Source organism: Chanodichthys erythropterus, chromosome 23 (assembly GCF_024489055.1).
Source record: "Chanodichthys erythropterus isolate Z2021 chromosome 23, ASM2448905v1, whole genome shotgun sequence".
In the NCBI taxonomy this organism is placed as follows: Eukaryota; Metazoa; Chordata; class Actinopteri; order Cypriniformes; family Xenocyprididae; genus Chanodichthys; species Chanodichthys erythropterus.
The window spans coordinates 20,631,580-20,686,015 of NC_090243.1; the positions used below are offsets into that span (position 1 = coordinate 20,631,580).

The 54,436-nt window shown below is 36.8% G+C and overlaps 4 protein-coding genes across 9 annotated transcripts; 3 read left to right on the forward strand and 1 right to left on the reverse strand.

Moving 5' to 3' along the window:
* Positions 1-119: 119 nt before the first annotated feature.
* LOC137013746 (uncharacterized protein F54H12.2-like) lies at positions 120-1,424 on the forward strand. The gene has a single exon (XM_067377678.1). The coding sequence runs from the start codon at positions 120-122 to the stop codon at positions 1,422-1,424; it is 1,305 nt and encodes a 434-aa protein (XP_067233779.1).
* A 6,193-nt stretch (positions 1,425-7,617) lies between these two features.
* Positions 7,618-10,576, reverse strand: LOC137014342 (uncharacterized). Of its 2 annotated transcripts, none has more exons than XM_067378621.1 (5): positions 10,449-10,576; positions 9,305-9,346; positions 9,078-9,116; positions 8,678-8,955; positions 7,618-8,567 (listed from the first exon to the last, which is right to left on the reverse strand). In XM_067378621.1, exons 1-5 carry the CDS (start codon positions 10,456-10,458, stop codon positions 8,541-8,543), a joined length of 396 nt encoding a protein of 131 aa, XP_067234722.1. In that variant the 5' UTR covers positions 10,459-10,576; the 3' UTR covers positions 7,618-8,540. The 2 variants fall into 2 exon arrangements, with proteins under 2 accessions (XP_067234722.1, XP_067234721.1); XM_067378620.1 differs by having other exon boundaries at positions 8,668-8,955.
* A 13,365-nt stretch (positions 10,577-23,941) lies between these two features.
* Positions 23,942-53,971, forward strand: LOC137014298 (uncharacterized). Of its 5 annotated transcripts, none has more exons than XR_010893836.1 (4): positions 23,954-23,986; positions 24,327-24,400; positions 39,498-39,573; positions 40,045-40,174. XR_010893836.1 is itself a non-coding variant. In XM_067378559.1 (4 exons), exon 4 carries the CDS (start codon positions 51,768-51,770, stop codon positions 53,364-53,366), a length of 1,599 nt encoding a protein of 532 aa, XP_067234660.1. In that variant the 5' UTR covers positions 23,954-23,986; positions 24,327-24,400; positions 39,498-39,615; positions 51,761-51,767; the 3' UTR covers positions 53,367-53,971. The 5 variants fall into 5 exon arrangements, 3 of the variants coding, with proteins under 3 accessions (XP_067234659.1, XP_067234660.1, XP_067234661.1); XM_067378559.1 differs by lacking the exon at positions 40,045-40,174 and adding an exon at positions 51,761-53,971 and having other exon boundaries at positions 39,498-39,615; XM_067378560.1 differs by lacking the exon at positions 40,045-40,174 and adding an exon at positions 51,761-53,971.
* On the forward strand, positions 33,769-39,491 carry LOC137014299 (myosin-9-like). Its single transcript, XM_067378562.1, has one exon. It carries the CDS (start codon positions 36,461-36,463, stop codon positions 37,814-37,816), a length of 1,356 nt encoding a protein of 451 aa, XP_067234663.1. The 5' UTR covers positions 33,769-36,460; the 3' UTR covers positions 37,817-39,491.
* Positions 53,972-54,436: the final 465 nt, after the last annotated feature.

Below are 54,436 nucleotides of genomic sequence, written 5' to 3' on the forward strand. Positions count from 1 at the left end.
TCGTACCGTGACAAAAAAGAAGAAAACAGCCCGGTCCTTCAAGAAGTTAGCAGTCGGTAGTAGAAAGCGTAAGAAGTCTGTGAAGCGTAACGTATCAGTTAAGCGAACCATTTTCTAACATGGCCTTACTACACCGCATGTCAGGCGAGTGCATCAAGTCTGAATTGGACCTATTCACGGTCCCGCTAACGCAAACTGTTATTGAGAAAAACAGCTATTTAGAAGTTCCTCCATTATCGGCTATATCGGACTCTGCTCCGTTGGAGTTTTTTATCGCCGGAACCGGCGAGGATTATTTGGACCTAAATAACACCTTGGTGTATCTACGGCTTAAAATCACAGCCCCTGATGGCAGCGACCTAGCGGACGACGCAAAGGTCGGTCTAATAAATTACCCCGGAGCAACTATATTTTCACAAGTCGACGTCAGTCTTGGTGATCGGCTGATATCTCAGAGTTCAAGTACCTATCCATACCGGGCCATAATCGAGAGCCTCATTAATTACGGTAAAGATGCGCTGGAATCACTCTTCTCCGCGGGGCTGTTTTACAAAGATACAGCCGGTCAGATGGACGTGGCGGATCCCGCGGGCGCTAACGCCGGCTTGACAAAAAGAGCTCGATACACAAGCGAAAGCAAGACTGTCGAGCTACTTGCGCCGATTCACAGCGACATTTTCTTTCAAGAAAAATTAATGCTGAATGGCGTTGACATTAAAATTCGCATGATCAGAGGCAAGGATGAATTCTGTCTGATGAAAACTGGTGACCCCGCTTACAAATTAAAAATCATGACTGCGTCACTGTTTGTCAAGAAAGTGTCCGTATCACCATCCGTTAGACTAGGACACGCGCAGGCCTTACTCGGGGCTACGGCCAAGTACCCTATAGACAGGGTATGCCTAAAAAATTTCTCCATACCGGCCGGCAGCCGTGTTTCAAATCAAGAAAATTTGTTTTTAGGAACACCAAAATCTTTAGTTCTGGCTATGGTTGATAAGGATTCATTCACTGGAAACTATGGGAAAAACCCCTTTGCATTTAAACATTATGACTTGGAGTACCTGGCAGTCTATGTCGACGGACAGCAATTCCCTGCAAAGCCGCTGCAACCCGATTTTGCAGCGGGGCTGGCGGTACGTGAATTTTACCAGCTGGCTATGGCAACGGGTAGACATCTTAAAAACCAACCGTTATCTATCGACCGCAATGATTTTCTGAACGGATACGCGCTTTACGCCTTTAACCTCACACCTGATGAAGACTGCGGTCAGCACATCTCCCTCGTCAAGTCGGGTAACATCAGACTCGAAGCCCGTTTCAAAAACCCACTGCCGCGCACTATTAATTTAATAGTTTACGCAGTTTTTGACAGCATCGTGGAGCTCTCTAACCGCAGACAGGTTCTGGTCGATTACTATTGAAATGAACACGGTACAACTCACCGCCGTCATGGAAAAAATCATGTGCAAACCACATTTTATCGGTGTTCTACCGTGTGATCAACTCCCTACGGTACCGATAACGAACTTACCTGCAATGACGATAATTAATACGGATCCGGCCCACATGCCGGGCGAACACTGGACCGCTCTTTATTTGGATGAGGACGGACCTAGTTGTTTTTTCGATAGTTATGGCAACCCTCCGGACAGTGATCTCTTTCCACCCACCATCAAAACATTTCTAACAACCAACTCTGCTACCACCCTATATTCAGCCAGACGAGTCCAAGATTTTACATCGGATGCGTGCGGACAGCACTGCGTGTTTTTTCTGTACCACATGGCCAGAGGTGTCGACTATGACAATGTGCTGAGGCTCTACAACGACGATTATATTAAAAATGATAAAATGGTCAGGCTCTTTGTGAAAAGATTAAGGCCGAATGTTTGTAATGAAAAATTAAGTCTGTGTATTCAATGTGTACAATCTTGTAATACTTCTACGGACTGTGGTTGATTGATCAAATTAACAATGTGATTGTTTAGTATATAAACGAATAAAAACGCTTAAACGGGAATCTTTCTCTTGTCTTTTATTTTACATGTAAACATCCGGTACATGAACAGTGCATTTAGTTATTCCAATATTAACAAAATAAAGAAACCTTAAAATTCTAACCACTGTCCACGATCGAAAGAATGCGACTTAAACGATGAATCCTCTGATCGCGGAGACGATGAGTGGGGGAATTTTTTCTTTTTTGGCTTTTTAGCTTGGGGACCATACTCAGTGCCGTCGGCGCGTGGTTTACTCTTTAAAGAATTAATCGTTTGTCTAACATGATGATTCGGCACTGTAGAAAATGGAATGTTTAATTCCCCAAATGCTTGTAGAAACTTGGTCCATCCTACGGGTCTTTGGTCATCCCGTACCTTGTGCGGAGCAGTGATATTTTTTATCAAATCAAACATGTGTGACCCCGGTATAACTCTACCCTTGAACACAAACTCCCCCGACTCGTTCCAATCGCTGATCTCTTTAGCTTTAGACATTTTGTCTAATATGTAGCGCGTATTTTTCACGCTCCTTGATGGTACATTCTTCAGAACTTCGGTCTTGACATCTTCCACATTACCGTTGTGGCCATCGTCGGTAGGACCGCGGTCGTCTTTATGGGTGGGCTCGGAATGAGGTAGTGAAAGGGTTAAAACGCTACTCTCACGATTGCCTTGTTTAACGAGTGCCAAAAACCTGCTCAGGGTGTTTGTATAGAGTTTGGCTTTTTCGTATTGATTCAAATCAGACCTCTGTAGAATACTTCTTATGGTTGTATCCAGATTGTTCTCAACGGTCTGTTGAATATTCTCACGAACATTTTCATTTCTCAGCTTTTCCAGTTGGTGTTGAGGCACTAAATACATCTTCTCGGCGTATTCCATCGTCAGCCCTGTCTAGACGCTATTAAGCTTGAAATAAAGGGCACAGCGACACTCAGGAGAGGTAAAAGAAAACCGCCAGTCTGGTTGAAAACGCGCTTCTTGGCAGATATACCAATTTATTTATTGGTAACAAATTTAATTTCCGATTTCCTCCTCTTCAGTTTTTCGTACTGCTGACGGTTGATAGGAATCGTGCCATAGAGTATGTTAAGAGCGACTTTGCACAATGTTAAAATGAGTTTGTCGGATGCCGATTGTAAAATAAGACGGCGTTGTTTAGGCGTCGATTTATGTAGCAGTTTTAATAGCGGGAGATGTTTACAAAGTCTGGCCGACATAGCGACTGTCACGTCCTTCGTTTTTTCTGGAGATAAACCACTTGGTGGTTGGAAAGCAACCCCGTTCTGAGGCAAAATTGTTCAGGAGTTTTTGCTTTATAGTCTATCATTAGATAGCCGAAAGGTTGACTCGTAGCATCTTGATAACACTCCATGAAGTATTTGGCGTTTCCGGGGTACATCTGCCGTCCTAGCACAACCACTTGATTGGCATCCCACGGGTTTTTAAACAGAATTAAGTAATTTGTGTTTAAGCTAATGGTCCTGCTGGATTTACCTTGGACAAATAAGTTTTGAGTGATGTATATAACGCTGAGATTGCGGTGGTGCACAAATTGCGTAAAGGCCTTTTCGACAGACTTGTTCCCGCAGGCCACTCCCATCAAATCATCCAAAATGAGTAGGTTGGTTTTACTGACAGGTAGTAAATCATCATCATCCAGACACGGGGGAATTCCTTCCACAAATTTAATGTCATACAATTTAAGTAATTCATCGTACAATGGTTGCCAGCAATCATACAAAAAAACAATGTTTTCAATTTTTTTAGAAATCAAATTCATGCCATTTTCCAACAGTTTTTTTACAAAATAACTCTTCCCTGAATTTGAAGGGCCACTTATCACACAACTGAATGGGAACTGAAGTCTGAAATCAAAATCAGAAACATCCCAGGACCCTCTGTGCATCGTAGGTTCAGTAGCCATAAGGAAGGGTGGTGAAGTCGGACAGAAGTCTGCGCTTATTATACACCACCTTAAACCTTTTAACGACTGACTTGTTATGCAAAGTGAGCGTCTTTTTATTCCTCACAATGTTTTCAGTGTGAGCCAGGATGTATTGCGTATCATCAGACAAAGTCACATAACCGTCAACCAGACCGATAAGGCTATCCAGACAGATGGCTTGGGAATTTTTAGCGTTCAACATTATACCCTTAGCTTTCATGCACACTTTACCTTTGGCCGTGCGATAACCGTAAGATTTTGGGCCGCTGGAGCAAAACTCTGTGATATAATCACCGTCATCTATCTCATTTGTCAGCTCCCCCAAATAATCACCCAGAGGTGGCTCCCAGTCACCGTCCCTAGACACAAAAAAGACGCTGTCTGTGTCGGAGTACAAGAGACGGTCGCCTAGTTTGTCCATGAGTTGGTACAATTCCAACCGAGCGTGCGCGGTTGTAAACGCACCTACAAATACATTAATGTCACGAGTCTCAACAACGTCTCCCTTTTTAGGACGATGTTGGAAAAGCGCTACGTCGTCCGAGACAAAAGTGAAAAATGTCATGGTCTCGGTTTCGCCAAAAACTATTCTGGTGAAAAGTTCGGGATCGTTCACGAGCGTGGTTTAAGGTAGCCCCTCCCTCATCGAGAACCTCCCCCAAAGGCTGTTTAACAGTAATTTGTTGATGGACCTCTGTGCGGGGTTATGATTGATATGTTCAGGATCAAGTTGTATCCCCTCTTTTTCAAAATAACTCTGAATGTAAGTCTCTTTGTCACTGTCTTTGACAACGTTTGACGGGTACCCCGATGCTTGTTGTTTCAACCGCAAAAACGTCTTTACGTATTCGCTAAACAATGTGTCTGATTGTTGCGGAAAGTGCCATACCTCGTCTATTTTCGCGACGACGTACCCCTTCTTGATGGCTTTTAAAAGTTCGATACTGACCCAACACCCCTCGAGCGCCCTCTCCTCGTCGTTGTGGTCGCAGTTTGTTGTTTGGTTTTGATCGCAAGCGCATGTGCGACACAACGGGAACATCAGTTTACCGTTGCATCTGTAAGGGAGAACAGGATGCAATAATTTGCGCGGAGGGTAGACGGTAGCTTTTATTAAACCGTAATAATTTTCGATAGGTTCAAAATCTTTGAAAATGATTTGAGGATGACCGATCGGATAGCTTTTTCTAGCCTTCATCCTGTCCCATTCGCATTCCCAGATCACTTCCATCTGTAAACCGTATGCGTTCTGCAGAATTTCAACCTTGTCGTCAAACTGTCTCCTGAGAACCCCATAGGTTACACCCGACAGGGGGTGTCTCTGATGAGGTTCAAAGCGACACGAATGTCCATGGTAAAAACATCCGTTGTATTCCAACCCATGCCTAGTCCCATTTTGCTCAAAGTAGCCGTCTAAAAAATAACGACCGACCGACACTTCGCCGTGGTTTAAAGCGTGATGAATGTCGACGTTTCGAGTCTTTTTTACAAACTCTAACCATTCGATCGATGCGCTCGAGTACGTCTTACTCTGTTGAACGTATGCATTGTTATGCGTCAGAGCCAGCGTATCTTTTTCGAGATAGTGTGTTTTGAAGACTCCCATACTACAGCTTGCTAACGTCGTGAATCCGAATGGATCGAGCTTGGTGCACTCTATGAATGCCTCGCGGTATTTCATACACCCTTCGCGCAGCAAAACGACGTCATTCACGCCGTAATCGTACAACTCGTTCTTAAAGTTAAACACTTTATCAGTAGTTGTGCCGTACCACGCGTCAAACTTTGCCTGATCCTTATCGGACATGTTATCGTAGTTGTAGTACTTCTTGTCAGGGTAGGGGCTGACATAACTCTCATTTTCGACTCTGTTGAAAAGATGTGGGAAGTAGCCTTTTTCTACGGTGCTCAGGTTTAACACAGAAGGCATCTTTGAGAGGGCCATTGGGATAAATGCATAGCTGTCAATATACCGCTGGTCAAAAGCGTCATCATACATGAAGATTAATTTACATCCCTGCATTATGACGTCGAGCTTAAGACCCGCTTTGCAAAAATACTCCAGAATTAGAAAGGAGTCGAATCTAGACGCGTAATGGGCAATGAAACAGTACCCTTTATATCTGGGTTGCCTGAATCGGGTGATTAGCTTCGCGATGCAGTCGACGCCTTCAGCTACAAATCTCTTTCCGTTAAAAGTGATTGCGCAAACAAAATTGGCGACGTGTTTCCCATTTTCATAACGAGTTTCGAAATCGTAGAAAATGTAATTTGTGGAGGGTTGCTTGGGTGTAAGAGGCTGTATGAAACAGTTATGTACACCGAGAGGTTGAAGAACTTCGTGACAATGTACACATCGATGAGGGGCTCATTCGTGCGGTTTTCTAGCAACAGTGTATCGCCTGTTGCATAGTTTGCAATATTTTATAACATCGCACGGAGGATTACCTCCATCTGGGGTAGGTTTTTTATGCATCTCGTAGCAGTAAGCGGAGTTACAGAAACGCAGGCAATCGGGACACTGCACCGGTTTTTTAGGGAATCTGTGACATTCGGGGTCATGACACACGTTACATACGTCGTTACAATGATGATCTCTGCGATTTGTGTAACCTTTATAACAAAATTCACACACGTAATCAGCGCCTATGAATGCCGTCAAATTCAGTATCATGTAGTAATGAGCGTCATGCAGATAGAGGCATACTGTTTTAGGATGAGGTTCATCCTGATTTTTGAATGTTTCTATCGTACCGGCGGTCGGTATGTAAAAAACGACGATTTTGATACCTAACAGGGTTTCGAACGTCGCTATGTTGTCCAGTCCAATTTTATTGTGGATGGAGAACCCCGCATTGTTGTGGATAATGGTCGACATTCTTTCTAGTTCGCTCTCGGGTAACTGGGGGTTGAGAAAATGAGCGAGACAGATGGAGAAACATAGATTATTCGAGATGTTTAACGGGCAGAATAACGACATTTTTTTACGCTTAATCACCTCGTGACAAGCCAAATCGGTGAGTTTGCGACGTACCCGACCACCGCCTTGTCTGTTAATGGCTATGTTCGCATCAATCTCGACCGAGTCATCCGTCAATATCTGGTCGTCACTCTGTAAAACTTTTTCAAATTGATCCAGAAACATACCGACGTCATAATTACTCCCTGATGTTAAAACAGTATTAATGGGAGTTCTCAAAGAAGGAGCGGACATGGATAAATTGATAACACACCCGTCTCCACCAATATCTCGCGCAAACGTCACTATATCGCTGAAGGTATTGTGTAAAAAATTATGATATGAGGCCAAATCATTAGAGTTGATTTCTCTCAGATTCATCGTCCTACGCAATTGTACGCTGTTGAAGCGTGGTCTTGGTAAAACATGATATCCGTTTACGGAACCACCGTGTCTAATCAGTGCGTCAATGTCGGGACGTTGTGTCTGAGGTCTATCGGTAATACTACTGGACGGGAGTTCAACAGCCTGATTACCTGTTGGGCGAGCTGAGTTGTCAGACGTTGGCTGATCAGAATTTTCGGTACCGGTAGGGGTAGCATCACCGATAGATGATGGAGGGATATTGCCGTCGCTATCTGTGGAGAGTGTAGGATCATTACATTTTGAGCCATTATTTAGACCAGCACCATCTTGTACGTTGGGTATGGAGTTGTCATTTAATAAACTCTGTAATCGATCACACAGGTCAATGGTGTGTGATTGTGCTACAAACATTTCTAAATCATCCAAATTATAAGAACGTTGTAACGAAACATCATTTAAAGACATTTCTACAGATTCTGGATACATATTTAACATCTGTCGTAATCTATCACACCTTTGGTCAGAGTTATCAGTATGCAAGTCAAGCTCACGCTGTAACAGCTCTGTGAGAGAATGGTCTGGTTGACAGGAATGCATTTTGTCTCCACAAAAACATTTCTCATCGGCCATTTTAATATTTATTTTGTTCAAAAACAGTAATGGTATCAAAACGGTTTGCTACAAAATATAAAAACATTCAGACGGAAATTTTAAAATTCATAACAGGTGAAAGAATATACAAATCATAGTGTAATAAAACAGACAAACATTCAATTGTGAAAATGTCTGATCTCTTGTACATCTCTGTGAGTTGCACATAGAAGATCCACCATCAGTCTTTTCTCTCTCAGATTTTCATTACCGTTAGATAGTACACACCCGAACCCTCTCTCATTCATTGTCATCTGCTCATTTAAAAGGCGGATAATATCATCCAAACGGGTTTTAATTTCATCCATACGCGTGTGTATTGCCAGCACTTCGGTAAGGGTATGATTGAGCGTTGCTTCAATGCGCTCACTGCGCTGGTAACCTCGAGATGAACTATTGCTCGAAGCCACTGACACGTTGCCGTCTTCTCCTTCTTCTTCTTGATCTTCTTGGTCTTGTTCTTGTTCATGTGTGTGTTCGTGTGCAGGTTCTTGGTCTTGTTCTACTGGTTCTTCTTGTGATGGATACGGGGTTTGGCCGCCTCTCGTTGGTGCGTCATCTTCGCTTGCCCATGATTCCTGGTCCCAAGCATTTAGCTGTGAATCAGACCATCTTAGTACACTCGCCGACGTTTGTCTTTCTGTAAAAAATAGCAGATAACTTCAATATTTTCACCTATACTTCATATTTTCAGGATTATTTCAGTCAATGAACCTAAAATAATGAATAATGTTCTTTACCGTCATTTACCGTGGGTATATGTATCCTCATAGGGGTGACGACACCAATTATTCTTTTCTTTGCAGGTGGTTCGTAGTCATCACCCTGAAGATCTTCATCTGAAGTAAGGTCTATTGTGTCTGCGTTAGATATTACAACGTCATTGTTTCTTGATGACGGCGTTATAGGCGGGGTACCATTTCTTAATACGATCTCACTGGGGGTGGCGCCCTGGTCCTGCCTTTCGGCCCCTCCTTGCTCTTGTGTGAGATCTATAAAGCCTGGTTGTGTGACTAGCTGGATTAATTCTAAATTAAAACAAAACATATTATCACATATTTAAATTACTTTCAAAATAGATATGAAAATTTGACATGCTGATTTGACATAAACATTACTAAAACCATATCACATGAGAGCATATGTTTACCATTGTCTGAGGTTTCTGCAACAAATGCCTGGTCTGATACTGCAAATAAGACAAATGACAATTGTAATTTTTATGATTTACATATTACGTGAGAACATGTATTTACCCGGGTCTGCGCCGCCTATGTTAAATGTTGGTGTTGTTACTGTAAAATAAGACAGATGACATTTGTAATTTTGTAATTTACATGAACAGAAGTAAAAGAAAAAATAATAATGTTTACTCACAAAAGTCAATTGAATCAAAAGCATTCAGTTCGATGTTTGAACCTACGGGGCAAATAGACCTGTTAAAACGGTTGATTCAATGTCAGACTAATTTCACATATTTATGCATATTATTATTATTATTATTAAGAACTAGCACAACATATGCAGAAATGCCTGTATTTAGTGCCTGCATCCAAACCAGAATTGCATCTACTGGTAAACAAGCAAAATAGCAAAATGGCACCATCTTGTGGTCAAAAAAGGGAATAGCATGTAAACAATTGTATCTACTGGTAAACAAGCAAAATAGCAAAAATGGCTCCATCTTGTAGCCAAAAAGTGAATAGCACTCCCGAAAACATTAAACATTTACATTTCATGTTAAAGCATGTACAGTAATCCAAAATACTATATAATATGTTTACTTTTAAAAAATGTAGAAATACCAAGAACACAGCACATGCAGAAATGCCTGTATTTAGCATCCAAACCAGAATTAAATTTACTGGGAATCAAACAGGTGGCAAAATGGCTCCATCTTGTCCCCAAAAAGTGAATAGCACTCCCAAAAACATTAAACATTTACATATCATGTTAAAGCATGTACAGTAATCCAAAATACTATATAATATGTTTACTTTTAAAAAATGTAGAAATACCAAGAACACAGCACATGCAGAAATGCCTGTATTTAGCATCCAAACCAGAATTAAATTTACTGGGAATCAAACAGGTGGCAAAATGGCTCCATCTTGTGCCCAAAAAGTGAATAGCACTCCCGAAAACATTAAACATTTACATTACGTTTAAAACATTTGTGTAAAATCACATCAAACACCACTATTTATGTTTGAATCGTACTAAAACCGTAACAGAAACTGATCAGAACCAAAAATCATTACTTAAAACCAAGTTGATAACGGCATAACCCGGAACAGGAAAACGGCATTGACCATAAATAAAAGTCTGCGCATGCAGTTATGTTTTAATTATTTGATCATGATATATTTGTAATGTAGAAAAATACAATCACGCTATATTGAGGACAAAAGTAAAACATTGCTTTTTTGAAAATCCTATATCGCAACAACCTCGTAAAGTAAAAATGAACGATAGCAATTTCAACACATCAAGACAGCAAAATTAAAAGAAATATTCTTACCTCGTGACATTTTCTTCTGGACAACGAAGTAGCTTCTGGAAGACTTCTGGCAGAGTTTCAATAAAGATGTGAAAAGACTGTGAAAGTCGGACTCGGATGACCCGCTTTTAACCCCAGCTGGGGCTGTATGGGGTGGGCGACCCCGTGTTACGTCATGAAATTACTCAAATAATGAAAACATTTGACAGAGTTTTTCATATAACTATAAACAAGCATATATATATATATATATATATATATATATAAGATAGATAGATAGATAGATAGATAGATAGATAGATAGATAGATAGATAGATAGATAGATAGATAGATAGATAGATAGATAGATAGATATTACCAAATTCAAAATTCAAAATTACAAATAACTTATAATTGTGATTGCTTATAGTATTATAATTTACTGTTTTTATATAATGGCAGATCCGTTGGGAGATTGATCACAGAGCCTATATATATATATATATATATATATATATATATATATATATATATATATATATATATATATATATATATATATATATATATATATTGTTAAAAAATAGAACAGATTATACCTAACATTACGTTTCGATCAGACTGGCCTTTTCATCAGTGTCCAAAAGATGGCGCCAGAGGTCCGTGCAAAACTCTCTTGGTAGACCACCTGGGTTCACGCGTCTCTTGTGAGAACGGCGCTATGTAAATATCTCAGCGGTGTTAAACAGTTGTCTATTGTATTGGGATGTTTGTGGTAACAAACCATAAACATTTTCGGCATCCTTAAACAGACAACCATTGTATTGGGATTATTGTTCTAAAAAGCCATAAACATTTTGGGCATCCTTAAATAGTCACTAATTGTATTGGGATGAATATGAGGTGGTCTATTGGAACGATGTGTTATCCTGTTGTGAGAGAGAGAGAGAGAGAGAGAGAGAGAGAGAGAGAGAGAGAGAGAGAGAGAGGCTGATTATAAGTATTAAAACTTCATGATGTTTAAAGGAATTACATTTCCTGATCCCTGGAAATGTAAGATATTATTATTTTCATCCAGCTAAAACTATATTATTATTTAGTAAGATGTGTAAGATATTTTTTATATTTTCATCTAGCTAAAACTATATTATTTAGTAAGATGTTTGATTATTATTATTCAGTGTAATGTGTGTAAATCTCATCCCTAATGTTCATCCCTAATAGGGTATGTCCAACACATAGAGACTTTATATCTGGAATCATTTTAAATCAAATCACTCAATATTCCTAGCTCATTTTTAAACATACAGAGATTTATTTTAAGCATCACCCTTATAGGAAGATTTATTAAAACTTTAAAGATTTTTAAGAACATATTTAAACATTTTGAACATTTTCTCTGGAAAAGGTAACAGACTAAGTGTCCCATAGAATGCAGCATGGCCCATTGTTGTCACTGCCTGGTTGGGTGTGAGCTGCCCACTTGGAAAGACAGAGAGAGAGTGGGAGAGGGATTGGATTGTTCCAATGTTGTTCATTATTCAGTTTAATATATTATATAAATATATTTTCATTTATTTTAAATAGATCTGTATTACGTGTGTGACGAGAAAGAGAGAGAGAGAGAGAGAGAGAGAGAGAGAGAGAGAGAGAGAGAGAGAGTGCGTATATTGCATTGACCCTATTGGTAAAATATTATTTTTTCTCATTGAGATGAAGAGGATGTCCACATACAATATCTGTTCAAACAACCGGGTCAAACGATCATTCACTCCCGGAGGTCACGGGTCAACAGCCAGATGGACAAACACAAACAACATTACATTCATCCTAATATCCGGAGGTCATAGGTCAATGACATTGGGGTCAAAGGTTGTGTTGACACAGCTGGACACTCAAGGTCATGTGGGGGAGGGGGGACGACATGGGTGGTCCGGAAGGGCGTGGTACCGGAAGCAATAAATCACTTTTTGACACATGCCCCAGGGTAATGACTACTGTTAAAACTGCCCAAACAAAATCTAATACTAAAAAGGCAAGGGTCAAGAGCTCAACTAAAACAAACCCTGACCTCGATGATGGTAACTTAAAAATTGTGATTTTCTCCTTTGGTGATTCTGCTTGTTATCATCAGGTGTCTTCAATAATGCTCGATCATCACTCAATTAATCACTTATTTATCTCATTAATGCTTCAGTGGGTGGAATAAAAATATGGCAGGACTTTTACTTTCTGACCCCTGGAATCTCCACCTCTGCATGTGACAGAGATAAAGTCAGTCTGGTTAGTAATAAGTGAAGCTGGTAATGCTGTGTGGAGTTGTTTAATCAGATATTAAGAGATCTTTAATGTATTTTATCTTCAGTTGATTTCATCGAAGGCTGTGACTGAAGTCAGTTAGTTCTTGTGTTTTTCTTTTCTTCAGTGATTCTGCTTGTTAACAGCACATAGGGTGCAACTAAAGAAATCCATAGGACCTTTCCAGAAAAACATTAATCATCACTTAATTAATCACTTATGAACTGCAACTCTTATGCTGTTAATTACAAATTTCATCTAATTAAATTATTCAGGGTTACTTGAAAATTACATGTGTGAAAGGCTGCAAAGGAAATGTGTGGAAAGTCGTTATATGGAGATGGTTTATGCATTTTTTGCAAATGACTAACTTTGTGCACACTTCTCCTAATGGACCAATGTAGGGAAAAGTGAATGACTGTATAGGGGGCGATTTCAAACACAGCCCTGGTTTTGGCGTTACATCAGTTGTGTATCTAAACTGTTCAGCAGGTGTCATCATTAATGGTCAATCACCATTTGTAAAGTGAACTTAATTGATTTTATTAACTCCCTGAAACTAACATCTAGATAGCGGTATTCTCTGTTTTTACTGTTATTTTTATTTCCAATGTGTTCCATTTATATTATGTATTTGGTTGTTCTTTAAATAAAGCACTTGTGTATGGAATTTGCTATACAAATAAAATTGCCTTGCATAACTGCATGAACAATTCAATATTTAACACTACAAAGACTACAGTCTTTTAGTGTTAGATTTTATCACATGTGGTTGAAACACGTCACACCAGGGATGTTCATTTAATATAGATGATTTTACTTTGGTGGTGCATTGATATGTTTGCAGTTTGCATTGTAAAATTAGAAAAACAACAATCAGTTCCGCTGTGCATGTGTGCAGGAATGGTAGAACAATGAGCAGAACAGAAACCATTTACTTTGCATGTGGGTTGTTCATTTTGACAGCACGTGTCACGCAAACTATAGAACCTTCTTTGTAGAAATTTTGTGTGGTATAGTGTGTCAACGTACAATGGAACATTTCCTCTTCTGTAAAGGGAAATGTGTTCATAAAACTAACAGCCTTGTCATTACTTGCTGACATAATGTAACTCAAAGACTGATAGTCTGCTTGGAAGAAACGGACAAGATGGGTGATATAGCAAAAATACCCACTGGTGTTGAAATAAAATCAAAACACTTCAATGTGTAATTGTTGTAAAATACAAACTTTTCTTTTTCTTTTTGTCATGTTTCAGCTTTTCTGATGTTTGCCCTTGTCATTCTGATGCACGGTGCCTTATCATTTGCTTTTCAGTTAGTGCTGAAATGAAAAGAATATCCCAGCCAGCACAGATATGTGGGGCCCCTCTGACATACATCTACAGAAGCTCTTATTGAAAATTACCAGAGGTTTAGATGTTGATTTGTTGAAAATAAGTTTGGTTTGATGTCACCGTGATCGAGGTCAGCGCTTACTTCAGTTAGGCAGTTTGACTCTTGCCTGTTGTAGTATTGGTGTTTTTCTGGCTGCTCTTGCTATTTGTTATGGCAAGAAAAATAATAAAAAGATGATATGGTCAGCTGTTAGATGATAAGAATGTGATCATCATTTAGTGGCTCATGAAAATGAGCAAAATGTGATTAACTTTGTGTTGATCTCTTCTAGAATAACAAGAAAACCATTTGTGAATCAAATTTAAAAAACATATTGTTCACTAAACACTTCAAACCTCCTGTAAGATTCACTTACACACAGACATAAAGAATCAGCGTATGAATCTCAACAATGGTGACATGCTTTATGCTGCAATGCATTCTGGGAATCATGGATGAGTTTTGTATGAGGCACCCAGAATGCATTGCAGCATGAAGCATGTCACCATTGTTGAGATTCATACACTGATTCTTGATGTCTGTGTGTGAATAAATCTTGCTGGAGTTTTAAAGTGTTTAGTGTACTTTTTTTCAGATTTATTATTTTGATGTGATTTGTTCAACTGTTATGTTATTCTAGAAAAGTTCCAGCACAAAATATTTTTTTTCATAAAGCTCAGTCATTAGATCAGTGAATAAGCCACTACATGATGAAAATTGTATTCTTATCATCAAACAGCTGACAACAGTTTTATATATATATATATATATATATATATATATATATATATATATATATATATATATATATATATATATATATATATATTCTCTCTTGCCTTTCTTGCCATAACAAATAGCTAGAGCAGCCAGAGAAACACTAACACTAAAAAGGTTGAGTCAAACTGCGTAACTGAAGTAAGCACTAATGAATTATCTTGATTGAATGGTCTTGTTTTGGTCTTGGAAGGTCTGGTCTTGTCCACACCTCTGGTCTTGAATGGTCTTGGTTTTGGAGGTCTGATCTTCACCTCTGAAATTAAAGGGGTCATGAACTGTGTTGGTTTATTGTTTTATAATGTTTACTGGGGTGCATTTATAATGTTAGTATGCTTTTTACATCCAACATTGTCATAATTCATGAATAAAAGGCTTTTTTCCTACCCCGATTTTATCCTCTGGTTTGAACGTTCTGTTTTAAGGGGCGTGTCTCTGTGAGACTTCAGTGTAAACGCCCACTGCTGTGATTGGCTAACATCTTTGCATATGAAAATATCCAAGTATTTCTCTCTCTTTTAACGTGTTTTTACTATTACAGCTCTCAAGGTTAACTAATCATGAAAAGTGTTGCATTATATTTAGATCGTGGCATGAAAGGTTGCAGTGATGAACATTGTAGTCGATCACAGACATGTTGAGCGCATGAAAGCAGTGATCTCATAATTGCAACTCAATTTCTGCACACTAATAAATGCTTTCATCTTCACTAACAGTGCAAGCGTGTTATAACTAAAAGATTTGTTGAATAAAATGGGAGTTTTGCGCGTCAATCACTGATAAACTTGTGCTGTTTGATTGACAGCTTCAGCGCGCGCTGCTCCAACGATTGCAAAGGGAGCTTTCTTTGATCGCTTTCTTTATATAATTTAATCACCGTTAAATAACTGATTATTTTCATCCTACTAAGAGAAACAATGCAAGGTGATGTTTAGTCACGGGTTTGATTTACTGACACACAGACAAAGATCATCTGACTGTACATGAATCATTAATATCAGATCAGGCATTAGAATTAACACAGTTACTGACATGTTGTTGCATTACTGTCGAGTCCAGGTCCTGCACAATATTTTGTAATCCTCAACGGCATGTTTATTGCTTGGAAGCTCGATCTGGTTTAGCACCATGTAGGCCTATGTTACTTAGTCTGCTTATTGCATGTCATGCGTGAATCAGTGGGCGGGGCTAAACAGGCAGTAATGAAGTAGGCGTTGATCTTCTTCTGCAGAGGCGGAGCTTGCTGCCCTTTGACGTCATAGATCCTCACTTTGTAAATCCTGTCGTTTTCTGGGTCTGGTGTCAATAAAAGCTTTTATTGGACTAACAATGAAGTTTTCAGCTCTAAAATTTACAGGATATTCTTATAGTATGATGACCTTTTATATGTCAAAAGCTCAAGGAAAATGTCATGACCCCTTTAACACAAACATGTGAAAATGTGTAATATTAACACATTACAGATTGTGTTGATGCTGTGAACAAATACACAGGTTGTGTTAGTTTTAAAACCACATAATATGTGTAAAATAATTGAATTCTTCTAACACATTTTTATGTAATATTTACACAAAAAGTATAAACTAGAGTGTTACACATAATATGTGTCATTTTTCTACACATTTCTTCTTAGAGTATATTAAATTATTTCTTTCTGTCTTTTGTTTTAATTACTTTAGTAATTTACTATTATCTTTAACTATATTTTATCTTTATTGTTTGCTTTGGGGATTTATCATGCTGTCTTTCTTTACCGTGTTGTGTCTCTAGTGGTCTTGTTGAGTCTTGTCTTGTTCATTCCTGTCATACTGTGGGTGTTACATGTTCTTCTCACTTGTTTGCCTTGGCTGGCAGCCAGCCCAGTGTGATGCTTAATGTTTTTATGCCCCTAGTTACAGAAACACATTGAGCCCTCACCCTGATCTCTGTCACGTCTTGCCTGGTGCTGCCATTGCTAGTCTGTCGTCATATTGGAGCTGGTTCCTGTGGTTGTCCTCGGCTCTTATCTGTGTTCTGTCTATTGTGTCAACAATAAAATATGTTCAGTACTCATTCTTCTCTTGGGTCCTCTCTCACACAGTTTCTGCCAAAAATAAAATTAAACAAAATGGAACAATCCCTTAACCTGATCTGATTCTTCATTTACAATGGTTTAAATTTAAATTATTTTAAATGGTCTGCATTTGCAGTGTTACAAATATCATTAAAAATCCTATTTAGGGTTGCTGGGTTTTGTTTACCATAGTCACGTGAAAATACACTGTAGACTATAAATATTTTTTTTTCCATAAATATAAAAATGAATCACATGACCTTCAGAGAATGGATGTTATTTTCAGTATATATATATAAATGCAGTTTCTGATCTAGTTGTTTGCATGTTCTTGTTATTCAAAGTATTTTATACCAACTACCAACTGTGTCAAGCTTGCACGGCAAGTTTGCATTGCAAAAACAACAATCCATTCCACTACATAGTGTCTGTATAATATAAATAGTGTCTATATAATGAAAAAAATGAAAAAATAAAACCAAAAAACTGAAACTATTCACCTTGCATGTGGGCTGTTCACTGTGTCAGCATGTGTATCATGCAAACTTTAGAACCTCCTTTTGTGTTTTTGTGTTGTCCCTTCAATAAAAGGAAATAAAATAATTTGTAGCTTTCTTGCAAATCAAATGATCTTCAAATAATTTAAAGGTGCCCTAGAATTTAAAATTGATTTTACCTTGGCATATAGTTAAATAATTAGAGTTATGTACATGGAAATGACGTACAGTGAGTCTCACACCATTGTTTCCTCCTTCTTATGTAATTTTGAATTAGAATTTATAATCTTGAAATAGAATTTCCATCTTCAGTTAAGATGCTTTTCTTGATGATTTCACCAAATTTATTCTCTTTTTGACATAAACTGGTCATTTTTGATCTGTCAGAAAAACAGAACATTTTTATTTTACACGGCTTGTTGACTTGTTAAAGGTGCATTTGATTGTTTTATTAGCTCAGTAATAAAGCCAAAGTACATTTAATTGTTTTCATGACCAACTTCAATGCTAGCATGCTTCCCAGCAAACAGGGAATGTTAACATAACTTTTAGTACACTGTTAGACCTTTCATTTGCAGCTTTACTCGCAAGCTACAATTTCTGTTCATCAATGGTGAGAATCAGACCTGTTATAAACTCAAATACACTCAAATTAATTACCCAGCCAGCACAGCATGGTGGGGCCCAGATGGGTGTCACTTGGGCAGCCTAACTGGGGCCCAGACATTTTTGTCCACGGTTTCCATGGAGGCCCCACATGGGTTAGCCCAGATGAACTGAACACTGCTCAGTGTGCACACTACAGGCTGTTAAATGTAACACAGAAACATGCTGGAGTTAATGAGATAATTAGGTGATAACGAGCAGAATCGCTGAAGGACAGAGAAACAACAAGAATTACGACTTCAGCCACAGCCTTCGATGAAATCAACTGAAGATAAAAGATATTAAATCACTGAAGATCTGATTAAACATCTCCACAAACAGCATTACCAGCTTCACTTATTACTAACCAGACTGACTTTATTTCTGTCACACGCTCTTATTGAGAATTACCAGAGTTTTAGATGTTGATGATTTGTTGAAAATAAGTTTGGTTTTATGTCACCGTGATCGAGGTCAGCGCTTACTTCAGTTAGGCAGTTTGACTCTTGATTTGTAGTGATAGTGTTTCTTTGGCTGCTCTTGCTGTTTGTTATGGCAAGAGAAGCAAGAGATAATGTGTTTAACTGTTGTCAGCTGTTTGATGATAAGAATATAATTGTCATCATGTAGTGGTTTTATCCAATGATTGAGCTTTATATGAAAATATGTGTTTAACTTTGAGCTAGATCTTTCTAGAATAACAAAAGGAAAAAAAAAAGACCAAAATAATAAAAGGCTCCCAGAATGCATTGCAGCATGAAGCATGTCACCATTGTTGAGATTCATACGCTGATTCTTGATGTCTGTGTGTGAATAAATCTTGCAGGTGTTTTGAAGCATTTTGTGCACATTGTATTTTTCAGTTTTATTATTTTGATTGATTTTTTTTTAACTGTATTGTTATTCTAGAAAAGATCAGCTCAAAGTTAATCAAATTTTTTCATATAAAGCTCAGGCATTAGACCAGCGAATTAAACCACCACATGATAGTTGTATTCTTTTTGTCAAATAGCTGACAACAGCTAAACATATTGTTTCTTGCCATAACAAACAGCAAGATAAGCCAGAAAAACACTATCACTAAAACAGTCAAGAGTCAAACTGCCTAACTGAAGTAAGCGCTGACCTCGATCACGGTGACATCAAACCAAACTTATTTTCAACAAATCATCAACATCTAAACCTCTGGTAATTCTCAATAACAACTTTTGTAGATGAATGTCAGAAATAAAGTCAGTCTGGTTTGTAATAAGTGAAGCTGGTAATGCTGTTTGTGGAGATGTTTAATCAGATCTTCATTGATTTAATGTCTTTTATCTTCAGTTGATTTCATCGAAGGCTGTGGCTGAAGTCGTAGTTCTTGTTGTTTCTCTGTCCTTCAGCGATTCTGCTCGTTATCACCTAATTATCTCATTAACTCCAGCATGTTTCTGTGTTACATTTAACAGCCTGTAGTGTGCACACTAAGCAGTGTTCAGTTCATCTGGGCTAACCCATGTGGGGCCTCCATGGAAACTGTGGACAAAATCGGCTGGGCCCCAGTTAGGCTGCCCAGGTGACACCCATCTGGACCCCACCATGCTGTGTTGGCTGGGTACATGAATTGATAAGTGATAAGTGTGAATTGAAATGATAGACTGATTCATAATGCTCCGAAGCTTCCTGAAGCAGTGTTTGGAAATCCTATGCTATACCGTCTGCAAAAAAAGACTGACAATCTGGATCAATCTGAACCATATAAAAAATTACCTTTGGAGAGAGAGAGAAAAGTAAACCCCATAAAATCATTCTGATGGTGGGAGAAACAGGAACAGGAAAAACATCCCTGATCAATGTGATGATCAACTACATGTTGGGTGTTCAGAGAGAAGACAAGGTTTGGTTTGAGATCACAGATGATCAGAGTAGTAATAAAGATGTTTCCCGTCATAATGTTGACAGTTGCGCACACAAAAGTAGTAGCCGTTCCGTGCTCAGGCATGGTTTGAGCTCACACTGCATGCGAACCGTGCTCGAGCCCAACCGAACCGCGCTCTTGCCCACCTCTTCCAATCGGGCCAGAGCCAGCTAACCGAACCGCACCAGGGTACAGAATGGAGCACTCACACTTGTCAAACAAACTTGGCTTTGAGGTTCAAATGCGCTCTGGCACGGTTCAGAGCGCTTAGTGTGTGTACCACTCTAAAAAATGCTGGGTTAAAAAAATCCAAGCTGGGTAAAATATGGACAAACCCAGCAGTTTGGGTTAAAGGGCACCTATTATGCCCTCTTTCACATGATGTAATATAAGTCCCTGGTCTGGTCAAGTTTCAGCTTAAAATACCCCACAAATTTGTCCCTATTTGGGGGTGAGCAAAAACATGCCTTTTACTATATTACTATATTTCTGGCTAAAAAAATAAATCCAAAATTGGTTGAAAAAATGGCTGGGTGAAAGCAACCCAATCCCTGGTTTTGTCCATATTTAACCCAGCAGTTTTTAGAGTGCCCATACGCTTACATGCCATTTCATTAGTTTAACCCATTCAACTGCTTGTTAACGTGAATATCTAATCAGCCAATCACATGGCAGTAACTCAAAGCATTTAGACATGTAGACATAAGGCTTGTTCGAGATGTATTGGAAATGTGCAGAACAATTGGCGTATGACATCAAAGTACAGCGAGAGTGAATGAATGAATGAGTGAAATTTATGCCAGGGGTCCTCAAATCCGGACCTCGAGATCCACATTCCTGCAGTTTAGTTCCAACTCCAACAGTTAATGATACAATTAAGTGATTAATTAAGGCATGATTAAGCTTTAATGATGAACATGTGCTGTTAACAAGCAGAATCACTGAAGAAAAGAGACACACAAGAACTACAACTGACTTCAGCCACAGCCTTCGATGAACTGAAGATAAAAGAAGACATTAGATCTTCTGCGACCTTTAAAATAGTGTCATGTGACAAAGAGATAAAAATAAACTCATGCTCAATTTTAACATCTATTCTTTATCGTTAGATTAAACTACTTGTTAATTATTTTGATTTGTACTTCCTACTATTTTATGATTTTTTTCATGTTATTTTGATGTACTTTTACCGTTTGATCTTTCGCTTCATTTTCTTTGGCAAAACAATCGCAGTTGTCGTCATCAAACAAATGTCTTACAGCAGCCGCAGAGCGAACACACAGAGTGATGTTATAACTTCATTTTTGACACATTCAAATGTATCTAATAATAAACAGATCTGCGTTACCTCATACTCCTGACAGGAAAATGGAAGCGGCGTGCGCCGGTGTGTGTTGATCAATTGCTCCAGCTCCTCGTTCAGCTCCACAACACTTGGTCCTGCTCTGCTTCATACTACAGTAACGTAAATAATCACATCCATGAAAATGATTTCTTCCCGAGTCATATCCCTATTCTTTTGCACTGTCCGTTGAGGTGGAGACCACATGTCCCAAGATTCCGCGCTCAAATTTGGCGTCATCAAGCTACACCTTTGTTTTGAATAGGCTTCTAGCGACCTCTAGCGGACAGAATTATTACATACTGCACCTTTAACTGTTAGGGTTGGAGCTAAACTCTGCAGAAATGTGGATCTCGAGGTCTGGATTTGAGGACCCCTGGCCTATCAGGTGTTCATCGGTGTCTGAATTCATTCACTTCTTTTAATTGACTCTGTCAAGTTGACTATATTAGTGAACTAATGTAAGGAATAGTGAATGAGGATATAGGGTGCAGCAAGAAAAAATGTGATCAGATGATGTTAGCTTGATGATAAAAATATAATCATCATGTAACATCCTCCTTCACTAATTTTATTCAGAGCGCAGTTTTTGATTAAATAGGTTATGCATTAACAATTACATATCATTTAAATTCATCCCCGGTGACAACTTCAATTTTTTGAGCAATGGCACTCTTTAAATACACACAGATATTATTACCTGTATTTTACTTCACTAATTCTCAATCACTTAATTAATCACTTAATTATTTTGTTAACTTCAACACTGCTTCATTGACTACGTTTACATGTGCACCAATAATACAATTATTTCTCATAATGATAGTACACAGCAAAAACTGCAGTGTTAAATTAACTCTCCTGGGAGTACATGTGAGACCATACTCAAGAGTGTTAAAGTGTTAAAATACGAGTGTTAAATGAACACTGAAGCGGTGTTAAAGTTATTGAGTTAATTAAGTGATTAATTGATTGATGATTGACCATTATTGAAGACACCTGATGATAACAAGCAGAATCACCAAAGGAGAAAATCACTATTTTTAAGTTACCATCATCGAGGAGATGAGAGTTTGTTTTAGTTGAGCTCTTGTCCCTTGACTTTTTAAAATAAAATTTTGTTTGGTCTGTTTTAACGGCGTTATAATATCCAGAAAAACAAATGGAAAAAATGATCAGGTTTTGGTTATGTTTTCACATGATCATTATTTGATTTGAATCCCTGAACTCATTTAGAGCCCAATCTGTGAGTTAGAGTTACATTAATGATTACAGCAGCAATGTGATTCTATAGCAGAAGTTCAACTTTATCAATATAATCTGAAGGATTTCACAAACAGTTGATCTGATCAAAAAAAAAAAAAAAAAAAATCAATCTCTTAGGCACACACAGAAATCAAGAATCAGTCTGTGAATCTCAACAGTGGTGAGAATAATAAACCATGTTACAATGCATTCTGGGTGCCACCAATCAAAATTCTCTAAAACCATCTCCCATCATGCATTGCTGCATGAATAAATTATGAGCTGAATTGTCTTAGTAATTTTCTTTTCTCATATTTTATTTTGTTCCGTTTATGCGACTTTTTAGTAGCTTGTTTTCTAATGTTCAGAGTTGATCTGTTTATCAGAATATGTTGCTTGTCACCGTCATTGAGATTCATATGCTGATTCTTGATGTATGTGTGTGCCTAAAAGAAAGATTTTTTTTTTTTTTGCTCAGAACAACTGTTTGTGAAATCCTTCAGATTATATTGATAAAGCAGATCTTGTGCTGCTGTAATCAAAAATGTAAATCAAACTCAGAGAATGGGCTCTAAATGAGTTACGTTGATAGTGATTCAGTGATTCTGATCAAATAATGATTATGTAAAAACATAACCAACACCACCTGACCATTTTTTCCTTTGCCCAAACATGTCAAGAGTCAAGAGCCCAACTAAAACAAACCCTGACCTCCACGATGGTGGCTTAAAAATAGTGATTTTCTCCTTTGGTGATTCTGCTTGTTATCATCAGGTGTCTTCAATAATGGTCAATCATCACTCAATTAATCACTTAATTATCTTATTAACTTTAACACTTTTCAGTGTTCATTTAACACTCTTATTTTAACACTTTAACACTCTTGAGTATGGTCTCACATGTACTCCCTGGAGAGTTAATTTAACACTGCAGTTTTTGCTGTGTAAGTTCTTATGCTGCCTTCACGTGCTCTAGGAATTATTGAGTTTCCTAGATAAAAATTGCCCATGAAAGCCCTTTGTAAACTTAAATGCTATGAGCTCATAATCACGAGTGGGAATTATAAAATTTTCGATAGCACGTGAAGGCAGCATTGATTGCTGTAAGATGTTTATATGACATGAGCAGAACTCTTCATTCCAGTTTACATGCAATTTTCATTACTCTGATTTTTAGCTAAAAAGTATGGTTATACCACATAGCATAATTTCCTTATAATTACACATCTTAATGAGAATTCAGCTCAAAAACAGAGAGCATGCTTACTTTCGAAAACGCTTCTTAATCTCGTTTATCAGTATGAAACACACCTTATGGTTTTCCTAAAAAGCATGTGACTTTCAGAAAATGGGCGTTGGCTTCAGTATAAAGCAGCTTTCTGATCTAGTTATTTGTCTAGTTCATTTTTGCCAGTTGAAAAAGACGGACTGTTCAGCACAGATAATATTGTAAGTATATCCATTTTACAGAATTATGATCTTTAGTGAAATTATGTCTGATCACTGTCAAGAAGTTTTTCACAGAACTTAAGGACTAACTAATGACAATATTTCATAAACAATGAAGTAAATAACAGTGCATATGCATATTGTTTGCTAGCTTTTTGTATTGCTCTTCACATATGCTATTTTTAAATTAAATTTATTGATGTTGATCTTAAATAATGAGTTCCTCTGCAAGTATAATATTTAAAAAACAACATGAACAAAATATAGCAAAACGCTAAGGAGTTTTAATATTCCCATTAAAAAAATGATGCTATTTATATAATGTCTATGTTTTTCAAAGCGTGAAACTGCTTTGTAAACTGGAAGACCCTCCAACTTTCAAACCAGTTAAGAATCTCACTTGTCATCAGAAGGGTAAGACTACATCATTTATCATTATTTTCTGTCTTAAATTTAATATTGATTCCAAAAGATTCCAAGATGAACACCATCATTTATGTAGCAAAATTATTTATAACAACATTGGTTTGATCACCAAAATAAGAACACAGCAGCTAGACAATGCTGGCAAAAAAGTTAGGATTTGGATCAATTTTCATAAAATTCCACCAAGCGCTGCAAAAATAAATAAATAAATAAAAACATTATAACTCTGCAACCATGATTCATGAAATTGAAAATTGGTATGCATTTTCTTTGTGGGGTGTACATCTTATAACAATTAATACGTGTACCAAGTTTTGTGAACATTGGCCACAAGGTGGCACTATAATAAGCATCTTTACATTTCAGTTAATAATTCCATAACCATGTGTACACCAGAGTTGGGTAATCCAGGGGCCAAAGCACTGAAGCATTAATGAGATAAATAAGTGATTAATTGAGTGATGATTGAGCATTATTGAAGACACCTGATGATAACAAGCAGAATCACCAAAGGAGAAAATCACAATTTTTAAGTTACCATCATCGAGGTCAGGGTTTGTTTTAGTTGAGCTCTTGACCCTTGACTTCTTAATATTAGATTTTGTTTGGGCAGTTTTAACTGCATTAACACCAACCAGATAAGCAAAGTTAAAAAATGATCAGGTGTTGGTTATGTTTTTACATAAACATTATTTGATTTGAACTCATTTAGAGCCCAATCTCTGAGTTAGATTTACATTATTGATTACAGCAGCACTGTGATTATACAGCGCAAGATCTGCTTTTACAATAGATATTTTTTTTTTTAAAAAGTTGTCCTTATCACAAAAAAAATATATATATATATATACATATACGTTTTAGGCACACACACACACAGACATCAAGTATCAGCCTGTGAATCTCAATGACGGTGACAAGCAACATATTCTGATCAACAGATCAACTCTGAACATTAGAAAACAAGCTACTAAAAAGTCACAGAAAAACAGCAAAATTTTAATAGTGAGAATAAAGAAAATTACTAAGACAATTAAGCTCATAATTTATTCATGCAGCAATGCATGATGGGAGCCATGGATGAATTTTGATTGGTGGCACCCAGAATGCATTGCAACATGCTTTATGATGGCCACCACTGTTGAGATTCACAGGCTGATTCTTGATGTTTGTGTGTTTAAATGAGCTCTGCTTTTTTTTTTTTAAATCAGAACTCTTAAAAAAAAAAGTATTGATAAAGCTGATCTTGTGCTGTAGAATCACAGTGCTGCTGTAATCAATAATGTAAATCTAACTCAGAGATTGGGCTCTAAATGAGTTCAGTGATTCAGATCAAATAATGATTTTGAGAAAACATAACCAACACCTGATCATCTTTTAACTTTGCCTTTCTGGTTGGTTTTAATGCAGTTAAAACTGCTCAAATAAAATCTAATAATAAAAAGTCAAGGGTCAAGAGCTCAACTAAAACAAACCCTGACCTCGATGATGGTAACTTAAAAATTGTGATTTTCTCCTTTGGTGATTCTGCTTGTTATCATCAGGTGTCTTCAATAATGCTCAATCATCACTCAATTAATCACTTATTTATCTCATTAATGCTTCAGTGGGTGGAATAAAAATATGGCAGGACTTTTACTCTTTGGACCCTGGATTACCCACCTCTGGTGTACACTCACTGTTAAACCTTGCTGTAAGAAAATGGCCAAATTGTGACAGTATCAAACCATTTTCCATTAAAATTGGAATATACTGTAGAAAACAATGCATTCTGGGTAATATTTGTCATTTTGGAGAAAGTAGCCTACAGGAATATACTGTGAGTTAAAGGGTTAGTTCACCCAAAAATGAAAATTCTGTCATTAATTACTCACCCTCATGTCGTTCCACACCCGTAAGACCTTCATTAATCTTCGGAACACAAATTAAGATATTTTACTTGAAATCCGATGGCTCAATGAGGCCTTCATAGGGAGCAATGACATTTCCTCTCTCAAGATCCATTAATGTACTAAAATATTTAAATCAGTTCATGTGAGTACAGTGGTTTAATATTAATATTATAAAGCAATGAAAATATTTTTGGTGCGTCATTGCTCCCTAAGAAGGCCTCACAGAGCAATCGGATTTCAACTAAAATTAATTTGTGTTCCGAAGATGAACAAAGGTCTAAACTAACCCTTTAACATCGCTCAAAGTTGACACTCAGAGGCTGTGTTCCAAACACTGACACTGATGAACACCTGATAAGCAGAATCACTGAAGGATAGAGAAACACGACCAGAAAAAAGAGTCGATCAGAAACACAAGAACTACAACTGACTTCAGCCACACTGAGTGTCAAACCAGTTTACAAACCTGTTTGACATTATTTCTTTCATACATGTACAGAAGTCCTTGTTGATAATTAATAGATTTGGATGTTGATGTTTTATTGAACATAAAAATGTATTGAAGTTTGCAGTCACCATCGTGGAGACCAGTGTCTGCTTTAGTTGGGCTCTTGACTATAAACTGTATTATTTACGACAGGAAAAAGCCAAATTAAATTTAACGATTATCTTTGACTTGTCTAATTCACTGATCTTTGTATTATCATGATATGTCTGTGATTCCACAGCGCAAGAACTAGCAATGTTTCAGCAATCAGTCATCCATAAAAATACTAAAGTCATATAATACATAAAACATATTAAGCTCCTGCATAACTTGGATAGCAGAGACATCAACAATCAGAATATGAATCTCTACAATGGTGACATCCAAAAATGTAATGTTGCAATGCATGCTGGGTGCCAGCATAATACAAAACTACCAGAATGCACTGCAGCATGAATAAATTCTGCATCTGAATGGTCATTTTATTGCCACCATTGTTGAGATGGTTAGATTTTTTATATATCTTTGTGTCTAAATAAATCTGCATTTACTTTTTTATTGGTTTTTTTGTATGGTGTTTAAAAAAATCTTTTTAAATGATTGCTTTTGGAGCTTTTTCTGTAGTTTTACAGTGGTGATTATGTAATACAAGGGATTAAACACAGCTTGAGTTCAGTGAATCAAGAGACTGTTTAATGGTTATTTTTTCATCAACACATAATCATCAGCACTCAATAATTTTTTTCTCCACATTTGTTTTTGCCATAATAAATGAGGCTTGCAAAAACATAAAATTAATCAATAAAAAGTCAAGGGTCAAGAGTTCAACTACACCAAACACTGGTTTGACACCAAACCAAACATTTTCGATAAAACATCAACATGTACATTTATGTTATCAATAATTATCAATAAGATCTTCTGTAGAAATAAAGTTAAACTGGTCAGTGTAGTAATGTGCAATAGCTGGAAGACAATTGTAGTTCTTGTGTTCATGTTCAAGAAACGTCGATTATGCATGCTGGAGGTCTTGACATTGAACAAAATTATGAACGCAACACTTTTGTTTTTGCCCCCATTTTTCATGAGCTGAACTCAAAGATCTAAAACTTATAGACCACTTTGGAGCAGACGTCACAATGACGTCACTTGCAGCTGGGCGCGCATAGTGGTTGCAGAAAAATAGCGGTAGCAATTGGAGGAAAATGTGCAAAATCAACAGAAAAAGAGAAAAATGTTTTGTTGTGCCTCTGGATGTTGGAATCGGAATGCAAAAAAATATATCATTTTTAAAGAAACCCATCGTTGAAAACGTCCTTTGAAGATAAACAGAGACGTTTCACAGACTGCACTGATGACACCTGCAAGGATTAACGTTAGTCTACTATTAAAGCAGGAATTTGATGTAAACAGTAAGTCTACATAATATTCACATATGCAGTTCAGAGGACATACATACATAGCAGTTACAGCATTGAAATAATATTTAAACCTATAACATTTCACATAGATAACTTTTAAACAGTCTATACAATTTTAATTTCACAATTCTGACTTTTTTCTTGCATTTGCGTGTTTATTACTCCCAGTTCGGACTTTATTACTCGCAATTGTGAGTTTATTTCACAATTCTGAGGGGAAAAAAGTCAGAATTGCGGGATAAATTGCAATTCAGAAAAGACAGAATAACGAGTATATCTCACAATTTTGTTTTTCTTTGTAAGAATTGTGAGATATAAACTCAGATTTGCGAGAAATAAAAGTCAGAATTGTGAGATATAAACTCGAAATTAACTTTTTATTCTTTTAATTCGTGACTTAAACAAAAACAAAACAAAAAACAAAGTTGTACGCGTCAAGAGACTTTTAGCTTTTAGCTTCTCCTGAGTATAGGCTATACACTTGAGGTGTCAATCAGGTAAATATATATCTCTGGCCACTGGATGCTTGGCCATTTCGTTTCATCATTTAACCACTGACAAGGTGCTATGGCAAACGGATCCGTAAGCTGTATCCCACTCGGTAATGTTATTTTTTTTAAATAACAGTGCTTATCGCTGGGTGAAGCTGCTGTGATATGCCGACAACATTTAAAAAAAATAACAAATCAAAATATTCTATAATGTTTCTTAATCTTAACTACTTTGAACCGCTTCGTCGTAACTCTCTAGTCGTACTGGTTATCACTCCCGGGTTTTCTGCAACCATGATGCGCGCGCATCCCGAATGTTTACAAACATTAAATAGGCCTATTCTATGTACACAAAAGGCCCATTTCTCTCAAATATTGTTCACAAATCTGTGTTAGTGAGTACTTCTGTTTTGCCGAGATGATCTATCCACCTCACAGGTGTGGCATATCAAGATACTGATTAGACAGCATGATTATTGCACAGGTGTGCCTTAGGCTGGCCACAATAAAAGTCCAGTGAGTATGCTGGCCATTCAAAAACTGGGATGTTTTCAGCTTCCGGGAATTGTGTACAGATCCTTGCAACATGGGGCCATGCATCATGCTGCAACATGAGGTGATAGTTGTTGCTGAATTGCACAACAATGGGCCTCAGAATCTCGACACGGTATCTCTGTGCATTCAAAATGCCATCAATAAAATGCACATGTGTTCATTGTCCACAGAGGTGTAGTCCAGAGGTCAGAAAGTAAAAGTCCTGCCATATTTTTATTCCACCCACTGAAGCATTAATGAGATAAATAAGTGATTAATTGAGTGATGATTGAGCATTATTGAAGACACCTGATGATAACAAGCAGAATCACCAAAGGAGAAAATCACAATTTTTAAGTTACCATCATCGAGGTCAGGGTTTGTTTTAGTTGAGCTCTTGATCCTTGACTTTTTAAAATAAAATTTAGTTTGGGCTGTTTTAAAGGTCCTGTTCTTCGTGATCCCATGTTTCAAACTTTAGTTAGTGTGTAATGTTATATATAAATAAAGTATATAATATAAGTATAAATAAAATCTGTAAAATTTTAAAGCTCAAAGTTCAATGCCAAGCGAGATATTTTATTTAACAGAAGTCGCCTACATCCCTCTACTTCCTTCTTTAATGACGTCACTAAAACAGTTTTTTGACTAACCTCCGCCCACAGGAATACACAAGAGTTGCGTTTGTAGAGTGTGTTTGTCGCCATGTCGTCGAAACGCTGTTATTTTCATCCCGCAGTCCAATCACCGGGTCTGATTCCGGCTCAAATTGATAGGGTAAAATTAAAGACATGTTTACAATAACACTGAGCGCGTGCATCTCCACGTTATGGTAAGAGGCGTGACCTTTCCGGGCAAGGTTTGATAAGCTGCTGTCGAATCACAACACAGGAACCGCTGGCACAATCAGAACTCGTTACGTGTTTCTGAAGGAGGGACTTCATAGAACAAGGAAGTCATCAGCCCGTTTTTATGACAGTGGAAATAGCGGTATACAGATAAGTAAATTATGTGAAAAATACTGTTATTTTTTACACGCGAAAAATGAACACATGTTATATTGCACACTATAAACACAATCAAAGCTTCAAAAAAACACGAAAAACGGGACCTTTAACTGAGTTATAACATCTAGACAAACAAATGGAAAAGATGATCAGGTGTTGTTGGTTATGTTTTCATATGATCATAGTTTGATCTGAATCACTGAACTCATTTAGAGCCCAATCTCTGAGTTAGATTTACATTATTGATTACAGCAGCACTGTGACTCTACAGTAGATAATCAGCTTTGTCAAAGTTGTTCTGATTTAAAAAACAAAAACAAAAACAAAAAAAAAAAACTTTCTTTTAGGCACACACAGACATCAAGAATCACTCTTGAGTATGGTCTCACATGTACTCCCAGGAGAGTTAATTTAACACTGCAGTTTTTGCTGTGTAGAATTTGAAATGAAAATTTTATTTAAAAAAATTAATAAATGAAAAATAAGTGTTGTAGACCTGTTTTGAAATAAGCTGTTTTTCAAATAAAGGTTTCAGAGTGATATCAGATTGTTTGCGTTTTTTATTACTTACCCTGTAACTACATGAAACAAAAGCATATTTCCCCATGTATTAAAAAAGATTGCAATAGTTCTTTCTACTTGCCTTGAAACAACTTAATCAGTGCACTTTCTCGATAAAATTGCTCCCAAACGTAAGATTGTTGTCTATCATATCAGTGTAAGCACCCCTTAGTTCTTAAATACTTACAGAATAAATAATTTGTTATTTTCCTGGTTGTTACCCCTTTATTCAGACTTACATATTGTTCCCCTATACTTACACATACTTACTTTATAGGTACACTATAATTATCGAAAGTTACACTGGGGATTTTACTGTATAATTACAAAGAATTTGCAGAGTTAAATCAACTCTGGTCAGATAACATTTGGTCCCTCTCTAAATAGTGTTAAAGTAACACTAAAGCAGAGTTAGAGTTAATGAGATAATTAAGCAATTCATTAAGTGATGTTTGAACATTAATGATGAACACCTGCTGTTAACAAGCAGAATCACTGAAGAAAAGAGAAACACAAGAACTACAGCTGACTTCAGCCACAGCCTTAGATTAAATCTCTAAAGATCTAATTGATCTATTGGTCAAAAAATTACACCACCATCATGGTGGTCAGGGTTTGTTTTAGTTCTGATCATCTTTTAACTTTGCTTGTCTGGTTGGTTTTAATGCAGTTAAAACTGCCCAAACAAAATCTAATATTAAAAAGTCAAGGGTCAAGAGCTCAACTAAAGCAAACCCTGACCTCGATGATGGTAACTTAAAAATTTTGATTTTCTCCTTTGGTGATTCTGCTTGTTATCATCAGGTGTCTTCAATAATGGTCAATCATCACTCAATTAATCACTTATTTATCTCATTAATGCTTCAGTGGGTGGAATAAAAATATGGCAGGACTTTTACTTTCTGGACTTCCCACCTCTGCTGTTTAGAGAGGGACTAAATGTTCTCTGAGCAGAGTTGATTTAACTCTGGGGATTTTACTGTGTATGCAGTACTTTATGGGCTGGAATATTTAATTTGAATCGCAGTCGGGCAATTTGAGACTGTTGGTTTCTGCAAATTAAATGAATGAAAATACAAGTTTTATTTTAATGCATGGTATTTTACAATGACCTACTGTAGATTACAGTAATTAACTGTACAATCAACAGCAAATTACTAGAAACTCTGTTGCCAGTATTTTACTGTAAAAAAAAAAAGCCTGGCAAGGTCTAACAGTGTAGTAAAAGTTATGTTAACATTCCCTGTTTGCTAGGAAGCATGCTAGCATTGAAGTTGGTCATGAAAACAATTAAATGTACTTTGGCTTTATTACTGAGCTAATAAAACAATCAAATGCATCTTTAACAAGTCAACAAGCTGTGTAAAATAAAAATGTTCTGTTTTTCTGACAGATCAAAAATGACCAGTTTATGTCAAAAAGAGAATAAATTTGGTGAAATCATCAAGAAAAGCATCTTAACTGAAGATGGAAATCCTGCTCAATACCGTCTGCAAAAAAAGACTGACAATATGAATCAATCTGAACCATATAGAAAAATGACCTTCGGGGAGAGAGACAGAAACAAACCCCATAAAATCATTCTGATGGTGGGAGAAACAGGAACAGGAAAAACAACCCTGATCAATACTATAGTCAACTACATGTCAAGTCAAGTCAAGTCAAATTTATTTATATAGCGCTTTTACAATTGGTAATTGTTTCAAAGCAGCTTTACATATCAGAAGCACATAAAAAAGGGAAGTGGTTAAAAATAAGCTGTACAAACAAGCGTGGTAATATGTAACATATACAAGATGGTGCTACATTAAGCCAATGTCGGCTGACTCCCAGGGGTGGAAAAAACCCCCTAGGAGAAAAACCCAGCGTGCTAACACTGGGAAAAAAGTCCTAGGAGGGAAAAAACCCCTTGGAAGATATATATAATATATGTAAATGGATATGGAGATCAAAATCTAAATTATACATTTTATTATAGAGATTAAAAATAGATTATATATAAATATATGTAAGCGGATACGGGGATTAAAAATCAGAATTATAGATGCAGCCAGAACTGGATCTGTAGGCCCATTGTCTCCTGGGCTACATTGTAGGCAGGTCCAGACACAGGTTCTCCATCTGATCTGGATACGGCCTGGATCCAGCACCCGGCAAACCTCAGGATAAGCAGAGAGACAGATATTAGCGTAGATGCCATTCTTATTCTGATGTACAGGTATATCTAGTGTTATAGGAAATGTTCTCAGTTCCGGCCGACCTAATTATTGCAGCGTAACAATCCTTTAACGGATTTGAAAAATGTTAATGTATTGATAATGTGTTATGTGTATGCAAGAGCAAAGAGATGTGTTTTTAGTCTAGATTTAAACTGACAGAGTGTGTCTGCTTCCCGAACAATGCTAGGAAGATTGTTCCAGAGTTTAGGTGCTAAATAGGAAAAGGATCTGCCGCCTTCAGTTGATTTTGATATTCTGGGTATTATCAACTGGCTTGAATTCTGAGATCGCAATAGACGTGAAGGACTATAATGCATTAAGAGCTCACTTAGGTACTGGGGAGCTAAACCATTTAGAGCTTTATAAGTAAGTAGCAAGATTTTAAAATCTATACGATGTTTAATAGGGAGCCAATGTAATGTTGACAGAACTGGGCTAATATGGTCATACTTTCTGGTTCTAGTAAGAACTCTAGCTGCCGCATTTTGGACCAACTGTAGTCTGTTTAAAAGCCGAGCAGAACAACCACCCAGTAGAGCGTTACAATAATCTAGTCTTGAGGTCATGAATGCATGAACCAACTGTTCCGCATTTGTCATTGAGAGCATATGTCGTAATTTAGATATATTTTTTAGATGGAAGAATGCGGTTTTACAGATACTAGAAACATGACTTTCAAATGAAAGATTGGTATCAAAGAGCACACCCAGGTTCCTAACTGAGGACGAAGGTTTAATGGAGCACCCGTCAAGTGTTAGAGAGTATTCAAGGTTTTTTCGTGAGGAAGTTTTTGGTCCAAAGATTAGGATATCAGTTTTTTCTGAATTTAATAATAAGAAATTTCTTGTCATCCAGTTTTTAATGTCAGCTATGCATTCTGTTAGTTTTGTGAATTTGTAGGTTTCGTCAGGGCGCGAGGAAATATAGAGCTGAGTATCGTCAGCGTAGCAGTGAAAACTAACACCATGCTTCCTAATTATCTGTCCTAAGGGCAGCATGTACAGAGTGAAAAGCAACGGTCCTAGTACTGAGCCTTGTGGTACTCCATATTGAACCTGTGATCGATACGACATCTCTTCATTTACTACTACAGACTGATAACGGTCAGATAAGTACGATTTGAACCATGCCAAAGCAGTTCCACTAATGCCAATATAGTTTTCAAGTCTTTTTAAAAGAATGTTGTGATCGATAGTGTCAAAAGCAGCACTGAGATCTAATAACACTAATAGAGAAATACAGCCACGATCGGATGATAGGAGTAGATCGTTTGTAACTCTAACGAGAGCAGTCTCAGTACTATGGTATGGTCTAAATCCTGACTGGAAATCCTCACAGATTCCATTTCTTTCTAAAAAGGAGCACAGTTGTGTTGAAACTGCCTTTTCTAGTATCTTTGACAGAAAAGGTAGATTCGAGATTGGCCTGTTATTTACTAAATCTCTCGGATCTAGTTGAGGTTTTTTAATAAGAGGTTTAATAATAGCCTGCTTAAAGGTTTTTGGCACGTATCCTAGTGTTAACGATGAATTAATTATATCAAGAAGTGGACCTACGACCTCTGGAAGCATTTCTTTCAGTAGTTTAGTCGGAATTGGGTCTAACATACATGTCGTTGATTTTGATGATTTGATAAGTTTAGATAATTCTTCCTCTCCTATAGCGGCGAATGATTCTAGTTTTACCTCAGGGACACTACAGTGCACTGTCTGAAGAGAAACTGTAGACGGATGCATGTTTATAATTTTCTCTCTAATATTATCAATCTTGCAAGTAAAGAAGTTCATAAAGTCATTACTGCTGTGCTCTATGGAAACGTCAGCAGTTGAATCTCTGTTTCTAGTTAATTTAGCCACTGTGTCAAATAAATACCTAGGATTATGTTTGTTTTCTATTAAGAGATTTGAAAAATAAGTAGATCTAGCATTTCTTATAGCCGTTCTGTACTCAATAATTTTTTCTTTCCACGAAAGGCGAAAAACTTCTAGTTTTGTTTTCTTCCAACTACGTTCAGCTTTTCTCACAGCTCGTTTTAGAGCCCGAGTGTGCTCGTCATACCACGGCGTTGGATTAGTTTCCTTAATCTTCTTTAGACGTAAAGGAGCGACTGCATCTAATGTGCTGGAAAAGAGAGAGCCAATAGTTTCTGTTGCAGCATTGAGTTCTTCTAAGTTATCAGGTATACTAAGGCGATGAAACTGCTCGGGGAGATTATTTATAAAGTAATCTTTAGTGGTAGACGTGATGGTTCTACAATATTTATGGCTGGGTGGTGGTTTTGTAGCCTTGGCTAATTGTATTATACACGAGACTAAATAATGATCTGATATATCATCGCTCTGCTGTAGAATTTCAACAGCATCAATATCAATTCCATGCGACAGTATTAGATCTAGGGTATGATTACGATAATGAGTGGGTCCTGACACGTGTTGTCTAACTCCAATAGAGTTTAAAATGTCTGCAAATGCCAATCCAAATGCGTCTTTGTTATTATCTACATGGATATTAAAATCACCAACAACAAGGACTTTATCCGCAGCTAGTACTAACTCTGATAATCAGCAAATTCTTTGATAAAGTCAGTATGGTGCCCTGGTGGCCTGTATACAGTAGCCAGCACAAATGTCAACTTACATAATGTTACATAAAGCACCATCACTTCAAAGGAATTATATTTGAAATTCTTTTGAATGATTCTGAATATATTACTATAAATTACAGCAACACCTCCCCCTTTGCCTTTCTGTCGAGGATTGTGTCGATAATCATAACCTTGAGGACTAGATTCATTTAAAGTAATGTAATCGTCTGGTTTTAGCCAGGTTTCTGTCAAACACAGCAAGTCTAGTTTATTGTCTGTGATAATTTCATTTACAATAAGTGCTTTTGAAGAAATAGATCTAATATTCAGTAGCCCAAGCTTTATCATTTGTTTATCTGATTTATCTGTGATTTTCATTTTTTGAACATCAATTAAATTTTTACCCTTAAAAGGTTTCGGAAATTTTTTGTATTTACTAGTTCGAGGTACAGACACGGTCTCTATGTGATAATATCTAGGTGAAAGAGTTTCTATGTGCTGTGAATTATCTGAGTTCTGTGACGCGAGGCGGCTAGCAGACGGTCGGTTTAGCCAGTTTGTCTGCGTCCTGATCTGGGCCCTGGTTTGTCATGTTTCAGCTCTAAGACTATTTGCCAAATTTCTAGATAGAAGAGCAGCACCATCCCGGGAGGGATGAATACCATCTCTTTTCAACAGATCAGGTCTGCCCCAAAAGCTTTTCCAATTGTCTATGAAACCTATATTATTCTGCGGACACCACTTAGACAGCCAGCCATTGAGTGATGATAACCTGCTAACTATCTCATCACTCCGACGAACAGGAAGAGGGCCAGAACAAATTACTTCTGCTGACATTGAATTTGCGAGTTCATGTTGGGTGTTCAGAGAGAAGACAAGGTTTGGTTTGAGATCACAGATGATCAGAGTGACCGAACATCAGCTGACAGTCAGACCTCCATCGTCACTGTTTATGGGTTTTATCTACAAGAGAGTCCAATCCATTTAACAATCATCGACACTCCAGGATATGGAGGCACTCGTGGAGTTGATCTTGATAAGGAGATCGCTGAGAGTTTGCTTAATTTATGTAAATCTGCAGAAGAGATTTATGAAATACACGCAGTGTGTCTGGTGATTAAAGCAACACAGAATCGACTCTCTGACAGACAAATATACATATTTGATGCTGTTCAGTCTTTATTTGGAAGAGATATTGTTGAAAACATTGTCCTGCTCTTCACACACTCATCTGGAGCTCCACCTAGAAATGCCCTGACGGCTGTTAAAGAGGCAAAAATCAAGTGTGCATTGAATGACAAGAAGAAGCCAGTGTATTTCCTGTTTAACAACTGTCAGTCAGAAACTGCTGATGAAGATGATGAAGAAGATGATAAAGAACGTGAAAAGAGGCTGGATAGCTCATGGAATCTCAGTTTTAAAGGAATGGTGCAATTGGAAAAGTTTCTTGACACAATACAACCAAAATCCTTGAAGATGACTCAAGATGTGTTGAAACAACGAAAGCAGTTGGAGGCAAATATCAATAATCTACAATCACGTGTTCAAGTGATGGAACTAAAGCAAAATGAGCTGAAACAAACTCGAGTAGCCCTGGAGCAGAACAAGAAAGATGTCAAAGAAAATAAGAACTTTGAGTATGAAGTTGATGTGGTCTACAAAGAAAGGGTTGAAATTGATCCTAAAATGGCCACATGCTGCACCGTCTGTGAGGAGAACTGTCATTATCCAGGATGCTGGTGGGTCAGTGATCTCAAATGGTGCAGCGTGATGAAAGATAAACACTGTACAGTGTGTACAAATAAATGCCACTACAAAGAACATATCAAGGGAGCAAAAAAATATGAAACAAAGACAAAAAAGGAGAAAAGAACATATGAAGATTTAAAGAAGAAATATGATGGTAAGATTAGGGATGGTGAGTCTTTGGTCATGAAGCTGGAAGAAGAACTACAAGAATTAGAGGAAGAGAAAATAAAGCTGGTGTTTGAAGCTTTTGACTGTGTGGAAACTCTGGAAAAGATCGCACTCAAGAATGATTCTGTGTTCACACTTCTGCACATTGATTATCTTATTGAGAAGCTGAAGGACATGAATAAAAAAGAAAAGGCTGAAATACTGGAAAAAATCAAGAAGAGAGCAGAAGAAGAAAATACCAGGGCACTGGGATTCATAAAAAGAATTAAAGAAAAAAAAAGTTACTTTTGAATGCAACATAAAGCTACTGTGCGTAACCTTCCTTGGTTAAAAATTATCCAAAATAAATTTTTGATCAAGTACATAACCAGCCAGTGTTTAAAACTATCTCCTTAACTTAGCTCAATTTATAACAGTAAGCTTGTAATAATGTTTTATAATTTATAATTTATAACTCAACAGGTAACGCTAATACACACTAAATACATAGTCACACAATGCTGATGTTGTTAACATTAACAATTTCAGAACAAAATAATAGTAATAATAATTTGCATGGTTTGATGTTATATGAGCAAAGCAATCGTTAAGTTTAATCACCATTGGCAGCGTGATTTATTGTAATGCTTTTCCCCTCAGTCAGAAAAAAAGGCAGACAAGTTACTTACTTTGTTCAGATGATATTCTCCGGTGAAAATTCTTATTTTGGTCATACTTCCAAGACTACAATCTGTGATTCCGAAGTACAGTATCCACACTGATGTGGCGACTGACAGCAAACATTATATTCATCTGTGCCGAGTAGCCGTACTGAGGCACAACACATGTAAAGATAATAATTACTCAGACAACTGCAATTGCAGGTTTCAAACAGAGATGGCAACAAAGAGGCAAACCTTACAGGCTGCAGCTTAAACATCTATGATAACATGTTAAGTTTTACTTGTAATTGGTGGATGACCACTATGTCTATGCTTGTCATCCACCAACACCAAACTAGCATAAACCAGCATAAAGTCCAGCATGATGCACTTAACTATTTTTTGTTTTGTTTAGTTTTTTTTTTAATAGAAACAAACTCTGGATGGCACAAATTCTGGATGTTTTCATTGCTTTCTTGTTAACAGATGTTGGAATTTTATTAACATACATCTTCAATTCTTGTTTGAAAAAGTTAAAGTGGGGTTTACTTTTCATGTATTTACACTTATGGATATAAAACTTTCCAATAAATAAAGAAGGTTTATACAAAAACTTGCATTAAGTAGATTCTTGTCTTTAACATAAAACCCAAAAAGAATGCATCTATATGATAAAGAAAATTTACAAAAAACATTTTGGACAATCAGAGCATCAATATTATTCCGGAAAGACCAAGTAAAAGGACATTCCCAAAACAAATGATCAACAGTTTCAGAAGAGGCTTCACAAAAGGAGCAGGATGTATCAATGTCACTTCTAAATTTCTGTAACAAGTACTTAACTGGATAAAATCTTTGAATAATTTTATAGGATATTTCTTTAACTTTATTTGTTAGAAAGAATTTCTGAGGGAGTGACCAAACATATGACCACTTAATATCATCAAAAAGGTTATTCCAATAAGAAATGGAGGAAGGAATAGAAGTGACAATGTCCAAAAATAACGACCTGATTTTGTAATTGGATTTATGCCCTGAAAAACAAATAGAACCAATCACAGTGGATTCAGGGCTAGGGGGACAAACAGAAATCACTGTGGCACTATTATTGTTTCTAAACAGCATACAGATTTCTAAAGAGATAGCTTTGAAAGCTATACTAAAAATCTTTACTAGATACTGGGAATTGATATCTTGAAATAAAATCAGAATAATTAAATAAATTACTGTTACGTGCTGCGTGTGTTTCGGATGTTTTTTTTCCCTGTCTCAGCTTTTTTCTTTTTTTTTTTTTTTTTTTTTGTTCTCCATTGGTGCTGTCTTGCTCTCAGGTCTCCACTGATCGGAGTAGGTGACTGTCACTCTCCATCAGGGTGCCATATCTGCAGCCAATCAAGCATCACCCTGGTGCTTAAAAGTCTTCCGGCATGTCCTGATTAGCAGTGCAATGTGTGTGTGTGTGTGTGTATGGCAGGTGTTTAAGTTAGAGCCTGTCATTTTGTTATTTGGCGTGAATTCAACACTTGATTTTGTACTACGTTGAAATGTTGAGAGTTAAGAGTAACTTACTATATTTTGGGGAAACAGAGAACAGGTAAGCAGGTCGCGCGACATACATACTGCCTGTAGATATTTAATGTTATACACAACAGGTAAGAGATGATTTTTGTTCTTTATTTAGAGTAGTTTTAGTTATGGCGTCAGATGCGCCGAAGAATTCGGTTTTGCTTTCTACATGTTTCTTTGGTTAGACAGTTTAGAGGATTTTGGGAACTTAGTTTATGAATTATTTTGTTTGTTTGTTTTTTTTGTTTAATTTGGCGCCACCCTAGTTCCTTTTCCCCATTAGTTAATTGTTTGTTTCTTTCTTTTTTTCAGAATGCTGCAATGCATTCTGAGTGCATCATACGAAACTTATCCATGGCTCCCAGAATGCATTGCACCATGAAGCGTGTCACCATTGTTGAGATTCATACGCTGATTCTTGATGTCTGTGTGCGAGTAAAACTCACAGGAGCCCAAAATATGTAAATGGTGCGTTATAAATCGTTTGATGTTCTGATTAAATTCTATTATTCTCTTGCTGTAGAATCACAACAATAAAACTATTTATTGTACTAATTAATAATGTATGTTACTAATTAATAACATACTACCCGTATAAACCTCCCACATAATATCAATGAGTTAAGCCAATATATGATGATTATATTCTTATCAATCAGCTTACAGCATCTGATTATATTATCTCTTGCTGTTCTCGCCATAACAAACAGACACAGCTGTCAAGAGAAAAACTAACATTAAAAAGTCAAGAGCCTGACTAAAGCACACACTGATCGCCACAATGGTAACATCAAATCAAACTATTGCTTTCAAATAAGTAATCAACATCTAAGCCTCTTCTTAATTCTTAATACAAACTTCTGTAGATGTCTGACAGAAATAAAGTCAGTCTGGTTAGTAATAAGTGAAGCTAATGTTGTTTGTGGAGTTGTTTAATCAGATCTTGAGAGATGTAATGTATTTTATCTTCAGTTGATTTCATCCAAGGCTGCGGCTGGAAGTAGTTCTTGTGTTTCTCTTTCCTTCAGTGATTCTGCTTGTTAACAGCAGGTGTTCTTCACTAATACAAAATCATTATTCAATCACTTAATTATCTCATTACCTCCAACACTGATTAAGTGTTACATTAAACAGCCTGTAGTGTGCACACTAAGCAGTGTTCATTTCATCTGGGCAAATCCATGTGGGGCCTACATGGCTCTGCTGGCTGGGTTTAAGTCAGTTATAGTTGTGTTTAATTTTCTGAGAATGCAAACACACCGTAACACTGATTAGATGCCATTATTTCATCTTGTTTGCAGTTTGCACTGTAAAAGCAGAAATAACAACAAATTATTGAACAGAATTAACAAATAACAATGAACAGAAATGAAACTATTTACTTTGCATGCGGGTTGTTCACTTTAACTGCACATTTGTCGCACCTGTCACAATAATATGCCATATAATTTCCTCTTCAGCAAAGGGAAGTGTGTTCCCAGTAGGCATGTGACGGTATCAAATTTTCATGTTGTGGTTAATTGCTGAAGCTTTTATCACGGTATACAATATTATCTCAATATTGAAATAAGTTGCAAAAAAAAGTGTTGCCATAGTATTAACAGGTTTACAGGTTACAAAATAACAAAAAGAACTCTGAATGTTTATTACATTATTAATAATATTCTAATTTAAAAGCATGTGTTCAAGTGACAGAACTAAAGCAAAATGAGCTGAAACGAACTCAAGAAGCTCTGGAGCAGAACAAAGAATATGTCAATAAGGGCTTTGAGTAAGTTGAAGTGACCTATAAAAGAGAAGGCTGACATTGTATCTTCTGTAGCCAACATGACGACATCTGCACCGTCGGTCAGGAGAACTGTCATTATCCACACTCTTAGAAAAGATGTGTTAAAAGGCTGCTCTAGTGGCAATAATCATAAAACACACTAAACACTTAATGCATCATCTATTATGATTTTTTTAATTAGTCTATGTAATCTGGAATTTTTTTTTTTTTTTTTTTTTTTTTTTGAAAATTGTAAAATAATAAATGTGTTGTGTTTTATGTTATTTACCTCTGGATTCTTGTATTGTATAATATGGAGATGTTCTGTAACACATAAATGGGGAGAAGATGAAATACATAAACCTCTTTCACTATTGTTTATATCCCAGTGATTACTGACTCATGTGCCATAGGTTGTCGACCCCTGTTGTATTGTAGAATTCAAACTGACATAAACTGCTTTAAATCAGACACCCATGAAGTCCCACATGAAGTCAAACAAGCCTCTTATTAATACTGCATTGAGGTTATATAAAAAAAATATAAAAAAAACAACATTTTGATGACATTAATTAAATGATTGTTTTGAAACTGACAGCCCCTGATCTTTGACTAATTCACCAAACCTTTAGAAGTTTCACAAGTTTGAAAGTGTTTTGATGTTCATCTTAAGATCAGTGGTACAAAATAGTATATAAAAGCTTTTTCTGAGTAACCTCTGCTATCAAACAGTCTTTAGTGATGGAGGTTCAATTGTAATTTTAGTCACACCACACTTATTGGCCTCATCCAGGACGGTGATGAGTCTGCACTTACATGGGCCGAGACTGTGGAAAATAAGGCACGGCTGTCCTAAAATATGAGACAAAGTGCATATTATTGCCTAAATTTGACAGCACAAACAACTAATGTTAGAACCCCAGGAATTGGGAAATAAATGCTGCTTCATTTACGTTAATTTGTTTCAGTGCATTTAACATGAATCACAGAAAATATTGTCTATTTTTCAGTCCAAAGTCTAAAATATCGGCGTCTAATGTGCAAATGAATCAGCATTAAATAGTCTTACCTTAGTCTGCAAACTGGCCTCGTGGTCAGCGCGGTCTGGCATGCAATCAAATCAGAAATAATGTTAGCACTCAAACAATGATGTGTAACTTAGAAATGTTGAGAAATGTAAAATAATTATGAAAATGGACAGAATTAAGTGGTAAAAGAATATATTATACCTGTTTGAGCCCATGTCCTGTGTCCGCTCCTTGTGCTCGTCTGCCATTAATCCAAACGGAAATAATGTGCAACGACCGGAAATAGGATCGACTCATCTCGTGTCAATTAGTCAACTTGTTGAATTAACACTTACTCTGAACACTGGTTTACACTCTAAGTGTTGATGTCCTTCAAATCAACACCAGAATCAACACTTTTCAACACTGGGAAATTAACACCATAAAAACAACTCTAAACAACACTGGAAATTATGTATAAGAGTAAGAAATACATATACTCACAGTGGTGGATTAGTGTTTTTAAGACACACACCCATCTCTGCATGGGGGTTTCTGGCTACATCCCCCTTGGCTGCTTTGCACTTTCCCTTAAATATCCAGACCAGAACAAAAGGATTGTAAATATTTACTACACCAACACCTGTTTTGGGGGGAGAGGAGTGGGTTTTCAGATATCTTGAAGATGCACCACCCAAAAGGAGGACAGAATTCTCCTTAGTTTTCAATCTTCTTCATAAAACCAGTGACTGCTATGAAATTGAGACCATTTTACCAATCGCACTGAGACATTTAAAATGATACCAAACATAAAAAGGGAAAAACAATAGATACACAAGATAGATTATACATAAAATATTCTTGGAGAACTTTCAGTGACTTGAGTCCAGAGGTGGAGATTCCAGGGGTCAGAAAGTAAAAGTCCTGCCATATTTTTATTCCACCCACTGAAGCATTAATGAGATAAATAAGTGATTAATTGAGTGATGATTGAGCATTATTGAAGACACCTGATGATAACAAGCAGAATCACCAAAGGAGAAAATCACAATTTTTAAGTTACCATCATCGAGGTCAGGGTTTGTTTTAGTTGAGCTCTTGACCCTTGACTTTATAATATTAGATTTTGTTTGGGCAGTTTTAACTGCATTAAAACCAAACAGACAAGCAAAGATAAAAGATGATCAGGTGTTGTTGGTTATGTTTTTACATAAACATTATTTGATCTGAATCACTGAACTCATTTAGAGCCTAATCTCTGAGTTAGATTTACATTATTGATTACAGCAGAACTGTGATTCTACAGCACAAGATCAGCTTTTACAATACTTTTTTTTTTTTTTTTTTTTAGGAGTTCTGATTTAAAAAAAAAAAAGCAGAGCTTATTTAAACACACAGACATCAAGAATCATCCTGTGAATCTCAACAGTGGTGGCCATCATAAAGCATGTTGCAGTGCATTCTGGGAGCCACCAATCAAAATTCATCCATGGCTCCCATCATGCATTGCTGCATGAATAAATTATGATCTTAATTGTCTTAGTAATTTCATTTATTCTCACTATTAAAATTTTGCTGTTTTTCTGTGACTTTTTAGTAGCTTGTTTTCTAATGTTCAGAGTTGATCTGTTGATCAGAATATGTTGCTTGTCACCGTTGTTGAGATTCACAGGCTGATACTTGATGTCTGTGTGTGCCTAAAATATTTTTTTTTTTTTTTTTTTTGTGATCAGGACAACTTTTTTTTTAAAAAAAATTCTGTATTATATAAGCTGATCTTCTGCAGAATCACAGTTCTGCTGTAATCAATAATGTAAAACTAACTCAGAGATTGGCCTCTAAATGAGTTCAGTGATTCAGATCAAATAATGATTTTGAGAAAACATAACCAACACCTGATCATCTTTCAACTTTGCTTGTCTGGTTGGTTTTAATGCAGTTAAAACTGCCCAAACAAAATCTAATACTAAAAAGGCAAGGGTCAAGAGCTCAGCTAAAACAAACCCTGACCTCGATGATGGTAACTTAAAAAATGTGATTTTCTCCTTTGGTGATTCTGCTTGTTATCATCAGGTGTCTTCAATAATGCTCAATCATCACTCAATTAATCACTTATTTATCTCATTAATGCTTCAGTGGGAGGAATAAAAATATGGCAGGACTTTTACTTTCTGACCCCTGGACTTTCCACCTCTGTTTCTGTCACACGTCTACAGAAGCTCTTATTGAGAATTAACAGGTTTAACTCGTTTGTTACATTTGAGGTTACCATGATGGTGATTGATGTTTCCATTATTTGGCCACTTAACTTTTAACATATATATTTGTCTTCTCTGGCTGCTGTGGTAGTGTTTCTTTCAAACACATTAGCAAAGAAAACTGAAGCATGATCATGTGATCATTGTTAACTGTTGATTATTTTGTAATCATCATATAGCCTGTGAACAACACTGTGTCCAACAATTAGATATCACATAGTCTGCTTCACTGAAGTCATAATAATTGAATATAAATGTTACTGCAAAATGAAATCCAGACGTTTTGCAGAAATCACTTAGAAGATGAAAATAAATAAAAACACAAGAAGGAAAACTATGTTGACAAACACAGATATCAGTAATCAGCAGATGAATCTCAGTGATGGTGACAATAAACAAAATATTTAGACAATCAGATCAGCTGCATAATGCTCTGATGCATTCTGGGAGTTTTGTACTATAGTACCCAGCATGCATTGCGGCTACATGATGCTTTTGATTGTCACCATAGTTGAGATTCATGTGCTGATTCTTGATGTCTTAGTGTGTCATCTCAAAGTACCATTTAAAAAAAAATAAATAATAATAATTATTTCTGCAATACAGCTCAAGCTCATGTCACAGAAACACAGGGTTTGTAAAGTTAGTGCATTAATGGCGCAAAATTTTTTTTTTTTCATCTAAACAACATCATTGATTAGTTAAATCACCAACGGCTAACAGCCAACACCTGATTTCATTTCAATTTTTATTGCTGCTGCTAATGTGTTTGGTAAACGCACTATCACAGCAGTCAGAAAAGACAGTTATATATGTATAAAGTTAAGAGGCCAACTAATGGAAACATCAATCACCATCATGGTAACCTCAAATGTAACAAACAAGTTAAACTTCTGTTAATTCTCAATAAGAGCTTCTGTAGATGTGTGACAGAAATAAAGTCAGTCTGGTTAGTAATAAGTGAAGCTGTTAATGCTGTTTGTGGAGATGTTTAATCAGATCTTCAGAGATTTCATGTCTTTTATCTTCAGTTGATTTCCTCTAAGGCTGTGACTGAAGTCAGTTGTAGTTCTTGTGTTTCTGCTCATCTCTTTTTTTCTTCTTTCCCTCAGTGATTCTGCTTGAAAACAGGCTTGTTAATGTTGAAATGACTCTATAAATAATACATAAGATTTTGTGGATCAGATAAGGTCCAGGGCAGAGTTTCCCAAAAGCATCATAAGCTTAAGTTGATCGAAGCTCCATTGAAACCAATGGAGCTACGATCAACTTAGGTTTACGATGCTTTTGGGAAATGCTACCCTGTTCTTTGCTCTTGGCTGACATTTGGCATTTCTATGGCCTGCTTGTGGTCTAGATCTGGCAAACAGGAGCGGTCCGCCCAAGTGCCATCATTCCTGCCACATGTGGCCCAGATCATCATTCCGCATGTGCCAGATGTGGGCCGGATTTGGGCCGACACAGTGTTGCTATCTGGGTTGGGTGGTGCTGCCTGAGAAGTAGAGGGAGAAGGTTTGTTCTGCTGAGCCAGCGCAGACTTGGGGCGGCTGGAAGCAGACGTGGAGCTAGAGCGTTTAGGCAGGAAGTGTCGCATAGCCTGGGACGACATTTGTGCTGCAGTAAAACGCTCCGTAAAGCCCTCTACTGCTGGCCCGAAGAGACCAGAGGGAGAGACCGGGGCATCCAAAAAGGCCATCTTGTCCATCTCCTTAATCTCGGTCAAGTTGAGCCACAAATGGCGCTCAAGCACGACCAGGCTGGCCATGGATCGCCCTAATGGCCTGAGCTGTGGCCTTTGTGGCACGCAGGGCTAAGTCAGTGGCGCTGCGGAGGTCACGGAAGGCAGGTGCATCGACGCCGGACTTGTCCAGAGAAAGGAGGAGCTTCGCTTGAAACACCTGGAGAATAGCCATGGTGTGCAGCGCTGAAGCAACCTGGCCCGCGGACGTGTATGCTCTGCCAGCCAAGGAAGAAGAGGTCCTGCAGGGCAGTTAAAAAAAAAAAAAATAACGATTTTGAGAAAACATAACCAACACCACCTGATCACTTTTTTAGCTTTGTTTGTTTGGTTGGTTGTAGAGTTGTGACGTTCGCGAACGAACCGATTCTTTTGAACGGCTCATAAACATGAACGATGGGAGCCGAGTCGCGGCTGGAGGGGAGCCGTTCTTTCTGTCGTTCTTTTTTCCTATGCGTGTTTCACACAGATGCACACAAATGAGCTCCTCAGCGAGACAGAACAGTTATAGGAGGAGGGGCGCACCCAGCGCAGGCCAACCCTTTATAGCGTGATGATATTAGTTATTAGTTGTGCACGCATCCTTCACGTGAGTACTCCAGTGGAAAAAAACCCTGCGTTCCTCTGTCCTCTGCTTTGTATTTATTTACATTGCATTTTGTGTTCATTTAAAACTTGTTCTTTTAAAAACATTAAAAATGTTCTTTTGTGATACTGTTCTTGTATTGAAATTTTTCACTAAAAGCTGTTTTGCACAGACATTCATTGCAGCCCACTTTGTTATTGTTCATTGACTTGAAGGGGCTGATGTCCTATTTGCAAAGTTTACAGTAGTAATAGTATGTAGTATGTAGACATTTCCATTTTATTTATTCTAATTTTATCTACTTTAAATATTTTTTGTTTTCTATCAAAATGTTCTTGTGTGGAAGTGTTTGTAGTAAAAGCTGTTTTGCACAGAAATTCATTGCAGCCGGCTTTGTTTTTGATGTTTATTTGTGAGTAGGTATTGTATGAATAACATAAGTCAACGTAGCTTTACACACACACACACACACACACACACACACACTTTGTACTAAAGGTAAATCCAAAATAGTGATGTCACTGTCTAAGCAGAGGGATTTGTGCAACCCTATGGAATATAGTCCACACATGACAAATGAGGTAATAATCAATATTTCAGAATAATTCAAACTCAGATATTGGTGTGTGATATCCGAGTTTTAATTATTTGACTACAAATCTCACCTCATCATTCCTCCCAGTGATTATTTCCAGGATAAACTGAGATGCCCCCAAGCTGTCTTCTTAAAACTGACTAAATATTTAAAAAGAGCCGTTCTTTTGAACGGCTCTTTGAAAGGAACGGATCGCGAAGATCCGGATCCCCTCAAAGAACCATAAGTCCCATCACTAGTTGGTTGGTTTTAACACAGTTAAACCTACCCAAACAAAATCTAACATTAAAAAGTCAAGGGTCAAGAGCTCAACTAAAACAAACCCTGACCTCGATGATGGTAACTTAAAAATTGTGATTTTCTCCTTTGGTGATTCTGCTTGTTTTCATCAGATCACCTTCCTGACACTTTCACTGTGTCTGAATTAACACAAGTGTTGTCCCTAAACTCACCCATTGATGTGTAAGAATTTAACACAGTTTGAGTCAGTTTTAACACATCTTTTCTAGGAGTGTAAAATAACAGTGTTTTTCAGATTATTTAAATGAGGATACTTTACCTGAATTCTACGTTTTTTGTTTTGTTTTGTTTTTTTGGCTGCCATTCATTTGACCGTTTTATCATTTAACTGTTTTGTTTAAACACCTTTATACCACCTTACACCTTTACTGTAACCAGTAAAAACAACAATTAATAAAGTCTGTTTATACAGACACATATCATTTTATTTAGAACCAAAGTGCATTTGCAGATGTTTTGTATTGCCTACCTGGTCAGTGTTTGTTTGATTATTAGTAGGCTATAATATTCCACATTAACCCCAATTCAAAACTTATCATGTTTCTCTTCTGATTCTGGGGGTGGGTGCATTTCCCACATATCTAATCACTTTCAAATTCATGCTCGCTCTGCGCTTTCACTTTCTCTTCTCTTGGCTGCGTTCAGCCAGGAGGGAGATAGGGCGCTGGCCCTAATAGTAAATAGTTTGACGCATTCTTGCAAATCACGTGATCTTCAAAAATGGGTGTTGGCTCATTATAAATTGATTCTTGTTGGTTTTATCTGTGCTGCTGAACTTTTTCTTTTTTTTGGTCCACTTTTAGAAAATTGTTTATTTCGTAATGTTCAGAATTTGTCTTTTTTTATTAATATTTGTTAAGTTCGTGTTGTGTTTTGTACACTGATCATTAATTTCTGTTCATCATTACACTGTTAGACCTTGCTGTAGAAAAACGGCCAAATTCTGACCGTAACAAACCATTTTCCATTAAAACAATAATATATTGTAGAAAACACTGCATTCTGGGTAATATTTGTCATTTTCGAGAAAATAGCCTACAGGAATATACTGTGAGTGAACATGGCTCAAAGTCAACACTCAGAGGCTGTGTTCTAAATCACACCCTATACCCTCATTCACTATTCCCTACATTAGTTCACTATTATAGCCCACTTGACAGAGTTAATGAAAAGAAGTGAGTGAATTCAGACACTGTCCTTCAGTGATTCTGCTTATCAGGTGTTCATCAGAGAAACACGACCAGAAAAAAGAGAAGAGACGAGCAGAAACACAAGAACTACAACTGACTTCAGCCACACTGAGTGTCAAACCTAAGGAAGCCCGTTTCCACCACAAAAAAAAAAAAAAAACTCCACAAAAAAAAAAGCCACTAACAAAAAAAAGATGAATTGCGACTTTTTATCTCAGAATTCTGACTTTTTAACTCACAATTGCAAGTTATAAAGTCAGAATTCTGAGATATAAAGTCGCAATTGCGTGATAAAAAGTCAGAATTCTGAGATATAAAGTCGCAATTGCGAGTTATAAAGTCAGAATTCTGAGATATAAAGTCGCAATTGCGTGATATAAAGTCAGAATTCTGAGATATAAAGTCGCAATTGCGTGATATAAAGTCAGAATTCTGAGATATAAAGTCGCAATTGCGTGATATAAAGTCAGAATTCTGAGATATAAAGTCGCAATTGCGTGATATAAAGTCAGAATTCTGAGATATAAAGTCGCAATTGCGTGATATAAAGTCAGTATTCTGAGATATAAAGTCGCAATTGCGTGATATAAAGTCAGAATTCTGAGATATAAAGTCGCAATTGCGAGTTATAAAGTCAGAATTCTGAGATATAAAGTCGCAATCGCGAGTTATAAAGTCAGAATTCTGAGATATAAAGTCGCAATCGCGTGATATAAAGTCAGAATTCTGAGATATAAAGTCGCAATCGCGAGTTATAAAGTCAGAATTCTGAGATATAAAGTCGCAATTGCGTGATATAAAGTCAGAATTCTGAGATATAAAGTCAGAATTGCGTGATAAAAAGTCAGAATTCTGAGATATAAAGTCAGAATTGTGAGATATAAAGTCAGAATTGCGTGATAAAAAGTCAGAATTCTGAGATATAAAGTCGCAATCGCGTGATAAAAAGTCAGAATTCTGAGATATAAAGTCGCAATTGCGTGATAAAAAGTCAGAATTCTGAGATATAAAGTCGCAATCGCGTGATATAAAGTCAGAATTCTGAGATATAAAGTCAGAATTGCGTGATAAAAAGTCAGAATTCTGAGATATAAAGTCGCAATTGCGTGACAAAAAGTCAGAATTCTGAGATATAAAGTCGCAATTGCGTGATAAAAAGTCAGAATTCTGAGATATAAAGTCGCAATTGCGTGATAAAAAGCAATGCATGATGGGAGGCATGGATGAATTTTGATTGGTGGCTCCCAGAATGCACTGCAACATGCTTTATGATGGCCACCACTGTTGAGATTCACAGGATGATTCTTGATGTCTGTGTGTTTAAATGAGCTCAGCTTTTTTTTTTTTTTTTTTAAATCAGAACTCTTAAAAAAGAAAAGAAAAAAAAAGTATTGATAAAGCTGATCTTGTGCTGTAGAATCACAGTTCTGCTGTAATCAATAATGTAAATCTAACTCAGAGATTGGGCTCTAAATGAGTTCAGTGATTCAGATCAAATAATGATTTTGAGAAAACATAACCAACAACACCTGATCATCTTTTAACTTTGCTTGTCTGGTTGGTTTTAATGCAGTTAAAACTGCCCAATCAAAATCTAATATTAAAAAGTCAAGGGTCAAGAGCTCAACTAAAACAAACCCTGACCTCGATGATGGTAACTTAAAAATTGTGATTTTCTCCTTTGGTGATTCTGCTTGTTATCATCAGGTGTCTTCAATAATGCTCAATCATCACTCAATTAATCACTTATTTATCTCATTAATGCTTCAGTGGGTGGAATAAAAATATGGCAGGACTTTTACTTTCTGACCCCTGGAATCTCCACCTCTGGATGTAACACTTTCCTATCAATTTTTTTATATCTTAAAATAAGATATTGATAAATCTTTATGCTGAAATGACACTAAGAATAGCAGAGGTGGAAAGTCCAGGGCTCAGAAAGTAAAAGTCCTGCCATATTTTTATTCCACCCACTTGAAGCGGTGTTAAAGTTAATAAGATAATTAAGTGATTAATTGAGTGATGATTGAGCATTATTGAAGACACCCGATGATAACAAGCAGAATCACCAAAGGAGAAAATCACAATTTTTAAGTTACCATCATCGAGGTCAGGGTTTGTTTTAGTTGAGCTCTTGACCCTTGACTTTATAATATTAGATTTCGTTTAGACAGTTTTAACTGAGTCTTAACAGCTAGACAAACAAAGAGAAAAGATGATCAGGTGGTGTTGGTTATGTTTTCACATAATTATTATTCGATCTGAATCACTGAACTCATTTAGACTACTTTATAATGTGAATTCACAGGAAAACAAGAGCAGTAAATTACTGTGATGTCAGCATTATTTTGCTGTTGATTAACATTCATATGAAAATGATCCAGCATGTATTAGTTTCACTGTCAATTTCTGACTACAGTTATTTATTGTAAAATAATACTTAATCCTGTAAATTCTTGGCATTTTTTTTTTTACAGTGGTGAAAGTAGTGTTGTTAAAAAGTTGCTTAATTCTGCCTCATATCATTCGTAAAACAATATTATTATTCACATGCCTAACTATGTTATTTTCTGTTTTATATCACAGACAAAACATGGCCAGCTTAGAACAAAAACTGCATAATATTAATGAAATCATCAAACAAAGTAGTGTAATTGGGGATGGTATTCCTGCTCGATATCGTCTGGAACCGAAAATAGACCCTCATGATGAATCTAAACCATTTAGACAAAAGATCTTCGGAGAGAGAGACAACAACAAACCCCATAAAAAAATTCTGGTGGTGGGAGAAACAGGAACAGGAAAAACAACCCTGATCAATACGATGATCAACTACATGTTGGGTGTTCAGAGAGAAGACAAGGTTTGGTTTGAGATCACAGATGAGCAACAGTCTCTACAGACGAGTGATGAGTCCGTTCACAGTCAGACCTCCAGCATCACTGTTTATGGGTTTTATCTACAAGAGAGTCCAATCCATTTAACAATCATTGACACTCCAGGATATGGAGACACTCGAGATATTGAGAATGATAAGGAGATCGCCATAGGTTTGCTTAATTTAAGCAGATGTGATGAATGTATCCATGAAATACACACAGTGTGTCTGGTGATTAAAGCAACTGAAAATCGACTCTCTGACAGACAACAATACGTTTTTGATGCTGTTCAGTCTTTATTTGGAAGAGATATTGCTGAAAACATTGTCTTGCTCCTCACACACTCATCTGGAAGGACACCTAAAAATGCCCTGACGGCTGTTAAATTCGCTAAAGTCAAGTGTGCAGTGAATGAGCAGAATCAGCCAGTGTATTTCCTGTTTGACAACTGTCAGTCAGACGCTGCTGATGAAGATGATGAAATATTGGAACGATCATGGAATCTCAGTTTTAGAGGAATGACAGATTTTTTCAAATTCTTTGAAAACATAAAACCAAGAACTTTGCAGATGACTCGAGATGTGTTACAACAACGGAATCAGCTGGAAGCAAACATTTCCAATTTACGCTCACGTGTTCAAGTGATAGAACTAAAGCAAAAGGAGTTGAAACAAACACAAGAAGCTCTGGAGAAGAACAAGAAAGATGTTGAAGACAATAAAGACTTTGTGTTTGAAGTTGAAGTGCAATACAAAGAAAGGGTTGATATTGATCCGAAAATGTGGCGCTTGACTAAAAAAGCGATGTGCTGCACCTTCTGTAAGGAGAACTGTCATTATCCAGGATGCTGGTGGGCCGATGACCTTTCCTGGTGCAGCGTGATGAAAAATAATCACTGTACAGTGTGCACAAATAAATGCCACTACAGCAAACATGTCAAAGAAGCAAAAATATACGTAACAAAAACAAAGCCAAAGAAGGCAACGTATGAAGAGTTAAAGAAGAAATATGATGTCAAAATTGGAGACAGTATGTCTGTGGCCAAAAAGTTGGAAGAAGAACTGCGAGAATCAGAAAAAGATAAAATGAAGCTGGTGATTGAAGCTTTTCACTGTGTGGAAACTCTGGAGAAGATCGCACTCAACACTGATTCTTTACTCACTCTTGTACACATTGATTTCCTGATTGAGAAGCTGAAGGAAATTAATGAACCTGAAAAGGCTGAAACTCTGGAAAACATCAAGAAGAGAGCAGGAGAAAAACATGGAGCTCTGGGATACATAATAAGATGTGTCAGAAGTAAAAAAAAATAATCCTGCAGCTAGTTAAAGAAAATCAGATAAGTGCATTCTGAAAGTGTCCTTTTATGTGATATAAAGCTGCATTATCACTATATGCATCGATGTGTTCATATACATTTAGATTTTTTGAGTTTGACATTTTGGTGTTCGTGTCCAGTTTTGAAACTGTATGACTGTTGTGTGAGGTATTGTCCTGCTGGCTTTAATCAACAACCATTAATTAGACAATTGTAAAAAAAATCATTATAATTATCTCTCATGCTCACAGACAATATGCTTTTAAACAGTGACATCTATGGACTGTATAATAAAAATGCACATACTCAAATATGCATGTCTAGAATATTGAACCTGTCTGTTGCGTGAGGAAAAAGTGGAGAGAATATAAAAATTGTGTACTGAATTTCAACTGCTTTCCTCCGGCTACAGATTTAATCTCCCTTTGTGTAAGTCAAATAGATACAATAATTCCTTTATACCTGCTGCAATCATGTTTTTAAATGAATTATTATAAAATGTGTGTTATTTTGTCTGTTGTGTTGCTGTATGTGTATACTGCTGTCTATATAAAAAATGTCTTTTAATAAAGTAAGCTCACTAATTCAAAGTAACTCTTATGTGGTCTCAGTGTTTTAAAGGTACCCTAGAATTGAAAATTGAATTTACCTTGGCATAGTTACCATTGTTTATTACTGTATTCACGGAGACAAGAGAGCCGTCGCTATTTTCATTTTTAAACACTTGCAGTCTGTATAATTCATAAACACAACTTTATTCTTTATAAATCTCTCCAACAGTGTGTAATGTTAGCTTTAGCCACGGAGCACTATCAAACTCATTCAGAATCAAGTGTAAACATCCAAATAAATACTACACTCACATGATCCGATGTATGCATGACGAACACTTTGTAAAGATCCATTTTGAGGTTTATATTAGCTGTGTGAACTTTGTTTATGCAGTGTATTATAGAGTTGCGAGCTTAGGGGCGGGGAGTGCGAGCATTTAATGGGGACACACAGAATCTGCACATTTTTAATGATGCCCCAAAATAGGCAGTTAAAAAATTGAATAATAAAAAA

Coding starts and splice junctions, on each gene's coding strand:
- LOC137013746 (XM_067377678.1), top strand. CDS start 120: ATGGCCTTACTACACCGCATGTCAGGCGAGTGCATCAAGTCTGAATTG.
- LOC137014342 (XM_067378620.1), bottom strand. Junction 9,117..9,304: donor TTTTGATTCAATTGACTTTT/GTGAGTAAACAT, acceptor TCTTATTTGCAG/TATCAGACCAGGCATTTGTT. Junction 8,956..9,077: donor TGCAGAAACCTCAGACAATG/GTAAACATATGC, acceptor GTTTTAATTTAG/AATTAATCCAGCTAGTCACA.
- LOC137014299 (XM_067378562.1), top strand. CDS start 36,461: ATGTTGGGTGTTCAGAGAGAAGACAAGGTTTGGTTTGAGATCACAGAT.
- LOC137014298 (XM_067378558.1), top strand. CDS start 51,768: ATGGCCAGCTTAGAACAAAAACTGCATAATATTAATGAAATCATCAAA.